Source organism: Lacerta agilis, chromosome 13 (assembly GCF_009819535.1).
Source record: "Lacerta agilis isolate rLacAgi1 chromosome 13, rLacAgi1.pri, whole genome shotgun sequence".
Classification (NCBI taxonomy): Eukaryota; Metazoa; Chordata; class Lepidosauria; order Squamata; family Lacertidae; genus Lacerta; species Lacerta agilis.
Genome location: NC_046324.1, coordinates 7,203,831 through 7,263,302, shown reverse-complemented (window position 1 = coordinate 7,263,302; position 59,472 = coordinate 7,203,831). Strand labels below are relative to the sequence as shown.

At 42.0% G+C, this 59,472-nt stretch overlaps 1 protein-coding gene across 2 annotated transcripts; it reads right to left on the bottom strand.

Annotated features, from left to right (window-relative positions):
• Positions 1 to 920: 920 nt before the first annotated feature.
• Positions 921 to 52,744, bottom strand: ARIH1 (ariadne RBR E3 ubiquitin protein ligase 1). Of its 2 annotated transcripts, none has more exons than XM_033167264.1 (14): positions 52,131 to 52,744; positions 34,025 to 34,092; positions 29,381 to 29,525; positions 19,097 to 19,189; positions 18,166 to 18,221; positions 11,787 to 11,853; positions 10,386 to 10,492; positions 9,983 to 10,025; positions 9,422 to 9,493; positions 8,006 to 8,136; positions 7,644 to 7,701; positions 6,574 to 6,846; positions 2,664 to 2,776; positions 921 to 1,708 (listed from the first exon to the last, which is right to left on the bottom strand). In XM_033167264.1, the coding sequence occupies exons 1-14, from the start codon at positions 52,512 to 52,514 to the stop codon at positions 1,624 to 1,626; spliced, it is 1,695 nt and encodes a 564-aa protein (XP_033023155.1). In that variant the 5' UTR covers positions 52,515 to 52,744; the 3' UTR covers positions 921 to 1,623. The 2 variants fall into 2 exon arrangements, with proteins under 2 accessions (XP_033023155.1, XP_033023156.1); XM_033167265.1 differs by having other exon boundaries at positions 6,574 to 6,834; positions 52,131 to 52,740.
• Between the last annotated feature and the right edge of the window lie 6,728 nt (positions 52,745 to 59,472).

Below are 59,472 nucleotides of genomic sequence, written 5' to 3'. Positions count from 1 at the left end.
GCTGAGCAGATCTTTGGATCCGGGCCACAATCTCTACTTGAACGAGCAGTAGAAACTGGCTTTAAATACCACTTTAGCAGATCTACTTTTTCTCTCTCTCAACTTGAAAGTGTGAAACACTGCCATCGTGGAAAAGTACCCACAGAACAGCAGGAGCAGATTTTAAACAAATTGCTTCCAAGTAGTGCTTTACCATAGCTTTTATTACAAAATAGGACTTTGTAGATGAAACTCACTCACTCTTCCCTCTCATGGGAGGGGGGGGGGAAGAGGGGAAATACCCCAATGACTTCAGGGACTGCAGATCCTTGCAACTAGATGGAGTGTTTGCTGTATCAGGCACTTTTTCCAAAAACCAAGCCGCAAAAACGTGACCCAGAGGAGCTCCGTCTCCCTTTTTCGGTGTTTCACAACTGACAATACAAAGCAACAAGGAATGTTCCATTTGAGCACTTCAATCCAGAAAGGAAAATTCCTAACACTTCCTATGTATGACGATGATCCAGGTGTAGGGTGGATGTTGGACATGCATGGAAATGGACAAGAGGGGTGGCTATTCTGAGCAAAAAGACAAAAGCAGCCAGAATCACTACACTTTCATTTCCAAACGTTAAAAACACACACCAAGGTAAACCAGTTTGCATCAGAAGCTGAAGTGCAAATGGGACAGTGTCCGTTGCCAGCAATGAACACACCCAAACCATGGAATAGTTGCAAAGGAGCTGCAGGAGGAGGTGGAAGGAAATCAAAATCTCACAGAGAGAGAGAGAGAGAGAGAGAGAGAGAGAGAGAGAGAGAGAGAGAGGAGAGAGAGAGAGAGAAGGAAAGGGAAAGATTTGTTACAGCAGCACACACTGCCCCCCCCAATCCCAATCTCTGGTAAAAAGCAAAATGAAAGAAAAATGCACAGCAAATAGACATCATCTTGAAGATTTTTAAAGAATAAATATTTTTGTAATTAAACATTATGCAAACACGTGCCACGCTTGCTCTTTGTCCATGCATATGCGCTATATACAATTTTGAAAAATACTGTGTTGTCCTCTTTGTTTTTTTTAAAAGTCATATACAAAGTTTTTCCTTGCTGTGTGCCCCGCCTCCCCCCGCCCCAAATCCTCTTTACAATAAGCCAAACAACATTCACCCATGAACTGGTGCATGTGGGGGGGGGGGGAGGAGGGGAGAGCAGAGAAGGGGAGAGGGAGAGGGAGGGGGAAATCTCATACCAAAGTACATCAAAATGGCTGGTTGGACATGAAAAGCAGTGTCAAGAAACTGTTTTAAGTTTTATCTGTAATACGCATAGGAGAAAGAAGGAGGGGGGAAAGTCAGCTTGGAGAATGAAGCTACATTACAAGTTAAAGTTGGAGGGTTGTTTTGTTTTTCTTAGTGCGTCTGTCACACTTACTGGCCACCTAGAATACTGTTGTACAATGGTTTATCTACCTTTTTTATTACAATATAATTTACTTAAATTTTTTTCCATTAACAAAAACAGAATTCCGGTACTACAGACCAGCGGTGTAATAGGCGTAGTGCCCCTTTTTGTGTGTGTTTTGCTTTAATTGCATGAGCACTCTAGATGGTAAAAGGTTTTCAGAGTTCGTTTTATGCAGGCCAGTCTCAGTCCTCAATATACTCCCACAGGTCCTTCTCGTAGCCTTCATGCACATGCTGCAACAAAACCCTTCGCCGGCTCTCGCAGTATCTGCAAGGGGAAGGGCGCACAGTTACGGTTAAGAAAACAAGGGCTGAGTATTTCACACACTATGCATTTCAAGGCAGCATGGAGATAGTTTAGTCAACAGCGGCTCGCAGTGGGAATCTCTACCTTTACCTTGCTCAGAATGGAAACCGAGACAAAGGGCCTTCCATCTGGATAATTTCACAGGTGGGAGAGATTATGCACTGAAGCAGAACAGGCAGGACCTATTACCATATAATCATTATGCTTATTAATGCTAAGACAGTTGAGCTCAAGCTGTTTTTGCTAAACATGGGTCTTGGCCCAATTTCTTAAAAGTGGAGCCTATTAACTGTGAGGGCGGCACAATATTTACAACCTGGAATTTTGTATGCCGAGACAGTGCTCCTCCAGAGTGACACATACTAAACTAAACCCACCTGCAAAAATGTTACCCCAAGGAAACCCACTAAAGGAACCGTGCCTTGTAGGTGTAAAAACTACCTTTTGTGACCCCTTAACATTAAGGCACAAGTGTGTCACAAAACCAGTCCCACGTGCCAATTTTTCATTCACTCATAAAGGAAGATCATGTCCTTTAAAGCAACATAAAACCATCTTGCATGCAACCTGAGGTCAGTGGCCTCCTTCAGCTCAAGAGCCGGCAGAAAAATAAGGACTCGCTTGCTAGGTAATAATTCAAAAGACACCAAAATGTTAACATCCAAGAAGCCCCTGTGAACAGGGCATGCTAACTTGATTTTCCCAGGTCTCCAGCTGTTTGATTCAACAGCAGCAGTCAATCAGGAAACATGGTTGAAGGCCAACACAGAAAGTTAGCTTGCTAGCCTCCCTCCACCATAGATTATATTGGGAATAAGCAGCAGAATCGCTCTCAGCCATTTCCTATAAGTCAAGCCACTTTAATGCCTAAGAGACTGGCACATGAAATGAATTAAGTTTTGAACAAGGAACATACCTGTACTTATCTTGCACTTTCTGCTTTATGTCTTGCAGTGAATCTTGAGAAATATCTCGCTCCAGATACCCAGAAAGGACCTCGGTAGCATTTTCCAAATCTGCTTGATTATTCTAGGCAGGCAAAATACAAGGCACACTTTTAATAAACTTAAGCAGTTCCTTGAATTGAGAATCACCACATGAATGGAATTTAGCCCTTCTGCTAGCAAGTACTCATTGAAGCCTACTTTGAATATTTTTGTAGTCTTGCAGAGGTTCTCTCATTTGGTTGTATGAACAGCAGGCAGGAAAACACACTAATGTACTGGAAAACTTACCATCACCTTCTATAGTACTATTGGCAGACAAAACCATCTTGTGGTTGCAAACCAAGTAGATGTTATTCTCGGCAATCATGACTTCTGACCAACAGCCATTAATCTTTTCCATTAAGAAATCACAATTCTTAAGGACATTATCTATGTGACCAATTCACTGCTCCTGTTTTGCAAGTCAGGCGGAAGCTATATTATAATTGGCTCCAGCAGTTAATTATTTTGCATTTTATAAGCTAGGAAAAAACCTATTTACCAACCAGGCATTTTCCTTTTTTTAAAAAAGTAATATTTATTGGTTTTATTTACACACATTAAAAACATTTACAGTCTCATCAATACAAATAAAATAAAAAAGAAGAAATAGAAGAAAAGAACAAAGAAGAAAAAGAAAAACACGAGAAAAAAAGTTAAAATTGGTTTACATAACCACACTTCTCACATACATACAAATCTTCCGATCTTTCTTAATGTACTTTCGTTACATCATTGTTTGTCTGCACAGTTTTGATCTTTATTTCTCACTCTTTTATCTTCAATAGTATTCAATATATATTTAATTACAAGTATCACTCTAGTTCTGCTAATATGGCCTTATTATTGCAATATATTCTTATGTATTCTTTAAATATTTTCCATTCACCAAAAGTTTTCTGCGTCATTTTTCCTCTAACTCCTCCTGTCAATTTCGCCAGCTGCAAATGATCTAACATGAGCGTCTGCCACTCTAAGATTGTCGGTACTGATTTTCCAATCTGGCTCTCAAAATTCTCACCAGCTCATGCCTCTCACTGACCTTGCTTTACAGCCTCACTGAGTGTTTTCACCTGACTCAAATGTGTCCTTGAGTTCTGATAATGCCTCTTGCTCGTATGGATGGAGGCATATTGGGTGGGTGTAAAAACTAACATACTGTAAGAAGGTAAAATTTATATTAGTTATTCCACACACATTTGTTTCTGACTCCACTCACCATTTGTGGCATTTATTAAGTTTCCTAGAAGTGTGCCCCACCCCTACGCTTGTTAACTGAGGTAGCAAGAACAACACTGTTTACATTTTTGGACTGTTCCTGTTCTGATATCCCACAGGAAATGAAATCTAATATTAAAGATGGCCTTTGTGGCAAGGCTGAAGGAATGAGAGGCACTTTTTACTTGTTAAATTGTGAATTTGCTTACACTGCACTTTTGGTAATACAGCAAGTTTAAATTCATTTATTTGCATGTATTTGGGAAATTGGTTTGTCTGTTCGCTATGCATTTGGACACCGATATTGTGAACAAATTTTGCACAATGGTTCCTAAGATCAAGAAGCAACTTTTTGTTTATGCTGGGATACAATGGGATCCTGTGTTGACAGCTGACTCAATATGGCAGACAATATGAACAGAAGTGCATATTGCTAGAATGCCTAACAAAGGAATAAGGTATTAAAATACAATAAACAAAAAAATAAGCTTGCTTATTTCCTAAATGATAGTAATGAGGGTACCAAGCAGGCCTTCTTAGAGAAGACATTCAAAAGACAAGGAGACCCTATTGACAAGTTATGTATCTCTAAAACAAACTTCAATGCCCACCATTCTGAAGAAACTCCACAACTTCTGACTTCTGAATAGTTATGGCTATAATCCTGGTTAGCTTTTTAAAACAACAACAACTACTCTTTCCCATGTTTATTGGAATTCTTCCAACAGGACACTTTGCAAGGTGGCTTACAACAATGTGAAATGAATGTGCATAAAAACAAAGAACAAACTAAAAACAGCTGTCTTTTTGTGTTCCTCCCCTCTCTGAACTGCCCCCTGCAGTGACCCTCCACCTGGTCATTATATAATTTCATTACATAACAGTTTTGTGAAAGCTGAATTTGCATTTACTTCTGCCACCATTCTTTCCTGATCATGTCTCTAGTCAGGGCAGGCCAGAAAGCAGACAAATCAAGATCTATCAGTAGATGATTTGTCTGCTTTCTGGCCTGAAGCTGCTGATTTGATGATCAAGGAGTCCTGGAGGCCCTGCCCCCTGCCATGCAGGCCTTTCCCACCTGGCCTGAAGCTGCTGAAGGGGCTGGAGAACTGTTTGCGGGGTTTTGCTGTGAATTTCCCCACCTGTTGTTGATGTTGATTTTTTAAATATTTTTTGGTATATTTATTTAAAATCTTGCGATTTATGTGAAAATTGTTCAGTTTGGTTATGCATTTTTTAATGTTTTATTTATTGTTTATGGCTAATTTTATGTTTTAGTTATGTATTTTTTTTCCTGTTGTCAGCAGGCTTGAGCAGGGTCTGATCTGTGGAAAGGCAGCGTGCAAATAAAATTATGCATGTATCTACGTTAACACCTGACCCACTGTTTTGCATCATGTATGCCCACCCCCATCTTAAATTTGCAAAGAAGTGAGCCATTGTATTAAGTTGCAAATCACTTGCAGACGCTTTTGCTGAAAAGTGGGGTGTGGTAAATAATCAACAAAGTTAATAAGCCTATACTGCCAATCACCCCAGGCACTTGCATGAAATTATTTTTGTTTAATTAAGGAACACATACAGAGTTCGTGGCAGACACGACTACACAACTCTGGATCCATCACAGAAAAGGCCTTCAGAACAAAGCCGCTGGGAAAAAACCACATAGTTGTTACAGGAAGTCCAGTTTAGGGGCTGCACAAGTCACTCATCCAATGGACCATAATTACCGTATTTTTCGCTCCATTAGATGCACTTTTTTCCTCCTAAAAAGTAAGGGGAAGCATCTGTGCGCCTTATGTAGTGAATTGTTGTCCCTGGAGCTGAATTGCCCAGGAGCCAAAAGCAGATCCTGGTTTTTTTTTTGTTTTTTGTTTTTTTGTTTAACAAAGAGAAAAGGGGGTGTTGAAAGGACCCTGCTCAGCAAGAGATCAGGAGAGAGAAGAGTCCCTGGCTCCCTTTCGGCCCCGCCCCCTTGCCCAGGCCTCCATTGTTGATTGTGCTGCAGAGGGAGGTTGTTTGTTTCCCCAGCGACATGTGACTGGCTGATTAGATTATCTGTCTGGAAACTGTAGAAACAGCTCCCTTTCCTTAAGAAGCTGTAGAAATGTGAGTTGAACCCCATTAAAACAGGGCTTTTCCTCTTTGCTTTTCCCCCTTTGCAAAAAAGCTGCACAAATCTGAGCTGATCCTCAAAAAAACAGGTCTTTTCCCTTTGTAAAAAAGCTGCAAAACTTTGAGCAGATCCTGAAAAAAACAGGGCTTTTAGAGGAGGAAAACCATGAAAAAAATATTTTTTCTTGTTTTCTCCTCTAAAAATGAGGTGCGCCCTATGGTCCGGTGTGCTCTATGGAGCGAAAAATACGGTATACACATCAACAGCTACTATAACTAGTTCAGGATCTGAGGCAATAAGGCTCTGGGTTGCTGGTTACTAAGAAAAAGGATTGGAAGAGGGCTACTGAGCTCATGTTTTATTTGTGGGATTCCCATTGGCATCTGGTTGGCCACTATGGGAAGAGAATACTGGACTAAATAAACCTTGATCTGATCCTACAGGACTCTTACGCTATGCTAGGACCCAAAAGCTGGGTTTAAAAATGTCTGGTAAACTCTCCTTACCTCAAAGATAATGGACTGATTATTCTTTTTGAGGTAGAAGGCAAAGACGTATGTGTACATGAGTGTGGCACGACACTGGCAGAGGACATCGACTGCTTTCTTCAGGAACTGGACCTCGATCCATGACATGTTGTGCTGTTGCATCTCCTCCATTTTCTGCTTGACTTGGGCATAGAGTTTGTGCTCAAAGCGCAGGCTCTGCATATGGTTCATGTAACGGTTGCAGTAGAAGAGGTACCTCTGCAGGGCTGCTCTGGATCGCTGTGTTAATTCCCATTAGGGAAAAAGAAAATCAATAGTTAAAACAGAGTAATAGCAGGTTGACTTGTCCTATAAATGAGGGGCCTCAAGGCAAATGTGGCCACAACAGGGCAATGTTCTTATTTCAAAGTCCCACAGTATTCATGGACATGTGAACAGGTTACTACTGCCTTTTGCTTTGAGTCTAATCTTGTTGGCACTATGTGACACAGAAGAGAGAGTTTTTAAGCAGGTGGAAAAGGAAACAAAGAGTCCCTTGCAATCCCCAAACAGTGCGACAGGGCTCCTGGAGGATATACTTCATTTTGCTGCAATTCTCCACTTGCCCCATTTGTGGACCTGATAAACTGCATATACCCGGTCATGTGATGAACGATCATGCTTATTTTTCCATATAAATACATAGCAGAAAGGTCTGATTGGCAGTGGGTTCTGTGGCAAAACTGCCCAAGTGCAATAAACTGCCTAGATAGAAATGATATCCATGCAGAAATTAATATAGTAGAAAACCTCTTTCAGCAATAAGCAACTGCCAAGAAGGGTCTGGCTGGTAGGATATGGGGTTGGGCATATTCAGACTCAAATTACTGCTTCCAGTGCTCAAGCTGGGTAGTTTTACAAGTTGGCCAGGACAACATCAGGAAGCAGTAACAAAATGGGTCGGCCTCTTGTGTCAAAGTCTAACAGTTTTGTGGAGTTCAGCTTGAAAGCTAGCAGTGCTCGAGTGGAAAATGCAAGCACAGTGAAAAGCTAGGCCAAACCATCTTACTGAAGCTGATAATATTGGTCACCAAGTGTTATGGACTCACCTCTTGGGCATCTCTTGCTGCCTTTGCATCATCCTCATTATAGCGATTACAGTTGTACCTGAAAAAAGATTTTTATGAGCATAGTGGTTTCCAGAACTTCTTTTGTTTTTGCCACTCTGAGGCTCCAAGTATTCTTTCGTCAGTACATAAGTGTAAACATAATAAGCCCCTCTGATACCTTGAGCAGAGGCTCAACAAGAAACAGCTCAGACCTTTCTCACCCTAAGAAGTATAGACATATGAACCAGCTACTGCTCTGTGTTTTTCTCCCACAGAAAATATTTTTGCAGGGTACAGAAACAAAACATGGCAGTACAATTAGACACATAAAGAAAGCTTGGGAGGAATTCATTTAAACTTACCAGGCGGACCCATGAGGTTCCCAGGGGCCAAGACACACCCAGCAGAACTCTGCTTTACAATTCTGGTTCCGACAGACCATGTGATTGCAGCCTCCATCCTTTTCTATGGTGACATGGCATTTAGGGCATTCCTGTGACGGTTATGAAGAGTGGTGGAAAGAAATAAAAGTGGGTGGCTTCCAACTTTAAAAAAACGGGGGGGGGGGATGCAGATAGTGCAATATAACACCACAAAATACAGATCAATGCCAGAAGTTGCACTTCTTCCAGTTCATGGGATAGCTTAGATAGGAAGCCATTTGCAAGTAATGGGACATTTTCGTGTGTGTGTGTGTGTGTGTGTGTGTGTGTGTGTGTGTGTGTCACACTCAGCTTTGACACTTGATATTAAACATATTCTAGATCTACTGATTTAAGTCCACTGAGACTGGGCTCCACATGCACTGAATGAACATACTAAAGGGATGGGCCGTTGTGAAGTGAAATAGCACATGTTTTGCAAACAAAAGGTAATAGGTCTAACCCTTGACATTGCCAGACAAAGGCTGGGAATGGCCAAACTCTGAAATCCTGGACAGCCACAGTCAGTCTGCATAGGCAATACTGAGCTAGGTAGGACTAATGGTCTGATTTGTTGTTGTTGTTCAGTCGTTCAGTCGTGTCCGACTCTTCGTGACCCCATGGACCAGAGCACGCCAGGCACGCCTATCCTTCACTGCCTCTCGCAGTTTGGCCAAACTCATGTTAGTAGCTTCGAGAACACTGTCCAACCATCTCATCCTCTGTCGTCCCCTTCTCCTTGTGCCCTCCATCTTTCCCAACACTTTTCTAGGGAGTGGTCTGATTTGGTCTAAAGCAATTTTCTGTATTCCTATACTCAGCAAACCACATGTAAGTACTTCTCAATCTACAAAGTACTGAGATGTTTGCCAATTTGGCATCTCTCTTCAATTTAGCTCTAAAAGTCTCATTTTAAGTAGAGCTAGACAGAAGCCTGTTGTACCTTTTGGTGGTAATGTTTGGCTTCACTGTGAACTTTGAAGTGGGGGGGGGATAGGATAACACAGGCCCATTATTTACATGGAGGACTTGCCCCTCACTACTCACAATGGAAGTTCAGGATTTGACAGTTATGTCTTTGTAAGGGAAAAGCAGCTCTGCAAGTGTGAAATTTTGAGCATCTAATGTATTGGCCCAAATATAAGCCCTTTTTTCCAAATACCGATTGTGAAAAGTTATAGTGCAGCTTATATTCGCTGGCAAAGCCCCCCCTCCCCCTGGAAGCAGGGGGCAATGGCACGCAGCCCATCCGCGGCTCCCAAGCCTCCGAATTTTAAAGGTGCAGCTTATTTGTGGTGCGGCTTATATTCGGGCCAATACGGTATGTTTTAAAAGAGAAATGTGATGCTACCAAACCTTTGTGTTTGCTGCAATCCAGTTTGAAGTTTCACTGTCATCATCACACTTCTTAATCCATTTCTTTAACCACTGTCAGGAGAGACAGAAAAGAATTGTAAAACAAGAGAAGAAGTGAAAAAGGCCACACGGAAATGTGGAGACATCATATCATATTAAGCAAGGCTTGCCCATTCAGATCCAACACTCCCAAGATCAGGTTTCCAAAATAAACCTTCGAATAATTCTGTATTGTGGATATGTCTTACAACTATGATTTTCTTCATGTTTGTATCAAATACCCTCTAGGTGGAAATAAAAGATCTGAACTAAGGGGAGGCGTGTTTATTTTGTTGTTACACTCAAGAAGGACTATTCTTTCATAACCTGTTACCCAGATTCAAATAGTTCAGGGTTAATTACACACAACTTAAGGGAAACTAAACAGGTAACCATGGCAAAGATGTCTGAATAGCTTGCCAAGTATCATCAAATTATTTTGCAACACTACAACTGTGATATTTAAGCAGAAAGGCTAATTTACTTTTCCAGCACTCTGCCATATACACTTAAAGTGCTCACCTTGCATTTAACAGGATCATGCCAGTTTTCACCACAGTTAAAGCTGCAAAAATTAAAAAGATTTATACATATTACACAGTCTATAGTTATGCAACACTAAAATTTAGAGGTTTGCTCTAATTTAAGCAACCATAACTGTTACCTACTAAGCCAAACATTATACCAGCAAGGTAATGTGGCTTGACGGGTACTTGAGAACCTCAATTTTTCAATCCCAGACAGGACGCAAAAACTCACAAGTTTATCAAATCCCAAACAGGCAGTGTTTGGCTTGCTGGTAGTAGGCATGGGTAGGTAGGCCTACCAAGGCAACTTGTCATTTCAAGAGAAACAGGAACCACCTTTTGCTTAGTGGTAAGCAATCCAAAATCATTACAAACCAACACAAGAAATGTTTGCTTACCAAAACTGACGGCCACATTTACAGCGAACAGGCTTAGCATCAGGATACTGAACTTTAACAACATGGTGGCAATCTGGAGCAGGACACCATTTTAACAGCCGATTGCACTGCAAAAATAAAAAGCTACCAGATCTTACTTGGAAATTGACCAGAATTTAAGATATCAAAGTGAGGTATTTCCCTTTCATTTCCCCAGAAGTCTCCTTTTAGCCAAAGCTTTGTTTCATCTTGACAGGAAAATGCCACAATTCTCATTTCGGTATAGACCTTGTCCCTCCACAGCAGCAGCCAAGCAGAATACGCCAAACCAATTTCACAGAATCAGTTATAAAATGAGATGGGCCCGCCCAATGTTACCCAGGATGACGTTATAAATAGAACCCACTCCAGATAATCAATTTAGTCCCCTACCAACCTTCCCAACTGTCACCAAGACTTCCATCCTAAGGTATTTTGTTCCCTTTGGCAAAGTTTTAAAAAATTCAGCTCAAAAATAAGCAAGGTAGCTTCACAAGGTAGTTTTAGTGGCTCATCTTTCATGTTATGTGGTTTAATTTTTAGGGGGCCAAAGGCCCGTGGTGTTCACATATGGGCTGCTCACATGTGCCGTCTGCTCAGGGGACCCTGGCAGTTTTGTGGCTTAGTGTCACACCAGTGCAGGCACATTAACAAAGATTGAATTGAGGATCACATGTGGCTTATTGTGATTCTTCAGTCCTCTTCAGCTTAGGCTTCACTGGCATTCCACAAATTGAATTCAAAAATCATTTTATTACAAATGAGGGGACAACAAGCCAAGCTGTTTTTGTGTTTCCTCCAAGCTGCACAAATTCTAAAGTTGTAACAGATCTGCTTAAGTAGCACCCTACAGTAATACTGGATTCAGTTCAGAAGTACCGGTACCTGCTCTAGGTTCTGATGAAGACACAAAAAGTTTGTGCCTAGTTGTTCTTAAAGGACTGGAAATCGAGTGATTGAAATACCTGGCACATAATCAGCAATGTGCCTTTAACAACTATTACCTTCTCTAATCTCCTGAACAGCTGTCTATAGCCATTACATTAGGCACTGGGATTTCAAATTTCTGCTGCAAAATGCTGTGCTATAAAGCAATGTTCCAGCTTAAAGCATTTTCGTATCTGAAGCAGCATTCTAGGTAAAATCATGCCACCTATTAACAAAAAAGCTTAACACTCTCTATCAGTATGAGCCTATGCAAGACCAACCCTGTTAATTGGGGTGGGGGAAGCAACCTCTGCCAACAACTGAACAAAATCAGACACCCCCACACCCACCATGAAAACTACATGTAAATACTGCTGTGTAAGACAAGAAAGAGGTGGGCAAAAGCCCTCAAATCACAGCCTGTCTCTTCAGCATAGTTTGAAACATAACACTCACCTCTACAAAACTATTGGTTATTAAATGCTGGTACTTTAATTTAACCTTTGAATCTGTGATGAGGCGCCTAAGAAGAGAAGGGAGAAAGAACATTTCATTGAGAACATTCATTTTTTGGCAGTCAAGAAATTGTTTGCTACATCAGCTTTATTGCTTGGCAGAAGCCGTGAGCAAGGAGAATCATTTTCACAGATTGCATAATTCCCCGCCCCTACCCCCACAATTTTAAGGCATGCTATATTTTTACTTGGCAAACACACATTTTAAAAGCAGAATTAATGCCCTGCTTAAAAAAACCCCCACAAAAACCCCCACTGTTTTGTGACCAGATTTTATTCGCTCTCTTGTTCCCCAGATAATAGGTTTTGCTTATTTCTACTCAGTTGTTGGCGTGTCTGCAACCATTTCCTTCACAGAGCCCAGAACACAAAAGCAATGTTTAATCTTTATTTCCATCCCAATGTAAATGGACATAGTGAATGGACATACAACACTGTACTTGTAAAGTCATAAGCAAAATGAAAAACAGACACTAACTAGAGCTACATGCATACCATACAGAACCTATCATCAAAAGTTAAAACAGACACCTGTAGATTTCTGGTGACACCAATCAAATATTTGTAAATAGCCATATAATGCAAAACAGTAATGTTTTAATGTAGGTTTCATGCATTACTGAAGGCAATAATCCGAAGTAGTACACTGTGTGATAAATGAAGATCCATAACAAAAATCAAACTTTAATTATGTATTTAGGGACAGTCTCCGTCTGTGAAAACAAAACAAAATAAATTCCTTCCAGTAGCAGGAATTTTTTATTTTGTTTTGTTTTGACTAAGGCTGACCAACACGGCTACCTACCTGTAACCTCCATCTGTGATGTTTAACATATGCTTTGGAGCTTTATTTAGATAATTCTGCTCTAAAACAAGTATGCTAGACAAAAAAAAACTTCTATCTGAAAGTAGAAGCCTGTGACAAAGGGGTTTCCTTCAAGGAATGTAATGGCTGCCCAACATTAATGTTTCAACTCCTGTCTAATGGCTATATGCAACCTCTAGGTTTAGGAGGAGTCTGCCACTAAATACCAGCAACTAGGAGCAACTTCGGTAAAAGAGCAACAGCTTTATTTCCTCTTTCTGGGGTTCCAGCAAAATTCTGGAATATTTGGATTTTTGGTCTGATCAAGCAGAGCTCCCAATATCTGCACTATTTATTCCATCAACTAAGCAAAAATTTTACTGTGGAGATTAACACAAGCAGCTTTGCAAATGGGCATCTTGTGGCATATGGCCTACAATACTTTTGTTGTTTTAAATGACAAGTACATGGAAATATATGGGACGCGGGTGGCGCTGTGGGTTAAACCACAGAGCCTAGGGCTTGCCGATCAGAAGGTCGGCGGTTCGAATCCCCGTGATGGGGTGAGCTCCTGTTGCTTGGTCCCTGCTCCTGCCCACCTAGCAGTTTGAAACCATGTCGAAGTGCAAGTAGATAAATAGGTACTGCTCCAGTGGGAAGGTAAACGGCATTTCCGTGAGCTGCTCTGGTTCGCCAGAAGTGGCTTTGTCATGCTGGCCACATGACCCGGAAGCTGTACGCCGGCTCCCTCAGCCAGTAAAGCGAGATGAGCGCCACAACCCCAGAGTCATTTGCGACTGGACCTAATGGTCCGGGGTCCCTTTACCTTTACATGCCATTTCTGCCTGCAGCATGTCTTCCCTGCAAATGCCATAATGAAGCTCCTGATGGTTCTGAAAGATGTACTTAGTATTTTTTATGTTGTCCTGGGTTAAGTCCTAGGTATCAGCCAAATACACATTTTTATCTATCTATCTATCTATCTATCTATCTATCTATCTATTTAACAGAATTCACACCCCACTTAATTGTAAATAAAACCTCTAAGGAGTTTACAGTCATGACAATACCTAGCTAGTGGCATGGCAATAAAACCGCTAGCACATTTGCAAAGCTAAGCAAGGTCTTTTATGGTTTCAAATTGGATAGGAGGCTGCATGTTGAGATCTGTATTGCAAGGGTTTGGACTAGATGACCCTTCGGGGGCCCTTCCAACTCTACAGTTCTATGAGTTATGGAAGGAATTACAAGGCAGGGGTGCCACCACAAAAAGCTACCCTTTGGTCCCAACTAACCTAACAGGCAGATATTGAAGGCAGTCTGAGCCTCCTGGGAAGACACTGAAAAAAGCATGCTAGGGTTCATATGAGCACAGGCACTTAAGAAGATAGACTAGGGCCAAGCTGCACAAATGCTATATAAACAATAACTAGCACTTTAAACAGGGTGCTTGTGCAAACCTTGGAACACTTGTGTCACATGCTGCCCCCGCTAGCGTTCAACAAAAGGCAAAGCAGCTGAAAGACAGTCCCTGCCTTCAAGTTAACCATTTGACGCAACACAGAAGGGTGGGGGAAAGGTATAGTGAGGGAAGAACAAGAAAATTCAAACACCACTAGGTAAAGTTAAATATAGCTGAGCGAGAAGAGCAGCCAAATTGAGCTGGTCTTACATCAGAGCTGACAAAGGGTATCAACAATATTAAAAAAAAAACACCCCAAAACAACAATACATTTTTCAAAGCACAGGGATAGCAATAAGCCTTTTTAAAATGTGTGTTAGAACACACTAATAGGCATGCAAGACCATACAATGATGCATTTAACGGAATTCCTTTTCCATAGGCACCCCTTTCCTTCACTTTCCATTAGCTATTCAAAGTTAAAATCATGTTCTGTGGTTGAGGAACTGCATTTCTGATACTGATAAGCCTCCTCACACTTACAAGTGTCCACACACAAAAATAATCTGGTAGGTACAAAAGATGGTGGTGTTTATTCACTGCAGAAGTTAAGTCCAGAAACCCTCAATATAGCATTTTATTGCTTAGTTGTATTACTTTATGTTTATTCTGCTGTTCTGCTAAAGAAGGTCCCAGAGGAACTTACTAATGACTACAAACAGGAACTGTCCCTGCCCTCTGGCTTACAATCTAAAAAGACATAATATAAAAGTCAAATGGACTGGGAAGGAAGAATAAATAAGCAAATTCGTGTACAAGTTCTTGATTACAAGTTCTTCTAATGATGAGCTGGAGTAGAAACAGATTAAGCAGAGGTGGCACCAGGTGTTGCCAGTCTCTCAGCTACACTAATGTGAGTGGCTCGGCATCCCTTCTCATCCCACCTCTGCCGCAGCCTGATATAGTGGCTGGTGCCTGGCGATAAGAGGGAGGAGCCTTGCAGATATATCTGAAAAGGTTCATCTGAAGCATTACTTCTGTAACATTTAATGGGCTGCAAATGCCAGCTCTAATGAAACTCTTTAAAATGGGCACTGCTTCAATGTGTTATTGTTATGTTACCTAGCCTCATATGGGCTGCTTAAAGAAACTAGAACTTCCATGGCCCACGAAGGAGCTTTATGTGTACAAACCAAGAGTACACTTTCATTCTTTTTAATATTACACTGTTTGTTACTGAGTAAAGATTTGTCCCATTTCAAGCTTTCTACCTACAGGAAATTCTTTCAATGTTGAGAAATCCAGCTTAACTGAAGAGGATTTGGGGGACATGTTCAGGGGTGCACAAAGTTTTTGCAGAGGTCTACTGGGCCTCAATCCTGTCCCATATGAACTGTGTGTGTGTGTGTGTGTGAGAGAGAGAGAGAGAGAGAGAGAGAGAGAGAGAGAGAGAGAGAGAGAGAGAGAGATCCCTTCCTGCAGCCACATTGCAGTGGAATTTTGGTAACTGTGCACAAGCAGCCTTTCTGGGTAGTTTATCCTGCATTACTCATCTTCTCAATTAGCTACACCCAATACGTTTCTGAAGAAACATGGGTATCCCCATAAAATTCAAGTTTCAAAACCACTGCTATTAAGGTGACCTTAGAGTTACTGTCTCAAATTATATGTAACAATTGTCTAAAAAGACATAGGACAATAAACTTTTGAAAGACAACAACATCCAGTGGAAGAATGGCAGATGAAGTTGGTGGACTTTATGGAACTTGCTGAACTGACCGCGAGACTCCGAGACCAGAGGGAGGAGAAGGTGCAACAGGAATGGAAGAAATTTAAGGACTATCTAAAAAACCGTGAAAAGTTAGATATTTGAAGCAGAATTGGCTTGTTTAAATGGCTTTTGCTAGTTGATGTTAGATGAAAATAGTATACGAGAAGTAATGTTATGAATGATTTAGAATAACAAAAAATGCTTAAGGATATGAGGTTTAAGTAATGAATTATATAGGATCAGTTAGTATTTTAAAGATTATTAAGAATAATGGTGAATATTAAGAAAATAGTTACAAAGTTACCAAAGTATATTAATCTTGAACGCAGTTGAGAGATCGGGGGAAGTCCCCCTAAAGAAGACTGAAACTAGAATTAAACAATGATTATCTATATTGTTCCAGTGTATGTGTGTAGGTATGTATAATTTTTCTTTTTTATTTCTTGTTGTCTTTTTAATGTTTTATTGTGTTTTTAGATTGTATTTGTGTGAGGTATTGTGTATTGTGTATTTGTTGTTTAATGTGGAAACTAATAAAATATTATATAAAAAAAGAAAGACAACAACATCCCTTCATACAGCTGGCCATTAACAGAGAGATGTGCACCATAATCTAGGGATTTCCATTAGCATATTTAACACTCAATCGGTGAACTCTAAGGAAAATAAATGAATCAGCTGGTCACTTACAATCCTTTTGGGGGGGGGGGGTCAAGGAAAGCTGCAGAAGGCCATTATGTACCTGGGGCACATGGTGTCCACTGTTTACCCTCTTGTTTATTCATTGGCTGGCACCGGATATAAAGTGTTGGCTGCTAGGCAGTATAACAAATGTTTCAACCTGTACTTGGGAAGCACACATTTTAAAGGGTACAGATCAGCCTTTGCTAACCTGGCGCCTTCCAGATGGTTTGGAATATGCATGGTATTCAATTAAGTTTCACCACTGAAATTAATGAACTCAGCTTAGTCATATCATTAATTTCAATGAGTCTATTCTGAGTAAAGCCATTGTTCTCATCATGAGAAATGCACTGATTTGATGCCTTGAAGATATTAAAGCAATCTCCCTCTATCAATGTGTGCCATAACTGAAGCATCATCCATCAGTTGCTTCTAATGTGTTTTGTAAAGATGTGTTGTTGTTTTTTGCCTGAACCTATGAGATCGAACCCTATTAACTGAATTTGTTTTTATGACACTGTTTTATTGTTTCTGTATTGTATTTTCTGTATACCACTTAGGGCTTTTCTTTTCTTTTAAAAAAAAGTGATTTAGAAATGCTTTTAAATAAATAACAAACATAAAAACAAATTACAACTACAAGAGATTGGGGGTATAATTCTGTGTGAACCAAAACAAACCTAGGTCTGACAGGTACCTTACATGGAGACCACCTGTGAACCTCTGAGATCCTTGGACGATGAATGGAACACAACATTTAAAACTATGGGGATGTCAGACAAAGAAAAAGATCCAATACACAATGACCTAACAAATAATGACATTTACTGCTGGCACAGTATTCCTCTCTGAACAGTTCTCATTAAAAATATGATTTGCAATTAGTGTATATGGAAGAAAAGGTAGGATACCTAAAAACATGTGCCTTTTTGTTTTATGCTTTTTGAGAACAATCTCAAAAGTACTCCCTTGCAACTGATGTTGTATTACAAGATAAAACTAGCTTAATAATCAGCAAAAAGGATATGTTTTAGTCAGATTATTTTAGACTCTATAAAAACAACAGAACCTTTTACATGGGCTTCACATGATGACATCAGTACGGTTATACCTACTTTCCATATTTATACAAGTCCCAACTTAAAATGGAAACAGTAGAAAAGGACCACAACACTAATTTAAACACTAAAAGCAATATACAAAGAATGAGGGGTGAATAAGGTCAAACTCGGGATTTTATTCCTGGAAAGGACTACACAAGGTTGACTAAACCATCTAATGTAAGGCTGTGAGATCATGAACTTAAATTTATTAGATGACCTAACTGCAATTCAGAGGTCTCTTGCTTTAAGTCTGTGAAATCAGCCAATGGAAAACTTCTGCAACAGTCATTTTATGACTTTGTAAAAAAGCTCTTGCAAGCAAAACATACTGCAAGCAAAGAGGTGAAGTTGGTGGCAAAGCAGAAGCATTCTTTGGTTTCCATTATGGAGACTAGAGGAGGCTCACTTCTCCCAAGGCATCCAAAGATATAAAACTGACCCATTATATTTCGATAAAACACAGCTTTGGGCCAGTCAATCCTTAACCGATCTGTTTTAGCGCTCAACACAGGAAGGGAGGTATTACTGAAGTCATGTATCAACTATAATACTTACATAACTGTATTGTCATCAACCAAGATATCACAGCCATGAGCAGGGCATGAAATTGTCTGGTGAGGGGGGGAAACAGGAGTCAGAAAGAACATCTGATTTAGTTTGAATGGCAGTGAAGAATCTCTAAGAACTGTGTACACTCAGCAGCACTTCTAAAACACAACACAAGTTACAAGAGGTTGGCCAGCCAAGGGCTTAAGCTCTAAGTTTAACTGTTCCCCCCTCAACACTCATCAGCTGTAATATAAAACAAACCTCCCAGGTGATTGTTTTAAACACCCTCCCAAGGCAAAACCTAAACAAAGAGTCCACAAATTCTGGTGGTCAAGCAGAAGTTTGTGGTTGCAAAGAGACTGGTTTTTGACTCGGGAGATTTGGAAAGGCAGGTGGGTGTCTTATCCCTGAACTTGCACTGAACCTCCAAAACGCAGCACAGAGTGAGGGACGATTCCCTGCTCCAAGCTTAGAGCTGGGAAAGCAGGTGAAGGGTCATTTTTGGATTTGCACTGCATGGAAGCATAGCTTGATACCAAGATCCAGTTTCCCTCTTCAGTTCACAGCTGGAGTCAGGGCTCCGAGGTGCTTCTGATGCAATAGAATGCCTTGAAAGAAGAAAGTCAAGCCAGCAAGCTATCACCCCTTCAGCACAGAACTGGAGTGAGTGTTGGGAGTTTGTCATTTAAGCACTGCGCTTCTGAAGTACTACAATCCTCAAGCTTCCTCTCAATCTGTGAGCAGAGGAGGTGGGGCAGGAAGGAAACTGGCCAAGTGCTGTATAACTAGATTGGCAATCCCACCTCCAGCTTCATGGTTGGGGCAAACCCTAAGGCTCTCCACACCTCCTAGACACTTGAAATGGCGAGAAAAGTTGCGGACCCTTGATCAAACAATTCTTTCTCCGACATCAAAACGTAATGGAAAAAAGTTTTACCTGTCCCATGCCTTCCTCCATTATTTTGGTAGTTAAATATTCACTCCAGCACTGCATACAAAACTTATGTCCACACTCCAAACCAGTGAAGTACTGCAAAGAGAGAGAATGTTATGTGTACTGTGTACTCTTTTCCCACTGCTGCAAGATTAGCTGTATGCAAGTTTTTCCTGAAAGAAGAATCATCTTGCAAAATGTCAACATCTTCCCTTTAGAGCAGTCCTTCCCAACCTGGTGTCCTCTGGATTGTGTTGGACTACAACTTTCATCAACCTAGAGACTAGGGCTGATAGGAGTTGTAGTCCTGAATAATCTGGGGGGGGGGCACTGGGTTGGGGAAAGCTGTTAGCTATCATTACTGCTACAGCAGTTACTTTAGAGCTTCTTTCAAGTATTAACTGACCTAACTGCACTCACTTGCTTTAACCAGAAAATCCTATGGTGCATTTAGTCCCTTTGTTTCAAAGTTAAAATAGCACATAAAAAGCAAATATCCCCACTCCTCATTCTCATAATGTAAAGAATAAATAAATCACAAATCAGAAGCCCAAGAGAAAGAAAACCGGGATACATGATCATAAACACGTTACAGTAATTGTTGTTGATGGCATCTGTCCGTCTTGAGAGACAATGGAATGCGCCTCCTATCTGAGGCACAAACTTAGGCTGTGTGTATGGAGATCCTGGGCTGCCCACATGACAAGAACCCTCTTGCAGCCTCACTGTGGTCCACAGGAAAGCAGACCAATATATTTGGCACCAGCTTGGCTGCAGAGGTTGTCAGAAGGAGGCGTACTAGGCGCTATCCAACCATCTTAGGAACTACATTCCTGTTTTGTGTCGGGTTTACTCCAGGCATCCCAGCCCTCCAGATGTTTTGGACTACAATTCCCATCATCCCTGACCACTGGTTGTTAGCTAGGGATCATGGGAGTTGTAGGCCAAAACATCTGGAGGGTCACAGGTTGGAGATGCCAGGTTTACTCCTTAACCTTTTCTTCTGAAGATGTCCCACAAGGCAGCAGGTATGGATTTTTACTCAGGGCTTACTCCCAAAGCATTTCTTATAATAATGCAAGATGTCAAAATAGTACTCTGTGGAGTTCTTCGGCCAAGGCATCATCTGAATCAGCACTAGGGAACCAGTTTCAGGCAATGGGTCATATTTTTTCTGAGCAACCTTCTGGGGGGCAGGGGGTTCACATGAGAGCGATGGATGTGGCCAGAGGCAAAACTGAGCAATCAATCCTACTGTTACCTTTGCATAGAAATTAGCCTAGTGTTCACACTCACAAACCCCTGTCTATCCTCCATCAAGGGAAGCAAGATGAATTCTCGGAGTTCAAGGACACATTCCAGTCAGGCAAAGTCTGGGACAGTAAGGGGGTGTGGCCTGGGGAGAGTTCAGAGGGGCTTGGAGGGCCATTTCTATGTGATATGTCAAAGATAAAGGTGGAGGCAGAAAGTTGTGACAATGAGATTTGTAACATGAGAGAGAGCTAGAAGCAACATTGGCCTCTTGTGCATCATTTAATGTACTATTGAATGATTATTTTCATCACACTGGTTCTCAAAACCTCCAATTTGACTTAAATCTTCACAGATTAACCTCCACACATATAGTTTTTTGTGCTGGTGTGGCTGTGACTATTGTCCCCTTCCCTATCACATGCCCTGCCAATTTCTGCATTCCATGCAGAGGTCCTGGATCATGCAGAATATGTACACTTCACATATTTTCCACTCAATGCATGGACACAGAGGAAATACATAATCAGAGAGGCATGGCCAAAAGCACAAGCCTGCTCCCATCCACATGCATAGTTTATGAATGGCAGTTAACTTGTGAAAGTTACAACCACTGCCTTCTCTGCTCTACTGCCCCGTCTGCTGTTCCCATGTCTCAACTAATTTCTGCACATCCCAGTGCTTCCAGTCCCCACACCAACACACACACACAGAGAGGAGGAGGAGCAGTGGCGGCGGCAGCAGCGGTGGAGGGGGAGGAATTCAGACTAAATTTTCCAGGTATAGTAGCCCCAAGGGTTGAAAGCTGAAAGATGTGAATGCAGGCTTGTTTACAGCATTTCATTAATCATTTTCAATGAATGCTCTACACTTGCAAAAAGACATTCCCTGGGTATAATAAACCTAGTCTACCAGGGTAGGGAAACTCTATCAGCCTGAGCTGTTTTAGAACTTGCCTAATCTTCAGTGGCAATACACAAAAAGCTTCCCCAAAAGAGAAAAAAAATGTGCCTTTATTTCCCCACCCTTGACACAAGCACACATGCAAACATCTCTCTCTCTCTCTCTCTCTCTCTCTCTCTCTCTCTCTCTCTCTCTAACACACGCACACACACACACACACACACACAGCCTCACACATCAGGCAGGCACAAACACAATCAGCACTGAGATATGGGGTGGCTGGACACATCCCTGTCCACTCCTTAAACAGCAGCATTTGTACCCATCTGCATCCCAGCACTGGATGCAGGATGAAGCAGGAAGCTAAAGTATACAATGCAGCTATTAAACAAGCATACTATTTGTGACAAGAAGTGATGGTTCCTAGCACCACCAACAACCCAAGGGCTTTTTTCAAGTCTAGCTTCATATGAAATTTGGCCTACTTTACTGCAAAAGTTTCAAACTTGAGGACAACTGGCAATGCAAATATATCTTGTAAATTCCCTCTATCTAAATGTGCAAAGCCAAGGGATATTAAATGCATGGTGTTAAACCTCGACATTTCCCTTCTCTTCAGGGCTTCCGCTTAACTTTTGAACTTTATGGACTAGTCAACAGAACTTTATGGACTAGTCAACAGACTTCAAGGAAAGGAAATAGCAAGAAAGCCTGGTCTAGTAACTAGCTGCTGACAAAAGCAATGGCATGAGAAGCTCCCCCAATCAATAATATTTGTTGCCAGCTATTTATATAGCACCTCTCCTATTTTGTTCACCCTCACCACGAGATCTGAGAGGCACGTGTTTAATGCAGTGCAGCAAGTGGGCAGTTAAGAGCGAAGGCTCAACCAAACCCAATAAAATCTGCAACAGCTCTGGAATCTCACCCCAGGCTTATTCGTCTGCGTTGTTTTTGAGTTCCAAGCTGCCTTCTGCTGCAGAATGAAGTGCGTAAGTATTTCTATAGCCAAGTTTAAAGTTCTGCTTCCTAGACTCTGCACATTCAGACTCGGTATATGAGAGCACATGCTTGCCCTCTCTGGTAGCAAAGTGCATGCAACATAAAAGTTCCAATCAGAAATGCTGCTGGGCTACTACCACCCAGTCCCTGCGACATTCAGTCAGTGTTCCTGCCCAGTGGAGCCAACTGTCACCCTGGGTCATACGTGAGTTGTTGTTGGCGCCCGTCTGTCTCAAGACACAATGGAGTGCACCTCCTCCCTGGGGCACAAGCCTGGGCAGTGAGTAAGAAAGTCCTGGGCTACCCAGACAACAATATTCTCCTCTCAAGCCTCAGGGGTTGCTGGAAGTACCTCCATATTAATTATACCAGTTCTGCCTCAATGTATGTATGTCGTGGGTGGGGATGACATAATTAACATGGTGGGACTAAAAAATATCAGTACATGGCCCAGGGCCTGATCTATGCAACCACACACACAGGCCCTGTCCGCTACTGCCATGAGAAGGCAGTCCCCGTCAAGACACACTATGCTATTTAAAAGGTAAAGGGACCCCTGACCGTTAGGTCCAGTCGCGGACAACTCTGGGGCTGCAGCACTCATCTCACTTTACTGGCCGAGGGAGCTGGCATACAGCTTCTGGGTCATGTGGCTAGCATGACTAAGCTGCTTCTTGCGAACCAGAGCAGTGCACGGAAACATTGTTTACCTTCCCGCCGGAGCGGTACCTTTTTATCTACTTGCACTGCGTGCTTTCAAACTGCTAGGTTGGCAGGAGCAGGGACCGAGCAACGGGAGCTCACCCTGTCGTGGGGATTCAAACCGCCAACTTTCTGATCGGCAAGCCCTGGGCTCTGTGGTTTAACCCACAGCGCCACACTATGGTATGTGCCTGCCTCTAAAGACCTCAAGGCATTTGGCTGGCCTTTGTTCGAAACAGAACACTGAACTAGATGGGCTTTGGGCTGATGCAGGAAGGCCATTTTTATATTGCTATAGTCACCAGTAAAGGTAAAGGGACCCCTGACCATTAGGTCCAGTCGCGGGAGACTCTGGGGTTGCGGCACTCATCTCACTTTATTGGCCGAGGGAGCCAGCGTACAACTTCCAGGTCATGTGGCCAGCATGACTAAGCTGCTTTTGGCAAAGCAGAGCAGCGCACGATAACGCCGTTTACCTTCCTGACGGAGCGTTACCTATTTATCTACTTGCACTTTGATGTGCTTTTGAACTGCTAGGTTGGCAGGAGCTGGGACCAAGCAACGGGAGCTCACCCCGTCACGGGGATTCGAACCACCAACCTTCTGATCGGCAAGCCCTAGATTTTGTGGTTTAACCCACAGCGCCACCAGCATCCCTGCTATAGTCACTAGTCCCTCTCAATTACCTGTGGGAAATACCTGCTCTGCTTCTTTGTAAGTCCCAAACTTTGACTCTAGCATTTTGCTGTTTCACAAGCAGAAATCTGCGCTCACAGCAATATTCATAAAGCTGCATCATCCTATGCAAACAGCTCCACTGAACTCTTTCTAACCCCTGCATATATAGCATTACTCAGAGTTCTCTGTGCACCAATGGCCTGGTCACAAGACACTTGGGAGTGAGCAAAGACAGACAAGGGGGAAATTCAATTTGGAATTAATGAGAGGGAAAACAGAATCTCTAATAATTATACATTTTCATCTACTTCAAGAGAAGGATATGCATTTTGGTATTACCACTGGCAAAACCCCAACATCATCTCACATTTTCTTCAAGATTGATTCATTATTCTACACTTGCTAACAAAAGGTAGCTAGTCAGTGATAAGCATTAAAATCCCACAAAGATTAATTAGGCCTAAATCCATTTTTATCCATCCACCGATATTAACTGTAATTAATAATAATAATAATAATAATAATAATAATTTATTTATATCCTGCCCATCTGGTTGGGTTTCCCCAGCCACTCTGGGTGGCTTCCAACAAAACATTAAAATGCAATAATCTATTAAACATTAAAAGCCTCCCTAAACAGGGCTGCCTTCAGATGTCTTCTAAAAATCTGGTAGTTGTTTTTCACTTTGACATCTGGTGGGAGGGCGTTCTACAGGGCGGGTGCCACTACCGACAAGGCCCTCTGCCTGGTTCCCTGTAACTTGGCTTCTCGTAGTGAGGGAACTGCCAGAAGGCCCTCGGCATTGGACCTCAGTGTCTGGGCAGAACGATGGGGGTGGAGACGCTCCTTCAGGTATACAGGGCTGTGGCCGTTTAGGGCTTTAAAGGTCAGCACCAACACTTTGAATTGTGCTCGGAAACGTACTGGGAGCCAATGTAGATCTTTCAAGACCGGTGTTATGTGGTCTCGGCGACCGCTCCCAGTCACCAGTCTAGCTGCCGCATTCTGGATTAGTTGTAGTTTCCGGGTCACCTTCAAAGGTAGCCACACATAGAGTGCATTGCAGTAATCCAAGCAAGAGATAACTAGAGCATGCACCACTCTGGCGAGACAGTCCGCAGGCAGGTAGGGTCTCAGCCTGCGTACCAGATGGAGCTGGTAGACAGCTGCACTGGATACAGAATTAACCTGTGCCTCCATGGACAGCTGTGAGTCCAAAATGACTCCCAGGCTGCGCACCCGGTCCTTCAGGGGCACAGTTACCCCATTCAGGACAAGGGAGTCCTCCACACCTGCCCGCCTCCTGTCCCCCCAAAACAGTACTTCTGTCTTGTCAGGATTCAACCTCAATCTGTTAGCCGCTGTCCATCCTCCAACCGCCTCCAGACACTCACACAGGACCTTCACCACCTTCACTGGTTGATTTGAAAGAGAGGTAGAGCTGTTTATCATCCGCATACTGATGAACACCCAGCCCAAACCCCCTGAAGATCTCTCCCAGTGGCTGCATGTAAATGTTGAAAAGCATGGGGGAGAGGACAGAACCTTGAGGCACCCCACAAGTGAGAGCCCAGGGGTCTGAACACTCATCCCCCCAACACCACTTTCTGAACACGGCCCAGGAGGAAGGAGAAGAACCAGTGTATAACAGTGCCCCCAGCTCCCAATCCCTCTAGATGGTCCAGAAGGATGTTATGGTCGATGGTGTCAAAAGCCGCTGAGAGATCCAGCAGAACTAGGAAACAGCTCTCACCTTTGTCCCTAGCCCACCAGAGATCATCGACCAGTGCAACCAAGGCAGTTTCAGTGCCATGTTGAGGCCTGAATTGTGCTTAACTCCTCTTGGGACATAAGAATACCAGGTTGAATAATTTTTTTTTAAGATGACAAACTATTATTTAAAAAAAAACATGCTAGGGAAGGGTAAAGGATATTTGGAAGTGCTAAACAACAGGATGATGCACCATGGACCAACATAGATTAGAACAAAAAATGATAAGGATCCCTTTGAACAACAGTTTACTAAATATACAAATGGAAATAATTTTACAAGGAAATTAATTTTGAGACTACTTTGGTATACAGGCAGCAGCCCCCTACTTAATACGTGTTCAATATGTGCACAACTGTGTGCATTGCGCCAAACACGTAAGTAATCGGGAAATGTCATAAAGACATCACTGAACCGTTAATAAAAGAGCAGAAAGGGAGCGGGGTGGAATGTTTTGCAGGCTTTTTTAATGGGTTTCAATTATACACATAATTCCACAAATGGGGAGCCACTGCAGAAAATGCCCATTCTAGTGTTGCCACACTACAAACATCTCATGGAGGAAGCAGACAAAGAAGGGCCTCAGGTGATGATCTCGGCGTCCAGGTAGGCTCATATGGGGAGAGGTGGTCCTTGTGCAGTCCTAAGCCATTTAAGGCTTTATAGGTCAAAACCAGCACTTTGAATTGTGCCTAGAAACTAATGGCCGCCAGTGCAGTCGGACCAGGCTCGGTGTAATATGCTCAAGCAGTCTTGTCCCAGTGAGCAACCTGGCTGCCAAATTCTTCACCATCTGAAGTTTCTGAAACATCTTCAAAGGCAGCCCTATATATAACACATTGCAGTAATGTTACTAGAGCATAGAGAGGCTCTAGGCTCACTCTGTCCAGATAGATGTGCATGGGGGCCACCAGCCCAAGCTGATGGAAGGCACTCCGTGCCACTGAGGCCACCCAAGCCTCAAGCGACAGCAAAGGATCCAAGCTGCGTACCCACTCCTTCATAGGCAATGTAACCTCATCAAGAGCAGGCAGCCACCCGCTCTAAGGAACAACCCACTAACAATGCCTGTCGTATCTGGATTGAGCTCCAGTTTGTTGGCTCTCATCCAGTCTATTACCAAAGCAAGACAACAGTCCAACACAAGCACTGCCTCACCTGCAGATACAGAGAAGGAGAACTGTGTGCCATCAGCATATTGCCAACAACATACTCCAAACCTCTGGATAACCCCCCTCAGTGGTTTAATGTAGATGTTAAAACTGCACAGGGCACTGGTTTTCAACCAGTGTGCTGAGGCACCCTGGGGTGGCTTGAGGAACATTCAGGGGAGCCTTGGGGGGCACCCTTTAATTAACTTGCAGCCCATATCTTCCTGCATATTCTCTCTCTCTTTTTCTCTCTGAGGAACATTCGGGGGAACTGGCAGCTTTAACCTGCAGCCCATTATCTTCCCAAAATAAACACAGTGGCCAAAAAGTGGGGAAACACTTTTGCATGACTTAAAATCCCCCCCCCAAAAAAAACCCTCCCCAGCTTCAGTAACTAACAGTTCCTTAGTTTTACACTTGAGAAATGTAAGAAAACAGAAAAGTAGCTCGATGGTGTGTGTGTACCCTATAAGGAGGGATTTAAACATAAACCTGAAAGTGAGGAGTGTCTTCTGGGTTTCTCTCTCCTCCTACCCTCAACATTCCTCCTCATTCTTCTTCTCTACCTCTCCCTGCAGGCAACACACTCCTCCTTAACAGTCACCAAGCTTTATGGGGACAGGGCGAATGTTGCAGGAAAGTCATGTCTGCATGTGTGTCTTGTGCTGTGTTTCTCGCTTTCCTTCCCCACAATAAGAAAATACTTCTGGTCTTAATCTTGTTTTGCCCTCTCACCAACCCAATGTACAGTACACTCTAATTTCAGGAAATGCAGGCTGGGGCTGCCATGTAGAGTGCATCAGCTTGGCCCTGCAAAGCAGTAGCGTTGCTTGGGTTCCTGCTGACACATGCTCCCACTTACAGATGTGCCAAAAATGTTGCCAAAAAGAGGCATGGCAGAATGGGGGGAAACCCCACATGTGTGTGTCCTGTAACGGAACCCTAGTATAAGTGGCTTCCAAAGGGGAGCCACAGAAATAATGTGGCTGGTGGACTCAAAGGGAGCCATGGACTCCAAAAGGTTGAAAACCACTGACATAGGGGATAAAATTGAACCTTGCGGAACCCTACATTAAAGGTTCCACATGGAACACCCCTCTAGCAACACCCATCCAAGTAAGATCCAAATGCTTTGGAACATTGTGATGCACCGTATGCCAGCTGCAGGAGAAACTCAATTATCAACTAACAAGTATAAAAGCATTTGAGACTCTGCCTTGGAGTTGAACAGCATTCATATATACAATTATGGGTTAACTTGTGCACAATGATCCAAACAAATGATATAAGAACCAAAAGGATACACAATAAAAAAATGAATGCAAGACAGCACATGAAGATATTGCATTTTACTTAGGAAACTCAATTTTTATTACTCGCTGACTGGCGTTAGAACTTGTTATAAAATTAAATTACATGAAGTCAGAAGTAAAACAGAAGCAAAGTTAAAAGACTGCATGAAATTCTAAGAAGAACAATGTTATCAAGACGTTATTGAGATGATAAAAAAGTGGATAATCTTACAAAACAGCATTTTTCAAATGTTTGATAAACCCTGGGATTCCCTAGTAAGATCAAATAATATGTCCCCGCAAAGGCAGGTTGCATGTCACTGTTAATCTTCAATATCGAGTATGCTGGAAATGTTGGTCACAGAAAATGCAAATGGAGTAACACCGAGATTCAAAAAGGTTCGCAGGGGTCCAATGTGAATTGAGTATGTGTTCTACAACATTCCCCCAAATCTTCTGCTATAATGCAGAAGAGGGAGGCTGTGCCTTGGCAAGCAAGTCAATGAGAGTAACACTTGAAGGCATATAATTTGAAGAACAATGTCAAAGATCCATATTCAACTAGAAATATGAGCCTAAATCAAGTTAAATTATTGGTTAATAGTTATACCTTTTTATTATTCTTGAATGGAATCATTAGAGATACACATTATTCACTGGTGTCATATTTATTATTTGCAGCAAAACAAACAACAAAAACTCTGGCAAACTTCAAATCTTTCAGCCATTAAATAAGAGTTAAATAAAATGTGCTACACAACTCAAACAATGAAACAGTAATGCTTAAAGAATAGACTGCATAAAAACTTCAGGGGAAATTTTGCAATCATTTATTGCATTCAAAAAATTACAATATTGATACAATTGCATTATGAAAAGCTTAGTTTTGAAATGCATGCGTTATTTTCCTGTTTCCTATTTGTATAAAGGAATAAATGTTTTATTATTAGCCTTATATATAGCTTTCCTGAAATATTTATATTAAAAGAAAAAGAAGTCTAGTTCTCAAACAACAAATGAAGAAAACCTTTTTCTACCATGTACTTCAGCCTGTAGGAAGAGGTTCACGTTAAATGTTCTTCTAGTCCAGGCATGTCCAACAGGTAGATCACTGGACGTCTGCGGTAGATCACTGGCTCCCCCCAAAGAAACTGAACAACTGTGGCTCCCCTAAATAAAAGCTCAACATTTTACCTCCTTTCTGAAAAAAACTCAACAACTTTGACCTGAACCCCAAAAAAGGGGCTAGATCACTGCCAGTTTTTAACTCTGTGAGCTCACAGTCTCTTGGGAGTTGGCCACCCCTGCTGTAGTCTATACAAACTAATTTCCTGTGCAGGGAAAACACACATGTCAGGAAGATAGCTAGATCAAGGCCAACATGGATATAAGAAAGACTACTGGCTATTATCTTCCATAACAACTCATATACAAATTGGCTAAATTGCAGACATCCAAAATAAGAGTTAATAATTCAAATTCAAACAATGGTTTAAAGATTTAAATGCTTTAAATGCCTTTTAAAAAGTTACTCACAGAGTTAGGATAGTTCAGATAGCAGATCTGGCAAGGCATGTCCTGTGCAGATGACCTTGTGTTCATCTGACGTGTTCGAGACTTTTTACTAGGATTAATTACATGACATTCTGCAAAGAGCTTCTCCAGGTTGCCATCAAAGTACCTGCATGAACGGAAAAAAGAAGTGAAGCCAAATTGTTTAAAAACAACGAAATGAAACCATTCTTCACTTGAGAATAGTAGTTACAGATTGACTAAGTAAGGATGAGCTTTTCAGTCCTCTTTCTCCACCACCTAAGCCTCACCTTGCCATTTGTATTGGCCCTGTAAAACTGTGAAGATGAGGCAACCCAAATAGCCCTGCAATGTTTGAAGACAGGAAAACACCAGCAGTCAAAGGCTACAAAGTTCAGGACAGGCTTATCTAGCCTGCCTTGCTTCAAGAACTTGCTGCATCAAAGGAGTAATTCGGGTTCATGCCCTTCCTAGTATATGGGCAGTGTTTTGGATCGCCTACCTTAGATCTGTAGGTAGCCAAGACATTTTTTAAAACAACTATAAAACAGTTGTTGTTTGGATTGTCAAGATGGCAACTTATTGAAGCATCTTCAAATTTAGCCTTTGGAGTATAAATTAGACTTGTACAGACAGCAGATCTGCTATGCAACAATTGCTCACAGGGGGAAAAAAAATCTTTTCAGCTTCTTCAGAAGTTACCTGTGAAAGCTTTGGACAAATTCTTCCATTTAGCAACTCTAGTTTCCAAAATATGTAACATTGCTGTACTCCCTTATGCTGCCTAGGGCAGTGTTTTTCAACCACTGTTCCGTGGCACACTAGTGTGCCGCGAGATGTTGCCTGGTGTGCCGTGGGAAAAATTGAAAAATTCAAGAGAATTACTTTATATATAGTCAATATAGGCACAGAGTTAATTTTTTTAACATTTTCTAATGGTGGTGTGCCTCGTGATTTTTTTCATGAAACAAGTGTGCCTTTGCCCAAAAAAGGTTGAAAAACACTGGCCTAGGGCATACTTCATAATAAATTCATCCCCACCCAATTCCCAGTACTGTCTTAGTGCACTTTTTAAAAACCTTGATTAAAACAACAACAACAACAACAACAACAACAACAACAAGCAAGTGCATCTGCCTATGCAGATTAATACCTCAAGAACCTTCTCTAACAAGCCACACTTTCAATTCCTACAGTAATGTCCTGCCACTTCCGAGTTGCTGCAACAGTTCTTCCTGCCTCTATTACGTTTACACACGAGTTGCATTAAGATAGGAGAATCTATGCTGCTTCAGCTAATGGTTTTAGTTCAAGTAGCAGACTAGATGCTTTGCAAGCAGAAGCTGCCAAGTTCAGTTCTCATCATCTCCAAATTGCATTCAGAAAGACCCCATTTAAAGCCCTGGAAAACTGTTGTCAGTGAGTATACTAAATGGACCAACGGTCTCATTTGTTGTAAAGCAGCTTCCTATGGTTCTAATCCTTGCAATTTCTGCAGCTGCTGCTCTCATTGCTTAGAATAACCAACTGCCTGATCTTGAGCTATCCCACTGGAAATTTCAAAAGCAGCAGCCATCTTTATTTCTCGGGTGACATAATAAAATCATTAGTCTTTAAATGTACAGTGTCTGAGTCAGGTCTGTGATAGCCTGGTATTTAAGGCCGCTCAAAGAATGAAAGGAAACCATTGAATACTCTGGAGGAGAGGTGGGGGAGGAAAGAGCTTACCCAGTTGGGGCAGCTGTTGGAAACTTGGCCACTCACAGGTCTTGCTAAACTCCTTACAGGAGAAAAACAAGAAGGAACTCTTAAATTATGCCAAGATGGGCATTTCCCATTATCTAACACAACTAACACATTGTAACATAAAATATTAACATGAGTGTTGCAGCACATTTTTGTACAGGCATCAGATTAATCTGTTGCATAGAGGAGAGTGTCGATAGTAGAATGGCAGGCATTTGTCATTTCTTTATTTCAACAATTTGCACACCACCTAACATCACTGCTTATCAGTACAGTGGGCTTACAAACAATACAAAAACATAAATTCAGTTAAAACTAACTAAGAAGTCAGAAAGGCTTAATCAAAATGCCTGAAGTTCAACAGGGCCAGGAGAAAGTTACACAGAATTGGGCCAATATGGAACACACGGTTTCTAGTGGATGGAGGCAAGCCATGTGGCGATACCTCCAGTATCAGAAGCAACATGTCTTGTTATAAGAACAAGTAGTGCTTTGCCAATGTATAACAAGTTAAAATTCAAGTTTAAATTCCTAATCAATTCTGAATCAAGCAACCTAGATAAAATAAGTGGGAACTGCTTCCTAGAATTACTGTACAATATCATGTGTAACTGGAAAGGAGAAATGAGAAGAAGAAGAAAGTGGGAAATCCAAAGGATTTGGAATCAAAGAGATTCTGGAAGCATACTTCTATCATTTCAGAGCAAGGGATTTTCCTAATAGTTTGTCCAAGAGGATTTCAAAGCTAAATAGCAGATTACATCAGTTTACACATGGAAGAACATCCTTTAATAGATTCACAAGCATTACCGGAATGAAAAGCTATACCACAAACACACTGGCGGAGGAAGAGGGGGGGTGGGAGCACACCACCCCTGGCAGCACAATCCCGGTGAGGTTCCATCGCCTGCGCTGGGCGCCCCACCCCGCCCCCGGGATGTGCGACAGCCCCGCCCCTGCCTGCTCTCCGCCCCCGGTGCCGGAGCATGAAGCTCCGCCACTGCACAAATGGAATCTGTTCCAAAATAAATGTAATCAAGTTGATCTAATAATATTCCTTGGGACACCTGGAATAAATGCCACACAACTAATGTATATTTTTCCTACTGGGTAGTGTTTGCTATGCTACCTGAAAGCTATGCTCTTTTAAACAAAACAAAAAAAGCAAAGCAAGCAAACAGCCAATGTCGAGCTTTATTCTTGTTGAAAACATGGACCACCAGTCGTTATGTGATTTTCTAGCATGGGGGGGAAAGCTTAATGAATCCATTTACAACTTTTTGACTTTACTAGCAATTTTTCTGAAGTGTAAGACACAATTACTCAACCTCATTTCCCTACTCAGTTGTCTGCTGTTCCAAAGAAGAGAAAAATAGGCAGTTTACCATTCTCTTAACTAAGGTTCCCCTCTTAAACAAGCTGTCAAACCAAATGTTAATATGGAAGAAATATCAATTAGCCTTCTCTTTTACATCAATATTTTTAATAGTTGGATCCATCTATTTCTAAATAGATTTAAACCACATTTCTCATTTACAATCTTTTCTTGGTGATTTAAATTGCTCTATCTTGAAAGCAGCTGCAGCACAATGAAGAAGGCCACATTTTAACTTGGTTGAGGAATCAGCAAAGCACCAGATTCTTCAAATTTGCTACTATGAAGGGTAGATTGTCAATCTCAGACACTATGGTTGGGGATGAAAGTAGCTGCAGACTAGCAACTTCTGACAATCCACAGACTCCCAACCTCCATCACTTTCTACTCTTGTATCAGATTTCTCATGTTACTCTTTGAACTGGGACTTTAAAGATTTTTTTAGACAGTGTGTTGGACATTTTAAGTGCAACAACAACGAATGCTGAAAGTGCCCCATGCCAAGGCGTACCATTTCCCTGAGTCCAACTCTGAACTCCTCATGGGAGTTAGAGAAGGAACTCTCTTGATTTGAGAATATTTGGTTTCCTTGCAGTTGCTTAACCTCCAAATTTCCATGTTGGAACAGTTCAAATACAGTGGTACCTCTGGTTACGTACTCGTTCTGGAGGTCCGTTCTTAACCTGAAACTGTTCTTAACCTGAAGCGCCACTTTAGCTAATGGGGCCTCCCGCTGCCGCTGCCCCGCCAGAGCACGATTTCTGTTCTTATCCTGAAGCAAAGTTCTTAACATGAAGCGTTATTTCTGGGTTAGCGGAGTATGTAACCTGAAGTGTATGTAACCCGAGGTACCACTGTACAACTTGCAAAAAAGAAACAAGATCTGCATTTCCTGAAAATAGCATTTTATTATAGCAACACTCAAGCTACAAATTAAATGCAGCAAGACACAAGCCAGGTAGCTCTGCCCACATTATATGGTTGTTCAATATATGTCAACAGCAACGCAGCCTGACATTAATACAATGAGTATTGTCAGGTACAAGCAAGGACCAGTGCCAGCATAACTAAAATCACCCAGATTTGAAAACTCTCTCTCCGGTTACCACCCAGGACCATGTTTACACTTGCACTGAGGGTTATGAAACCCTAGGGAGAACACATTGTAAAAGAAGGGCATATTCAATATAAAAAGGCAGTACCCTGCATGTATCTCTTGGAAACAGGAGGCTTCTCCCTGACCCCACCCTTGTCCTCTCCACTCTACCACCACAACCTTAAAACACAGCATGTCTCACATTCAGCCATCTGACATAACATAGGCAACTGGTGACTGTCTCGATAGAATGAAGCACTTACATACTCAGGGTGCCTTGAACACCATTTTCTTCACTAAGAGAACTTGCTCTCACAAAAATCTGAAAATCATTGTGAATGCTGATGTGCAGCCAAGTATAGATAACTGAAATACTAAACCTACCAGGTTACCAGAACACTTTCCAGAAGGAGAAAAGCAGTTTGCTTACCTTTCCATCAGTTTTTCTTTATCCCAGTTGAAATGACTAAGGAGTATCCTGGTGATAGTGGCTGGATTCTAGAAAAAGGGGGGGAAATGTCATGATAGAAATTACTGAGCAGCAAAACAGAGGCATGCCCATAAATAACTGGAAGTTTAACATGCATAGGCATCAAAGCTCCAATACACATTTACATCCCCCTTCCTCCAAGGAGCTCTGGGCAGTACAGTCGACAAATATTTTGCACAGGGGTTAAATTCTGGCCCCTGCAGACATTGGCGGACATGATTTGACATGATGCTAAGCTTTGGAGGTGTTCAGTGTCTCAGAGTCGCAACACAAGTGCAGTGTCACAAATGGGTGAACCTCTGTTTATGGTAGTGGTGGGAAATTGTAGCCTTGCTAATATTGCTGGGCTACAACTCCCATCATGCCTGACTGCCTGGCCATGCTGGCTGGGGATGATGGGAGCCCAACAATAGGGAGGGGGTCACAGGTTAGCTACCCTGGCAAGTATAAACAGGTTTAGAAGCTACATTAAAATAAAACAGACACCTTGCTTTTTATTACAATGTGCTTATGTTTCCTGTTTTCCTAAAAGAAATCTTAAGTAATCAAGGGTTTTAGAAAAACAAAGCTCTTAAAGATGAAGACAACTGCTGATCCTTCACTATCCCCAGACTTCTCTGCAGCTGAATTTCCTCCACCATATTTTGCTAGCTACACCTACCTGCGTCCTAAAAACACAACTGTTCAAAACTCAGGTGTATAATCTAATCGCCAAATGGCACCTTAAACCTAGGCTACAGTCTCCACAATGGAATGTCTAGGTGCCATCCCTGCCCTCCCAGTGGAATTTGTTGTTGTTAGAAACATCATAATTTCTACACTGCTTTATATTTTAAAGAACAAATCTCAAAGCAGTTTAGAACACATTAAAACAGGGGTAGGCAACCTAAGGCCCGTGGGCCAAATGTGGCCCAATCGCATTCTCAATCCAGCCCACGGACGGTCCAGGAACTAGCGTGTTTTTACATGAGTAGAATGTGTCCTTTTATTTAAAATGCACCTCTGGGTTATTTGTGGGGCATAGGAAATTGTTCATTTTTATTTATTTATTTTCAAAATATAGTCCAGCCCACCACAGCTGAAAAAGGTTGCTTACCCTTGCATTAAAACATCAAATAAAACAACCCAGAATAAAAAAAATCAAGCTTCAAAGAAAATATTTCAGATCCTTCTCTAAGTGACATTTTGCTTTCCCCAGTTGCCAATCTGGCATCCAAAGATCTCCATGTCGTCACAATTGGACCCACGCTAGTTGCAAAATGAGCCTGGTGCCTGGCTAATTTCTAACACTGCAACTTACACTCAGCAACAGGAATCTGTTAAGTGAGAGGACTTCATAAAGCCAGGAAGACTTACAAACAGGAAGTTCCTGATATAAAGTTCTCTGGGAACTGTAGGTTGCCAGGCCCCAACACTACTGCTGCTAGAAGGTAAGGTTTGGGGAGGGAGAATGACACAGGGCAGGGAGGTTTTGAAATGGTATTTGTTTATTTATGAGCCTAGCTGAAATATAAATGGTATTTTGGCTCATGTCATAAAAGCTTATTTTATTTCCAAACCCTACTCCATCCCAGTTGCAAAGCTAAGCAACATCACTGTTTCTAGCACCCACGGACAGAAATTCAGAAATGGATCCAACAAGACATTACTTTACACAATGACCACTGTTCTAATTATCCAGCACTACTTCAGACTCATAGCACATACTACCTTAAGTACCCCAAATACTAAAGACCAGACATGTGGGATTTTTTAGTAAGCTGCTATCTGGGACAAGAGTTACACTACCAAATTCTGAGTGTTGCGATTCTGACAACAGTTTTTAAGATGACAATATCAAGTCATTCAATAGCTCACCAACCTATTTCTAAAGTTTCTAACCATTGCCAGAAGCCTACAGTGACAATTTGTTACTTCATAAGACTAGTGCTAATGAAATAAATGTGCAGGACTACAAATATAAAGCAAATCACAAAATCTGCCACTATATGTTACAGCCAGGGTGGGTGGGATAGGAAACTTGTGGCACACATGCACACACAGCCTGATATTATTGGACTCCAACTCACATCAGCCCCCAAAGCATAATCAATGATCAGGGACGAATTGATGGGAGTTGCAGGTTTCCCAACATAGTATTTAAATATCAAGTTGCTTTGATCACTTCATTTCTATTACACTATTATGCTACAGTTGTAAGAGATTATGGGTTTGCTACTCTAGAGGAAATTGTCGATCCTAGGACCGTGTAGAATTTGTATCCACATAAATAATCTACTAGAATGCAAATTTCACTGAAAAGCAACTTTGTTATGCTTGTTTATATAGAAACACCTTCAACATTCTCTTAGATCCAGAAACCACCTTTAATCCCAACACGCAACACAGAACCCACATTGGGAGGGAGATGCAAAAAAAACCCATCAGATTTTAGATTGAGATATAATCCATTTATGAGTCCCACAGCACCAGTTGAAGACCAATATCTAATTCATCTCCAATTGCAAGAAAGTCAAGAGTATGCCCACAGCACAAAACACATTTGAATTTGCAACGCAACTAGCATGAATTCTTTTTTAAAGCATCTAATGGGAGTTCCCACATCACCTTCATTCATACCCTACTCTTCAGCTACTAACGTAACAGTGGAATGAGAGATGGGGATATGTGTCCTGCCAGACAGTGTTGGGTTCCAACTCCCATCCGTCTCTGTCAGTATGGCCAATGCTCAGAGGGGAAGGCAGCTGTGGTCCTACAAAGTGCTGACTGCCCTGGGCTTGTAATAATAATAATAATAATAATAATAATAATAATAATAATAATAATAATGTATTATTTGTACCCCGCCCATCTGGCTGGGTTTCCCCAGCCACTCTGGGCGGCTTCCAACAAATATTAAAATACATTAAAATGTCACAAATTAAAAACTTCCCTAAACAGGGCTGCCTTCAGGTATTTTCTAAATGTCAGGTAGTTGTTTATTCCCTTGACCTCTGATGGGAGGGTGTTCTACAGGGCGGGCGCCACTACCAAGAAGGCCCTCTGCCTGGTTCCCTGTAGTTTTGCTTCTCGCAGTGAGGGAACCGACAGAAGGCCCTCGGCACTGGATCTCAGTGTCCGGGCTGAACGATGGGGGTGGAGACGCTCCTTAAGGTATACACGACCGAGGTCGTTTAGGGCTTTAAAGGTCAGCACCAACACTTTGAATTGTGCTCGGAAATGTACTGGGAGCAAATGTAGATCTCTCAGAACCGGTGTTATGTGGTTCCGGCGCCCACTCCCAGTCACCAGTCTAGCTGCCGCATTCAAAACTCGTTACAAAACTCTTGCCCACAGTATCTGGAGGGGGGAAATAACATTAGGTCCAAGCTCTGTAATTACCTAGCCGCACTAATGCAAGCAAGATTTTATCGGTTTTTGGTAGGAATTCTAAATGTTAATTAAAACGTACTTAAACATGAATTGTATTCATGGCTACATATCCTAGGGTTGTTCAATACAAGGGAAATGGAAGACACTTGGAAGGCAAGGAGAGAGCAAGAGAGAAAACAGACCCAAAAGGAAATAAAGGCTCTTCAGGTTCAATATTCTAATTTGATAAATCAGGAGATGGAGTGGAAAATAAAATTGATGAGGCGAAAAACCTTTGAATCTGCAAATAAGTGTGGTAAATTACTGGCGTGGCAATTAAAAAAGAGACAGAAACAAAATACAATCACCAATATAATAGTGGAAGATAAAAATACAGAGAACCCAATGGAGATCAGAAGATGTTTTCAGAAATTTTATAAACATTTGTATAAAGAAGATAATCAGCATAGAGATAAAATACAACAGTTTTTGGACAAAAATGGACTGCATAAACTACCAGAGGACAAGAGAACCGTACTAAACCACCCAATTACAAGACAAGAAGTTGAAGAAGCAATAGATCATTTGCAGTTGGGAAAGGCCCTGGGACCGGATGGACTTACAGCAAAATACTACAAAACTTTGAAGGACTGGATGATTCAACCAATGATGGAAGCATGCAATGATATTTTAAGGGGAAATAGGGCACCCAAGTCATGGAAAGAGGCATATATAACTCTGATACCAAAACCTGAGCTCAAATGAAAAATTATCGACCAATCTCCTTATTAAATGTGGATTACAAAATATTTGCAAATATATTGGCCACAAGATTGAAAAAGAGTGTTGAATATATCCACAATGATCAAGCAGGTTTTTTACCTGGAAGACACATGAATAGTAACATTAGAAATTTAGTGGATATATTAGAAAGGTTGGAAAAGAAAATTTGATGTTTATCGATGCAGAGAAGGCCTTTGATAATGTTTCGTGGAGCTTTATGAAGGAAAATTTTGGCAAGATGGAAGTTGGAGAAAATTTTATGAATGGTTTAAATGCAATTTATTTTGAGCAAAGAGCTAAGATTATAGAAAATAATGTGGTGACAGAGGAAATTAGAATTGAAAAAGGAACCAGACAAGGGTGCCCGCTATCCCCGCTTTTATTTTACGGTCCTGGAGGCCCTGCTGAATACGATAAGATGAAGAGATTAAAGGAATAAGGGTGGGAGAGAAGGAATACAAACTTGCCGATGATTTAGTGTTGACCTTACAAGACCCTGAACACAGTGCAGTAAAAGCACTGGAGATAATACAAGAGTTTGGGCAAGTAGCAGGCTTCAAATTGAATAAAGCTAAAACCAAAGTTTTGGTGAAAAATCTGACATTGGAAGAAAGAAATAGATAACCAACTACTACCGAGCTGAGCTTTGTTAAGAAGGTTAAATACCTGGGCATTAACATGACTGTAAAGAATTTAAATTTATACAGAGACAATTATGAACAAATATGGAATGAGATCAAAAAGAGATTTAGAAATTTGGACAAATTTGAAGTTATCTATATCAGACCGAATTTCAGTGGTAAAAATGAATGCATTGCTGAAAATGTTATTTTTATTTCAATCATTACCAATCATTGATAAGATGGACAGTTTTAAAAGGTGGCAAAAGGATCTGTCGAACTTTATCTGGCAGGGGAAGAAACCAAGAATTAAATATAAGATTTTAACTGATTCAAAGGAAAGAGGTGGATTCTCACTGCCAGATTTAAGGATTTATTACAAGGCAGACGTCTTTTGTTGGTTGAAAGATTGGTTTATGTTAGAAAATACAGATGTGTTAATTTGGAAGGACATGACAATGTATTTGAATGGCATGCATATCTTTGGTATGATAAGATTAAGGCCCACAAAGGTTTTAAAACGCATATAATTAGGAAATCTCTGTTTAAAGTAATGGATGAAGTATAAAGATTTGCTAGAAAAGAAAACGCCCAGATGGTTGTCACCATTAGAAGTGAAAGCCCACAAAAGAGCAAATATGGATAGGCATTGGCCAAAATACAGTGAAGGAGAAAGTTTAAAATTGAAATCATATGAACAATTGAAAGGATATGTTACGGACTGGTTGCAATATTATCAGATTAATGAGTTATTTAAGTTTGATTTAAAAAAATGGTTCTGTCAGAAAAATCTAAGTTGGAGATGGAATTGTTAGAGCCAAGGACTAAAAATCTATCCAGAATGTATAATTTATTGCTCGAGTGGCATACTAAAGATGAAATGGTGAAATCAACAATGATGGATTGGGCAAAGGATGTAGGGCACAACATCATGTTGGAGGATTGGGAAAAATTGTGGAAAACTGGCATAAAATTTTCAGCATGTAACTTGCTTTAGAGAGAATATTATGAAGATGATGTATAGGTGGTACTTGACACCTGTTAAATTGGCAAAAATTTATCATGGACAAAGTAATAAGTGCTGGAAAAGCAAACAAACAGAAGGAACTTTCTTCCATATGTGGTGGTTGTGCCTGAAGGTAAAAGACTTCTGGGAAAAGGTTTATAATGAAATGAAAAAAGTGTTGAAAAACACTTTCAAAAAGAAACCAGAAGCCTTTTTACTGGGCATCATAGGCCAGGAAATTCCAAAGTGTGATAGATCTTTATTTATGTATGCCACAACAGCAGCAAGAATTTTAATAGCTAAAAACTGGAAGACAAAAGAAATACCAACTATCCGGGAAACTTCGTGACCAGAGGAACGACGCGGTGGAAGAAATTAGATATAATTTGGAAGAAAAGTTAGACTGTAGATTTAGAGTTTGGTAAAGTGTTTAGGAATTGTGAGAGAATGAGTTGTTAAGATATTGGATATGATTAATGATTGGGTATTTTTTATAATAAAATAAGATTTTTTAAGATGTAAAGAAATCACTAAAGATGACTGACCAGGAATGCACTTAGGAGGGGGAGACGAAAGGAAGTGAATAATGTAAAGGATAGAAGTTAATGATAGTAGTAAGTTTTTTGTTTTTATTGTAGATTTGTTTTTTGTATGGTTGTATTATTTTGTGTTTGTTTTTGTTGATTGTTAGTTTTATAAAATTTAATAAATATTTTTTTTAAAAAAAAGGAGAGAGCAAGAGAGAAACTGACTATAGATATTCAGCAGTATTAATCTGCCTATGGGATAAGACTAGCAAAATTCAGTATAATTTGGGGAAGGAGCCTCCTCGCATCCCAAGCACTGGATAGGCACAGTGGTAGTTCAATGTGGAAAGACTTCAGGAGTGCTGAACTCTTGGCTCTCCCTTTGGAAGTCATAGTTCAAATGTAAAAAAAGCACCGCCCAGTCAATTCATCCATTTGTTTTTAACGCATACAGACACAGTTCCTAGCTAAATTTAAAAATAATTTCTACCTAATTAGACACATGCTTGAATCACAAAATTTCAGATGGCATTAGCTCTCCTACAGGCCAAGGCTTAAGATAGGGGCTCCACTTCTGTACCTGTACCACTTCTACTGGCTTCATTACATGCATAGCCAACAAGTGTCTCCTACCCTTTCCTCTGAAATTCTCAGAAACTATTCAACTGCACAAAAAAGTCACCTGAAAGTGCAGGGTATCAAGGAGCAAATGATGAAACTTAAAATGGAAGCTAGTTTTGGTACTTAGAAGCCCGGACTCATCATTTCTCACATTACTGTTCCACTTTCCTCCAGGAAGCTCAGGGTGGCATACATCAATGGGCTTGTCACATTTTATGCACTGGCTGCCCCAATGTCACCCAGTGAGTTTTGTGGCTTGTGGGTATTCAAACTAGAGCTCCTTGAATCTAAGCTCAAAACACTAACCAGTTTTTCACACTAGCTCTCAATGAAGGGAAAGACACTACCACCAAAAAACTAATGAAAAGGAAAAGGTAGCTTTTTCATTCAGCTCCAGTGAAAAGCTCTACACTAGAAATTTGAGACAATGGGTTTACAATCTCCTACACTTGGTTTTATTGTATAATGATGTACAACCCAGCATATTACTGCAAAATTACTTTACCTGTATCCACTTCAGGAACTGACAGCGCAAAGTGGGAAGCCCTAGAAATATTATTGCTTCAGAAAACAGCAGCCCAGTTAATAAATTTCCACCTTTAAAGGAGAGTGGGATGATGAAATATTGCTTTTAAGGAAAGTGCTACATTTCGTTGCATGCTGACCTGACATGGTGTACAGTACGTGTCCACATATATAATTCCCTATTTTTACATTTAGAATAAATGTGAGCAGTGAATGGAAAAACGTCACACCTTTGCATATATTTTAGTGACAAGCTTTACATCTGTGTCATTTCATACAAAACAGAGTATACTGGCATATTAAAATTTACCCAAGTGAAAGCCATCATGTAGGAAGGGGTTCTTAAGATATATGGCGAAGGAAAATGTGAATGAAAAGGAAACAATTTGAAAAAGTAGGAAAGAGAAATCAAGGATATTAATGTCTTATTTTGGCATCTGCCAGTATATTTTGAAGGAGACAGCAGAAACACTGTGATGACCAGTTATTTGAGTTTCATCCTAAAATTTCAGATATTTTTCAAAAACTAAGCTTCTAAACAGTTAGATGTCCTTAAGGGAAGGGCTGTAGTCCAATGGTAGATAACATGTTTTGCATGCAGAGGTTCCCAGGTTCAATCTCTGGCATACTGAAAACTGAGAAAGACTAGTGTTAGTACAGGCAATAGTAACTACATTGTGGACCAGGAGTCTGACTTGTATCAGGTGACTTTCCTATGTTAAATATTCAATATGGAACAATCCACAGCAAAACGATATGCATTTGATTAAACAGTACTGTTAAAAGGATTAATTAATATGCTATTCTGGGAAAAACTAGCTTTTACCAGGGCTTTTTTATTTAAAAAAATAGCTTTTCTTATCCTAGTAAAGGCCATGTCAAGTCTCTTGGGAATTTTCTGCAAATGTCAAATTTACATAGTACCCATGTGTAAGTGCACCTACACTTACTGGGGAGGTGTAACACATCCTCACAGAAATTATGATTTGACAGATGTTAAATGCCCATACAATACAACTGAATAATTTACAGCACTGTAATCAAGATTTTATAGGAATAGACTAATATCAAGTGGTCACTAAGTGCAACATGCCACCCTTTTAAAAGGGAGTCTTCTCAATTGGGTTTATGTTATACAATTTTCACTGCAGAAGGTGTACTGAATTTCTGCAAAAAAAAAAATCTAGAGGAAAGTCAGAATAAATACCACAGGTATTCTCAAAACACAGCAATATGATCTGTTGGTCCCCAATAGTTATTCAGGTTATGCACATTTAAAAAAATATTTGCAGCCTATAAAAAAACCCCACATAACTCAAGCCAGCTTATTCTAAACCCTTGGAGAGCAACATGTTACATAACACCCCCTTTCTACTTAGGTCTGGGCTAGTGTGATTACATGTGTGCTCTGTTGCCCGAAGACTGCTAGTGGCAAAATAAACAGCTGTCCTATTCCAGTAGGTAACCCTCCTGAAGTTAAAAATATATCAAGGATCTGCAAGTCACTTAAGCATTGAAAGTGACAGCTTCAAGTAATGGTCTTCATTTCTGGAATGGTTGCCACAATTAGCACAGAGCTGAAATATCAGCAATATTTCAAACAAATCTATTTTACAGCCACAGAGGCTCAGAAACATTTCAGAATACTCCAAGTATGAAATTACTTTGCCAGGTTTCAAACAGAGACTATAAAAGCCTCACATTTTTTCAGTACCAATGGTTTCAGTGTGCATCATTTTAAATGACAGACAGCCTAGGCCTTTTTTTGTACATCGGTGACAATATATGAAGTTGTGCAAACAAAATTAATGCTAGATGCAATTACAGAGCTGGAGATTGCTCCGCTATTATATTATAATCCTTCCCTTTCTCTGAAGAGCTCAGAGCAGAATACACCCCCCTCTCTTTATCCTCAAAGCCACCCTGTGAGGTGGATTCAGCTGAGACCAGCTCAAGGCTCCTCAGGAGGCTTTGTGGCCAAGCAGGAATTTAAGGCAGGGTGTCTCCAAGAAATCTAGCTACTACATTACCCGAGCACAGTCCACCAAATCCAGAATCAAAAGGCTTGTTTTTCCTACCACTGTCACAAGTGGTAGCTATTCATCTGCTTTCAAAAAACAGAAGTAAAAAAGTCAAATTCTGGTTGGCCAATGAGGGCCTGCAGCGCTGCCATTTCCACAACTGCCTCCATTAGCCAGTGGCAAAAAGAACATAATCCTTTCTATTTATTGTTAATATTAAAGAGTTGCTTTTCTGTTAAAAGCACTCAAAGCACTGCTGCAATAAAATAAACAAAAGCACGAAAACAGAGTGTCAAAGCTGGAAATATGCTTGCTTACAATTCAATGGCAACTGATCCCAAAACATCCCTGGGCATCTTGTTTGTGCTATATTATTATCATCACTACTGGGGTCCTTTCTATCATTCAACCTGAATTTATTTATTAAAATTTTGTGCTATTGTTTCTTACCTTAGAAACAAAAAGCATTACACCTGATCATGATCCTTCAATAAGACACAGTTTCAGATATATGAACACTTGCCAATCAACCCTCATTCTTCAAACTCATGTCCTTTCATGTTGGTTTAAGGCAATGCCCAACTTTTAAACCAATTCAATTTTCCTCCAATTCTGCTTCCATCAACAACCACTAAACAGTGTGGCCACATCCAACAAGCTTCATCTTCCAGTATGACACACCCATAAGTATTTTGGACCACTTCCTGAAGTCCAAATAAAGTGGGAGTCCAAGGAACAATGAATTTTGAGCTCAATTTCAGTCCAATCCATTTTCAAGAGCTTATCAAAGATAAGAATTAGAACTAAAATAATTTATAACGCATATCTAATTTGTGCTATCCCCCAGCTTGTACAGAAAAGGATATGGATTCAGAATTTTATAGACCTGTAGGGGAAGGGACTTCCCACAACTGCTGGGTAGACACAAAGAACACCTCTATGTGTAGTTCTGCTCCTCGGAATTGGAATCAAGTCATTTCCCATCAGATGTCAATCAACAAGATTAGCGGATGTCATCAATAGCACCACAGGCACACAGAAAGGTGAAAACAGGTTGAAGCAGGAAAAATAAGGGCTGTTGACAACAGGAATAGTAAAACAGTAAATTTGGCACTGATCATTTGTATTTTTCTCTTGTTTGGTCTTGAGGTGAGAAGTGGGATGATAAAACTTTAGGCTTTTCTTTCATATCATGGGTGCATATACGGCTTTTTGTTTGGTGCTAGTTCATTCTTGGCACTTTTCAGCCTTTGTTGATCTTAAGGTGAACAAAATAAAATAAAAAATTCCTTCCAGTAGCACCTTCGAGACCAACTAAGTTTGTTCTTGGTATGAGCTTTCGTGTGCATGCACACTTCTTCAGATACGAACAGTATTCCTCAAAGTATGCATATGAATCACATGGTGGTTTAAGGAACAAGACTAGTAAGCTTCCTGTGAAGGAAGCTGGATGAATTTGCTGCAGCTGAACTCTCTAGTTTTAAAAGATGTTTTTAAAAAGACTTACAGAGAAGCTCTTTAAATACCGGTATGTTGAGAACCACCTGAGAGAATGTTACCAATTAAGGAAAGATTACACTATTTGAAGATTTTTAACTGGGGGAAAAGGTGAATAATGAGACACAACAGAGTTGTATGAAATTATGGATGGTGCAGGAAAAGTTCATAGATAGGTTTTCCTCCCTCTCTCATAACACTAGAACCTGAGGCATTCCATCCAATGAAGCTAAATGTTGGAAGATTCAGGACACACAAAAAGAAAATATTCATTCACACACAGCATAAACTATGAAATTTGTCCCCTCAAAAAGCAGTGATGGCCACCAATTTGGACAGGCTTTAAAAGAGTAGACAAATTCAAGGAGGATGGGGCTATCAGGGACTCCTAACCATGTGGCTATATGCTCTACCTTCACTGTTGGGAGGCAGTATGCTCCTAAATACCAGTTGCTGGGCATTTTAAGTGGGACCAGCACTGTTGCACCCCTCAAGTCCTGCTTTCAGTCTTGTGAACCACCCTGAGATCTCCAGGTACAGGGCGATGTATAAATTGAAACAAACAAACAACAACAACAACATAAAAAACATCAGGTTGTCAAATGTAAGAACAAATTGCTGGACGTGACAGTTTTTTTGCTTGATCCAGCAGTACATGGGCTAAGTGCATGCTGGGGGTCACATCAATGAATGTTCCTCCATATCAAATAAAAATTCCTTCCACATAGAAAATTGGGTGTCAGGGCCTTCTCTGATATAGCGTGCTATGTGTAGGGTCACAAGAACATCATTTTGCACTCCGATGTGGTACATCCAGATAGGCTAACTACTGGTAAAGCTGTATGTGAGAACCAGGCCTCAAATTTATCTTTTTTCCTGAGCTAATTCCAATTTTACCTCCATGCTGACTTTTCTTGGGTCTTAAGAATCATATTTATCACATGATGTAATAACAGTTCCAAAGCATGCTAGTGTGCCATAACCCAGAGGTTTTCAATCTTTTTGGGTCGACAACTCCCTTGACCAATTACATTCTTTCTGAAGCACCCCTGTGGGGATCAGGAGCCCAGTTATGTCACCCCTTGCCTGCAGAGCCGGAAGCCCCTCACACTCCCTTAAGGAGTGTTCCCTCAGCCTCCTCTCCTCTCTCCTTGGGAGTCCTCTGGGTAGCCACTGTTGCCAGCCCTGGTCTCGGCGCTGCCCCCCCCCCCGCCTCAAAGAGAGGTGCCTCCTCACTCTGCTCCACAGGGACCTGGAAAGTACACCCTGGCCAGCCCCAGAAGCACCATTCGCCTGGGGAGCTAGAAGCACCATTCGCCTGCATCAAACAGTTGCACAAACCTTTGGGAGGCAGAGATGTGAGAGGGCATCAGAGGAGGGAAGGCGAGCGAGAATGACAGAGGCCAGCGTTGTCTACGGCACCCGTGACCACCATTCAAGGCACCCCAGGGTGCCATGGCACACTGGTTGAAAAGCACGGACATAACCCATTGGTTCCAGATACAATATGATAATTATGATAGCTAAACACATGGATTCTGTTACTTCAAATTTGTGGCACAAGCCCACTGGACAAGAATGGAGTCCAAAGTGAGAGAAGAGGGTGAAGGAAATTTGGGGGAGGAGAGAAAGGAGAAAGCAAACAAGCAGCAGGGTTGTTAAAGAGGCCACGGGTAGCCGTGTGTTCCTAGTAGCTGACCTCAGGACAAAGGGAACAAAGTATTCGTCAAGCCAGAGGCCACAAATACAGTTTCCTAGCAAGTAAGGAGGTAGAGAACACAACAGAATCTGGACTCGGTTTGCAGGGCTGCCCATAAAAGGGAGAAAACAAGGAGATGCTGACAAAGCAGCAGCTCCAGAACTGTTCTTGGACCAAGTATGGGTGTTTGTCAATCCTCTTCCCTCCCTTTTGCAGTAAGCTAGAGCATGTGTCCAACAGGTATCTGTGTGAGTTCTCACTAATGCAAACACGTATCTATGTGCAAAAACCCCTATCCTACTACACATATTGAGGCAAAACACTCAAAAGTTTAAGTAGTATTCTCTTCTTCTATGCAAAGTCCCATATGGAAAAAGTGAAGAAAAACTATCCAATGAGAATGAACAGAAAAGCAGTATTAGCTGCTTTATAGGGAAGTACTGCAAGCAAGTTGCAAACCTGACGGTCAACATAACCATTTTATACAACATCACTAGTCCAAAAGTAAAAGAAAAATAGATCAAATCTTTCTATGAGAAGAGCTTGTGTGCATTTCTTATCACTAGACAAGAAGCTATTCAGAAGCCTACTTGCATTCATTCATTTGAGTTGTCTCTAAAAAAAAAATATTTCTTCATGGTCATGGGGATATGCTTAGTTACTTTAGACTGCAGCAGCTTGTGGTTCCATCTCTCGTGTATCAAAAATATATCTGATTATTGTCAGAATCAAAATGTGTTAATTTTATTATTTCATAATGTACCAAGTAGCATTTTTTGTGGTAACTGGTAATTCATTTAATGCATATAATGTTCAACTTCCCCTCTCTTCTCTAACCCTCTGCTCAAAGCCTAAGGGAAATAATGTTTAATGGCTTCAATTTTCAAGGAATGTTAGGTCTGTGCACTTAACCTTTAAAATACGAGCAATCAACAATTAGGAAAAGATTAGTTTTCACTTGCGTAAGAACAAATACCAACACATGCATTTACTTCTGTCTGACACTAGCTTGGTATTCTGTATTCTGGTATTTTTTCCAAAAACAAAAATATCTTGTGTTAAGTGGACTCAAGCACCTCAGATTCAGAAACACAAGTAGTAACACAATAATGTTCTGATAATTTCCAAAGCCCATTTCAGGACTTTTCAATAAATAACTCACAAAGTTGCCTGAATAAGAATTCAGCAAAGTAACTAATGACAACTTAGCATTCAGCATGCTTGCAAAAGTAATATGTAAACATGAACATGTGATGTTATATAAGTTAGTTGAACTGCTCCCTCCTGCTCACTATAGACTTTTGATGCAGATTTTGAGACTGACTCAGCAAGTAACCCCACCTCATTCCATCATTACAGGGTGGTAAGTCATTCCTGTGTCTGTCATGCACACAAAACCAACAACCCAGAAGGCATTAATTCTAAAGTTTCTGTTTGCTGGGTAATATATTGAAGACAACTTCAATGTATCACAAGGTAGAAGCAGTTAAGCAAGTAAAAAGCATGAGCTAGCTCAGCCTCACAAAAACTGAAGACCTGAGGAGCAAGAGCTGGGAAGCCGATCATATAACCCAACAGCAGCAGGCTGGGACTGGAGATCCAGTTGACCAAGCACATTTGCTCCCTGAATAAAACTCCAATCTTATGTTTGACCTTGAAGTGTCAGACACAAAGATACCAATACACACTTCTTACATATCTCACACTACAGATTAAGGAGAGATAAGCTTGAGTTCAGGGTCTACTTGGAACAGAATTGAAGCAGAATGCAATCCATCCACACCCACTGTTACTCACTCTGCAATAACAACCACCCAACCCTTGCAATTTGAAATCAGACTGCAGCCATTTTTCATCTTGCCTAAAAAAAAAACTCACGAAAGGACTAAACCTTAAGGGTGAAGGTTCCCAAAAAGCAAGAGTTTCACTACTAATGTGAAGTAGCCAACATGACTTCGAATGACAAAAGTACACAAATAGTGCTACAAGTTACTTCACAAGTATTTTCCTACTTGCTGTGAAGTCAGAATCTATTGCAGCCCTCCATGTTAAGCAAAACTTGGTTGTATTTAAAGTGCAAACTGTGAGGCTGCAAACAGTCAGGGTGGGTAAGAAGAACAGATAATGACACAGCAGCTGCAATCTACAGGGCAAAGTACACTACCTCTCACATTCTTCTCACCACATCAGTGAAGGCCCTTAAAAAAAGTTTGGGTTGAGTTTGCTTTCAGTCTAACTAAAAACACTGCCTCTATAGATTTAGGGCTGGTAGCTGAATGTTCTACGCCCAATATAAGACTGACATGCTGGTCTTCTGTTGGGAATAGGAGAGCAATCTCTGGCCACAATGACCCCCTCTAGGACCCCAAATAGGATCATGGTTACCCCTTCTCAGTGCTTTTTTTCTTTAAAAAAATGTTTAGGGGTACTCTCATTTTCCTACTCATATTGAAGTACTACCCCTCAATGAGGTCAAACTTACATTCACAAAATGTTTAGGGGTATGCGTACCCCTGTGTCCTCCCCAGAAAAAAGCACTGCCCCTTCTCTTTAGTCATGTTTAGGGCCAAATTACTGTGATATCTAAATGTAGAAGAATGGCAGTAAGAGCCTCTCTGGATCATCTGAATGCATTTTCCAATCCTAGCTTCTCTCCGGTCTTATCAGTTAAAATAAATGTTAGAATGCTGCCCCCCTCTCCTACTGCTTCCTTCACCCACCAAGACAGATGTACCAGTACTACATCTCTTTTCCCCTCAAAGGACAGGAGGGAGATTTTGATTTGGCAAAGTATTTGCTAGAAAATGGTGACAACACACACATGCAGTAAAACAAAGGTCCCACCTGCACTATACATTTAAGGTACTCTTTAAGGTATATCATTTTAAAGAGTAATGGGTTCACACAAAGAATGCTGGGGACTGTCATTTGTTAAAGTGCTGAGAAGCTGTTGGGAGACCAACATTCGCCTCACAGAGCTACCTGGGAAGAGGGATTGACTCTTGTGAGAACTGAAGCTTTGTGAGGGGAATACTGGGGAATAACAACTCTCAGTACTCCTAACAAAATACAGTTCCCAGGATTCTTAGGGGAAGTAATGACTGTCTAAAGTGATACTGCTTTAAATGTATGGTACAAATGGAGCCAAAATCAGTCAGGGCACCATGCAACTTATCTTCCATGCTATATCCAAGTTCGGCAACCATGTGAACACCATGCAAAGTGAGGACGCCTGCACTTTTATCATCAAAGTAACTTCCTCTCCTATTTGATCCAAACAAAGAAGCTGCTGAAGGAAGAAGTTTTCAAAGAGTTTTATGTAAGCCACTGATTGCCTACCCCTTGCTATGGCAACTGTGAGACAAGGAAGGGCAATTATTCCTACCAACCAGAAGTAACATGGTTGCCAAACAAGAAAAGCAACTTGAACCAAACTAAATTAGAACCAAAACTTCCATAGCTTAATACCTTCCTTAGTACGTAAGAAAGTGTGCTCCTGTATCATGTTAATTTCCTGAATAAGTCAAATGATATTTTGCAGGAATCAATAATGACTTTTCAAAAAGATCAGTATGTGTAGGGGAGCACATGTTTTATTCTAGTATATTATCTAAAGGCAAATTATTAAATATGGTTGTAAGTTCATGATGGTGAAGATGCTGACAGAATACTGCCTGCCTACCTTAATAGTTATTGTCTGTGTAAGGGGGGGGCACACATTTCCAATCCCTAGGCAATTGTATGTCATCTTGAGGACTGAAAGGCACAGGGAAAATACCCAGATAAAAGCATTAACAACTAGACACCTGAGATTTTCCTAGTCCTACCAGAAGAACCAGCAATCTTCAAGACATCAACACATAAAGATGCTGGATATGAATGATCGGTTAGAACTAAAAAAGATTTAACAACCATCTACCTTCATGACCAATATCAGGAATATTTTTTTTTCCACAAAAATCAATACACAATTTATTTTGCACAAAGTGGAATTTTAACACACACAACCCTAAAATATTAAAGTGGCCTCTCCCTTTCCCCAAACTCATATTTTACTGTAGCCAAAAAGCATTATGTCAGACAGATGAGACCCATTGGCAGTTGGAAGGCTCATCCCCCTTCTAGCAGACCTGGCAACTATTCAGCACAAACCCACTGAAATTAATGTACTGAAGGTAGTTGTGTCCATCAATTTCAATGTAACTACTTGAAGTATGATTAACCCTAGCTCTGAGAAAGTTCTAGTATCTGTGGAACCTGCAAAAAGTGTGTCTAAACATGTGGGTGCAGACTAAAGAATATCTGAAACTATACAGCTCACAAGGCCACAACAGTACCTAAAAACTCCAGACCCACACCACTCCACACGCACATTCTTGAGCCCTCCCCTGTTGCTTTTATTTTGCAATACTGAAAAGCTGCACAGCACAATCCAGAAGGCGCACTCCACAACTGCAAAGGATTGTTGGGGCTCAATTCTTGGGCCTGGGTCCAATCCCTAAGTTCACAGTCCAAAAGCCTTTAAAAAGATGGTTAAGGATCATAGGGGCTCAACCTTCTGGACAATGGTTTCCTAGCTGACTACAGGCTACAGTTCTTTAAAAGGTCTAAGATAACTGTGTTAACATCGATTATTTCTGATGATAATGGGGGGGCATATACACATTTAAGATCCACAGAGAATTGTCACAGGCTATGCATACACATGCATTTCATGGCTATTAGTCATTCTCCACTGGTTACAAGTAAGAGTGTGTGTATATATCCACTTCTCTTTCTTCCAACTGGGAACAATGCTTTATGCATCTGGGAACTCCAGCTCATATAAGCGTAGGCTATTTTGTTTGTTGGTTTAAACTTCCACAAAGCCGCTGTTTCTAACGCGGCAAGGCCCATTCGGCTGCCCCTCCGGATGCCACGCCGGGTTCACTGAAAACCCTGAGCGAACACACACTAACAGAGCCGGCAACACCCGCTTGAGCACATACACCCTTCCTTCCACCCATCGCAACAAGACAACGGCACCCCGAGCCATTGCTACTCATTCATCCTGCTCCCCCCCTTCTGCCAAGAGGCAGAAATAAGAGCTTAGAGAGGGAGGAAGGGGGAGAGAAAGCGAGGGCCTCCCAAGCAGCTCGCTGGCTGGGCGAAGCGCTTGTGCGAAGGCGTGGCTGGAGCAGGCCGCGGCCGATCCTCCTGGCCCTCCACGGCCCGCATTCCTGCACGAGCAGCGCCCACCCCTTCCCTCCCCCCACCCCGAGCTTTCTCCAGCCGCGGCTGCTCCTCTCCTCCTCCTCCTCCTCCACAGCCGCCGCCGCCGCCGCCGCCACCCGCCGCGTGCAAGCCAAGCCGGCCCCCTCGAGCTGGCCGGGCCGGGCCGGGCTCCGCGCGCGCACCTGGATGACCTCGTTGACCTCTCGGATGCACTCCACCATGTGCTGCAGGATCTGCTCGGCCGTCAGGACCTCGTAGCGGTAATCCTCCTCCTGCTCGTGGCCCAGCCCTCCGCCGGGGCCCGGCCCGCCCAGGCCGCTGCTGCCCAGGCCTCCGCCGCTCCCGCCGCCGGGGCCCAGGCCTCCCGTCTCGCCGCACAGCAGCCCGTCGCGCTCGCCGCCCACGCCCAGCCCGGGCTCCACCAGCTCCACCTCGCCCAGGTCCAGGTTGTCATCGTCGGGCTCGTCGTCGTCGTCGGGCTCGTCCTCATCCTCCTCGGCGCCGCTGTCCTCGCTGCACTCCTCGTCCTCGTCGAACTCGTAGTTGTAGCCTTCGTCCGAGTCCATGTTGGCTGAGGCGGCGGCGGCAGCGGCGGCGGCGGCGGGGAGAGACGGCGCGGAGCGGGGCCGGCCCCAGCGGGCCGCCGGGGGGACGGACGGACTCGAAGGCTCCGGCCTGGCCGCCTCCCTTCGGCGGACCGATAACAAACACCCGCCGCTGTTGCCTCTGCCCGCTGCTGCTGCTGCTGCTGCTTCTCCTCACAGGCGCCGCTGAGCCAACAAAGGGACGCGTCCGGCCCGCTCCGTCACCTCGACGCACGCACGCACACGCACGCAGCCAGCGGCGGGGCGCAACCCCGCGTCGCGTGACGTCGCCGGCGTCGCGGGCCGGGCCAGAAAGAGCTGGGTGGGGAAGAGCGGCGACAAGCCCCGCCCCTCTTTTTTTTTTCTTTTTTAAGGCCGGCGCGCTGACGCTTTTCTGAGGAGAGAAGAGGCTGGTGGCCTGTGGTGTCGGCCATATTGAGTGTGGCCACGCGCGTGAACAATAAAAGGGAGTCTCCAGTGCGGCGGCCATTTTCTGAGCGAGAGAGGTTTCCTGCCTCTCTTTGCTCCCCTTCAGAAAGGGAGTGGTTGGACGCCTCCATCTTGGGTGTGGCAAAAGGGGTTTGGGGGCAACAAGCGCGCGGTTTGTGGCAAGAGTTGGCTAGATAATAATAACAACTAATTTCTCATACCCCGCGCATCTGACTAGGTTGCCCCAGCTTATTTGGGCGGCTTCCAACAAAATACGGCATCAAACAGCGCAAGCTTCCCTAAACAGGGCTGCCTTCAGACATCTGCGAAAAATTATATAGTAGTTTTAACTCTTGGGCATCTGCAGGATGGTCACAGTACAAGGTGTGGCCACCGAAAAACGCCTTCTGCCTGGTTCCCTGTAATTCATTCTGGAAAGTGTATGCCATAGTATCTCCTCAGCATCTTGTTGATTTGTGTTAGATGCCACATGTGAATTGCTCCCCATAAAACACCTGACATCCATTTCAGTAAAATAAAACCCCACCGACAATAAACATATCTTGGATGTGAGAGCGATTGACAATAAACATATATGTTTATCAACAATAAACATATATTGTATGTATTGTTCCAAAATAACATTCACAGGCAGGCTGCTATGAGCAGCTGCATCTTCTATGGATTTCTCTAAATCAGTGATGGCCAAACTGCCCTCCAGCTGCTTTGGGACTACAGCTCTCATCATCCCTGACCACTGGCTTAGCAAACTTAAAACCATGGAGAGACCTGGTCTGAACAAAGACATTGGATTCTTATCTCATTATACAGTACATGAGAAAGCTATCTTTAGCAATCACACCCCTTGCTTTTTCCTGCAATTAACTCGTTAACAGTCATCAACAGGTTTTCCACACCTATCAGCCAATCACCCATTCCCATCACCCCTCCCCACTCTCTCACTATATATAAGGGTCTGGTGACTTCTGTTTCAGTGTATCTGAAGAAGTGTGCATGCACAGGAAAGCTCATACCAAGAACAAACTTAGTTGGTCTCTAAGGTGCTACTGTAAGGATTTATTTTTTATTTTTTATTTTTATTTTGACTGGTCCTGTTAGCTAGGGATGATGGGAGCTGTAGTCCCAAAACAGCTGAAGGGCCAAGTTTGGCCATCACTGGTCTAAATCTACAGAAGTGGGCAACCGCCATAACGTCTTATAGCAAATTCTATAATGTATGTAACTATTTACTGTGTGGAGAAGCCCTTTCACATCAGGTTTTATTTGTATGCCGCTTTTCCATAATCGTAATGTCATTAAGTACCAATAAAAATCTATACTCTTCGAGTAGAGCAATTCAAAAAAAATGTCCTGATTAAATAACTAAATCAAAACCGAAGAGAAAATGATACCAAACACAAACATTGAAGAATAGCATACAAAGCATCACCCCATTCCAAGCAATGCCTTTGTTTCCAACGGTTACCGGTAGATTTTGAGACTCATCTTTTCCAACATATATGTGAAGTTAGGCTTTTTGGAATGAGATCCAGTGGCATTTACTTCTCAGTAGACATGCACACCGATTATTTTTATATTGCTCATTCAGCACAGTCATCTGAGCAGTTTACAACACTGTATAAAAGCACAATCAAGCCACATCACAAATGCATACTTCAAGTACATTAATACATAAAAATAAAACTCAAATCAGCAGAAAAGCAAGTCAATGTCCTTGTAAAAACTAGCACAGAAACAACACAAAATGAGCAGAGAACCAGCCTTAATCCAGCATAGGAGAATAGTGCCAAGTTCTAGATCCAGGAAACTTTATAAATAAAAATGGTCTTTCTCTGGTGCTAAAAAAAGTCTACAGCATAGGAAACCAGGCAAGCCTGTTGGGAGACAGGGTATTCTATCACTATTTTTTAAACAAACAACTTAAAATTTTTTGAAAGACTGCAATGGAGCAAAACATTCATAGTCATCAGTTTGTCTGACTAAGTTCATGTGATTGCGCTTCCCAACAAACACACACTTTGAAGGCCAATTGCTAACTGCTATTAAATGACTATTGCTTTTTAAAAATTAACAAAACAAGCCGTCCACTGTAGATAAATACAGGGCAAGAAGTATGACTCAAGAAGACAGAACAAGGAAAAGCGGTAAGCATATGCTGTGTGGACTGTGAGGGAATGCACCTTGTGGCTTGACAGCAATTGATGTCTTTAAAAAGCAATACTAACACACAGGTCCACTGAGAAACCAGTGACCTGGAAACATCTGACCTGGGAAGTGCTGTTTTCTCTAATCCTCGCTTTTGGAGGACTGGTTTTTGCTACTCGTTATTAATGCAAAGTACTCAGCACATGCTCAGAGTAACTATCTTCTTGGTGACAGCATCACCCATGAGAGTTCAGCCTCAGACAGCTTCCTTTAAGCTGGGATTTTGGGAATGTGGGGGAGCAGCGCTTTTGTTCCCGAAGCTGCAAAAGCAGTTTGATGCTGTGCCAGAGACCCAACAGCCTGAGTGTGTGTTCGGCAGGAATTTAATATGCAACACACTTGGACATTCCAAGATGGCGACAGACTGTCTAGGATGCTGGAGAAGTTCGGAGAGCTGGACTTTGATCTCTCTGGCCCCCACATAAAGTGGGAGGCACTCAATCCTGTTCTGTGGGGAGGACTCTCCAGAACGGAAGGAGAAGGGAGCTGACTAGTGACGTCATCCCAAACATCACTGCAACCAGCAGGTGGCACTGCTGAGGTCAAATCAGTGGAAAGTTTGTCCTGTGAGAAGTTTGGACTGGGTCCAAATGTCAGGAACATTTGCAGCATTTCCAACAGGCGACATGAAGCAAGGCCAGAGATGCAGAGCTTCAGCGCAGAGATGGTGACCAGCTGTTCCAGTGTTGAGGTGCAGGAATCTTTTGTGTAAGATTCTGAGGCGAAGGCACGCCTTTGTGGAAGATGGAACTGGTTCACCACGTGTACACCTACACCACAGAAGGAACTGCTCCACCAGTTGGGTGGAAACTCCTTGGAGGTGCATAGCACCAGGAATGTGGAACTGAAAAGCTTTAATGTTGTGATTAAAGCTCTCTATATTGGACAAACAGGCCAAACCCTACGCCAAAGGATAAATGGACATAAATCTGATATCAGGAATCACAAGACAGAGAAACCAGTAGGAGAACACTTCAATCTCCCAGGACATTCTATAAAAGATCTCAAAGTAGCTGTCTTAATACAAATAAATTTCAGAAATAGACTGATAAATTTCAGAAATAGACTGGAAAGAGAAGTGGCTGAATTGCAACTAATCACCAAACTTAAAACCATGGAGAAACCTGGTCTGAACAAAGACATTGGATTCTTATCTCATTATAAATAACAAAGCTATCTTTAGCCATCTCACCCCTTGCCTTTCCCTGCAAGACTAATTGCAGCCGTTAAGAGTCGTCAACAGGTTTTCCACACCTATCAGCTGATCACCCATTCCCACCCCCTTCTGAGTAATACCCCTCCCCACTCCCTCACTATATTTAAGGATCCGGTGACTTCTGTTTCAGTGTATCTGAAGAAGTGTGCATGCACACGAAAGCTCATACCAAGAACAAACTCAGTTGGTCTCTAAGGTGCTACTGGAAAGAATTTTTTTTTATTTTGTTAATGTTGTGATGTTTAACGTGTTTTTCATTTCAGGTCGGAATTGCAGCGTGCTGGTGGAATTCCAGCTGATGCAGCATGACTGTAAACAGAACGCAACCCTCCAGAAGAACGAAAGTGACGTTATGAATGGCTTGTTCTTACCATGTTGTGATGTAAACATGGGGGGGTGGGGAGGTTACAGAGACAAGTGATATCATGTCTGATAACCATTCTTTTCATGCAGGATGTGTGCGTAGGTCTTCCAGATTGCTGAGGTCTCACATGAGGATGGTCAGGTGTACCAGTGCTCAGGACAAAGCAAAAGGGGGAGGCGATATGGGTATCTCACAGAGGCACCCTCTTGGTAATGGAGATGGTGGTGATGACAGTGACAAGGCAAACCCGGAAAAAGCCAATATGCCAATGATTGGATCTGACATGTGGGTTCCAAAGTCACAGAGCGATACGCTCGGCAAACATAGTTTGCAAGGTCTTTTCCTGGATTCAGACAGAGTTTCTGATGGGAACTGTGGCAATATAAACCCAGAAAAAGCAGGGATGTCAATAGATGGGTGTGACATGTGGGATGAGATGTCAAAAGGCAGGGAGCATTGATTCTTCCTGTGGTATGGAGGCATGTACAGAGTACTAAGGCCTCATACCGAGCTGATTTTGCTCACTAAAGATGTTGAGTGCAGCGCAGTATTGGGGGGGAGGAAATAAAGGTATTTTCCAAGGCTACCCCACTGCGAAAGGCTCTGATACAGAGTCTGCTGCTGATGCTAATACTGAGGTGAGTTCCACTGATACCGTGGAGATGTGCCAGATTCGCAAATCAGGAAGTAATAGTACCACTGTATTCTGCTCTGGTCAGACCTCACCTGGAGTATTGTGTCCAGTTCTGGGCACCACAGTTCAAGAAGGATACTGACAAGCTGGAACGTGTCCAGAGGAGGGCAACCAAAATGGTCAAAGGCCTGGAAACGATGCCTTATGAGGAACGGCTTAGGGAGCTGGGTATGTTTAGCCTGGAGAAGAGAAGGTTAAGGGGTGATATGATAGCCATGTTCAAATATATAAAAGGATGTCATATAGAGGAGGGAGAAAGGTTGTTTTCTGCTGCTCCAGAGATGCCGACACGGGGCAATGGATTCAAACTACAAGAAAGAAGATTCCACCTAAACATTAGGAAGAACTTCCTGACAGTAAGAGCTGTTGGACAGTGGAATTTGCTGCCAAGGAGTGTGGTGGAGTCTCCTTTTTGGAGTTCTTTAAGCAGAGGCTTGACAGCCATCTGTCAGGAATGCTTTGATGGTGTTTCCTGCTTGGCAGGGGGGTTGGACTGGATGGCCCTTGTGGTCTCTTCCAACTCTATGATTCTATGAATCTAGGAGGAGCTACAAAGGGTGAATTGCCCACCAGGTATGCTCAGGAGTTTGCTAACACAGCTGTTGCAGATTTAGCTGTGGTTCGTGGCTTGGCACAGGTCTTGAAACCCGGAGTCTTAAAAGGGGTACAGGGTTTGTCCTCAAGGGACGAGAAACCACGCCCAAAGGCTGTAAGGGTAGACACTGTTTCCTTGGAGAAGGAAGTTGCACCACATCCAGAGGCTGTGTGTGCCAACACTGATTCCTCAGAGAGAAACGAGGCTAGGGTTTGAGTCCCAACAAAGCCAGATATGAGACTTCCTGATAGTCAGAAGGGTTATGACACCAAGACTAGTCAGAAGTGCAAGATGGTAAGGCCCAAGGCTAATCCAGTTGCAGGTAGTTCCAAGGGTGGAACGGGTGACAGAGAGGTATACTGTGTGTATGACATCTGTATGTTTGCTGCAGTTACACTGATGACTGCAACACGGTTCATGAATCGGGGGAGGTTGTTGAAGATTCATTCCCCGTTTCTGCTGTCATGGGATTGTTGTTTATCACATGATGGTGTATGTTTTCATTCCACAGTGGGAAGTGACGAAGACAGGATGTTTGTGTTACTGTGTTTCCTGAAGTGGGACTATTGTCTTTTGTTCTTTCTCCTTGCTGTCTGATGCTAGAGAGAGAGAAAGCCATGTTCCAGTGCTCCGTGTGTGTTTATATGTAAATAAAAGTAGCCAAAATGCTGAGTTGCTGAGTTCTGTTACACAACTGCGCACACTCTGCAGATCCGTAAGTGTGCTGATGTTTCTTGGCATCAATCGCTGTGATGTTCGGGCTGAAGAAAGCTTTTGAAGCTCTTGAACAATCGACCAGGAGGGAGGGAACATGCCAGTCGGGCATGTGTCTCTGCCAGGGTCCTACCCATGAGTAGGAGATCCTAACATGTACTACTTAACTGCTTTCAAAACTACAAACACATAATGGCAGAAGTAAAAAAACTTCATAGTAGAAAACAATGTTCAGAATTTCCTCTCTGGTCTGCGTTGTCAGATACCTACACTTCACCAAACCCAACCTAGATTGGCGTAGTGGTTAGACAACTTGGGAAACCCTAATGCAAAACCCTATTCAGTAAACCATTAATTTGTAACAGGACTCTGGGACAGTCATTGCCTCTCAACCTAGCCTACCTACTACCTACATTTAAATGTATTTTAATGTTTGGTGTAAGCCGCCCAGAGTGGCTGGGGAGACCCAGCCAGATGGGCGGGGTACAAATAATAAATTATTATTATTATTATATACCTCACAGGTGTATTGTGAGAATAAAATTGGGATGGAGAAAGAACCATGTTCTTTTAAAATCCAAACTCTTTTAAAATCCTGGTTAAGAATTTCCTGTTTGCCCAGACATTTTTAGATGACATTTTTGTTGGAGCTGCCTGTACTCTGCTCTTTTTCAGCCTGCCTCTTGTTGCTTACGGTTAAAG

What these genes read in the sequence shown, in the direction of transcription:
- ARIH1 (XM_033167264.1), bottom strand. Translation starts at nt 52,514, where the DNA reads ATGGACTCGGACGAAGGCTACAACTACGAGTTCGACGAGGACGAGGAG. An exon ending in GAACCTCATGGGTCCGCCTG is followed by an intron (nt 7,702 to 8,005) that starts GTAAGTTTAAAT and finishes ATCTTTTTTCAG; the next exon opens with GTACAACTGTAATCGCTATA. An exon ending in ATCAGTCCATTATCTTTGAG is followed by an intron (nt 2,777 to 6,573) that starts GTAAGGAGAGTT and finishes TTGCCTGCCTAG; the next exon opens with AATAATCAAGCAGATTTGGA.